At 38.1% G+C, this 72089-nt stretch overlaps 1 protein-coding gene and 1 non-coding gene across 2 annotated transcripts; both read left to right on the forward strand.

Moving 5' to 3' along the window:
* Positions 1-28140: 28140 nt before the first annotated feature.
* LOC145100633 (RING-H2 finger protein ATL74-like) lies at positions 28141-39677 on the forward strand. Its single transcript, XM_079037829.1, is given in 3 exon segments — positions 28141-28952; positions 39324-39443; positions 39543-39677. Coding segments are annotated over 3 exon segments (702 nt in total). The 5' UTR covers positions 28141-28405; the 3' UTR covers positions 39578-39677.
* Positions 39678-42527: 2850 nt separating this feature from the next.
* LOC145103453 (small nucleolar RNA R71) lies at positions 42528-42634 on the forward strand. The gene has a single exon (XR_013706545.1). It is a non-coding gene; the product is annotated as a small nucleolar RNA R71 (small nucleolar RNA).
* Positions 42635-72089: the final 29455 nt, after the last annotated feature.

Here is a 72089-nt window from a genome sequence, read left to right on the forward strand (position 1 = left end):
ACGGAACCCCACCTGCTTCTCGGGAGGCACACCCGAAAACTCCTCGGGGAAAACATCTGGGAACTCACTCACTATCGGGACCTCATCGACCGACCTCGGTCTCTCTGCACCTACCCTCATATCCACCACATAAGCCACAAACCCACTACAACCCTGCTGTAGACTCTGCATCACTCTCGCGGCTGAACAAAATGTCGACCCAGAACAGGTACCTTCGCCATAAACCGTAAGAACTCCCCCACTAGGGTCTCGTATGGTCACCAGCTATCGCTCGCAATCAATAACCGCTCCAAATATGCTCAACCAATCCATGCCTACGATAACACAAGCATCTCCCATAGCAATCGGGACCAAATCAATCGGAAACTCAACGCCGAAGATCTCGAGTACACATCCTCAAATCACATCAGTGGCATACACTGCTCTCTCGTCAGCTATGGAAACTCGCAAAGGTCGACTCAACACCTCTCGATGACTACGGATGTCCTGACTAAAGGCTAACGACACAAAAGACTGACTCGCACCCGAGTCAACTAACACCAAAGCAGGCACAGAACCCACAAGAAATGTACCTACGCATAACACCACAAACTCAAAATAAACAGATGAATGAATACATACCAGCCACAACATCGAGTGTTGCATGGACCTCGTCCGCTGTCAACTGGAAGGCTTTCCCGCAAGCCTTCGGCGCCTCGGCCTTCACCGACCGACTCTCCGTAGCTCGAATCGCAGCAGGGACAGATCCCTAAGAAGCTCCCTGACCTGACCCTCGCAACTATAGACACTCGGCCTTCCGGTGTCTGGTCTGGTTGCAGTGAAAACAAACTGCAAACCCATTGGGGCAATCGTTGGCCATGTGCCCCTCCTTTCCACACTTGTAGCAAGACCCTGCTCTGCATACCCCCTCATGACTCTTGCCTTACTTGCCACAAGTGCGGCCCTTCTGGTTCACTGATCTCGAATCGGCGAGCTTAGCCTGCTTGCCAGCCGGCTGGGACTGTGTTGCTCGCCGATCCCTCTCCTGAGACTCCGCCTCCTCCCTCGCCTGAGTCTCGAGCTCAATCTCCCTCTTCCGGGCATTTGCCTGAAGCTCAACAAAAGTCCGGTATGTCGAGTTCGCCACGAACTCTCGTATATCCCTCCACAGAATACTCAGATACTGGCTCATACGTGCCTGCTCGGTAGACACATGCTCAGGGCAGAACATCGCTCTCTCATGGAACATCCTGGTGATCACAGTAATAGACTTAGTACCCTGCTTTAGGGTCAGAAGCTCCTTGGACAAACGTTCCCTCACCACTGGGGGAACGTACTCATCATGAAACATAGCGATGAACCTCTCGCAGGTCACCGCATCAAGCTCAGCAGAAGAAAAGTGCGTCGTCACAAACTTCCACCAGTCCTTCGCTCCCAAGCGAAGCTGGTTCAGCACGAACCGGACCCTCAGATGCTCTGGACATGAACATGTGTAGAAGCACCCCTCAATGTCAGAGATCCACCTCATCGTGGCTATCGGATCCTAAGTCCCATCAAGCTCTGGTGGCTTCGTGTTGCTGAACTCCCGGTACAGTAACGCGTCACCCCCTGCGGCCTGGTAGCAGCAACAGCTGCAGTAGCTGCAGCAACAGCAACATCAGTAAGAGCAATATACCGCTCATCAAAAGTCTCAATCAGTGTGGTCTTGATAGACCCGAACATCTCTGGAATCTCAGCGCGGATGGCAGCAACCACCTCATCATGAATCATCTAGCGGACCTCATCAATGCTCACACCCCCCTCATTAGTCCCTAGCCTGTGTCGCGTCCCAACCATGATGTCTCTCTGAAATACAACAGAAGATGCCAGAGACTCGCTCGAGTGTACACACACTCGATATGCCATTCCTACTTGATCCCTGGTACCCTAAGGATTCTTACGTGGGTTGCGCACTGATCCGGTGCCTTCGGTAGTATGGGCCCAATACTACCGTCCACACCGCATCAATATTCACCCCAAGTCCTGCTCCTAGGATCCCACGTCCCAAGTTCTTTACTCTCTCTATACATAGTCTACTCTCTAGCAGATATCTCATAAGCTACTCGCTGCTATCTATTCACTCTCAAGCATCTCCTAGATGCAAAATCCCTAGGCTAAGGCATCACATATCAGGCCACTCTAGTCCTAATAAGAATAGCTAGCCTACTCTAGCATGCATATGATATCATAACATATCTCATAACTCGTAATGTAAGGGTAATTTGGGAAATCACCGTCCGGGCGCTGGCTGATCGTACACACTGCTCTGCTCTGCTCTTTCAAAAACTTTTTACTCTAATTTTGTGAATTTTATTTTGAAAATCTCTCAAATCCTCGGTTTCAGTTCAAATACGCCCGAAGGTGCACCTGAATCACTCAAACCAAGGCTCTAATACCAACTTGTAACGCCCAAGTTTTCAAATAATTTTTCACATTTTAAAAACACACTTTCATTCATAATTTTTATAAAAATATCATTGTATCACATAATCAATTCATAACATCAAATCCCAAGATCATAATATGTAAAAGCTCCTCAAGTGTGTACTGATCAAGCCAGCGTCTTCCCACGATCCTCACTGGTACCTGAAACACATCACATAACACTGTAAGCATAAATGCTTAGTGAGTTCCCCAAAATACCATACACAACACATATTAGCCACTCGAGGCTATAAATCTGTTTGACCCTCTAGTCAATGTGTCTCAGTAGGACCATCCGGTCCCATAACTCTGCAAGCCCTCTGGCCCTAACTCTGTGGACCTTACAGTTCTAACTCTATACACTCTGTAACATACATAGCATAAATCACATAGGAATCTCATAATGCAAAAACATACGAATACTCTGTCACATAACTCTAATTACCACTCCAGTTAAAGTATAGTGAGAAGACTCACCTCGGGTAACGCGGTAATCTCGAATTCTGTAAAATCTGGTCTAGCCTCTGCCTAATCATATGAAATAAGCACTCTAAATCATTACATCTCTCAAGGCTAGACTATTCCCTCTCTTAGTACTCTCAGAAGGGTAAAAGACCATTTTCCCCCTCTGATGGCTCAAAGACCCTAAAGTTGACCTAACCCTAAAAGTCAACAAACATCAACTCTCCGGGTTACGCAGCGCGTACCAAACGTGTACGCTGGGCGTACCCGGTGTCTTCACAGAGACGGGGTGCGCGACCCCTTACGCCGCGCGTACTGCGATTACGCCCCGTGTAACTCCCAGTTTCAGACTCTAAGCTTTTGGGGTCTTAAACAGTTAAGACCCACGTCCAACTTCTACATCTAACCATTTCTAAACCTCTTAATCCATAAAGTTGGTGACTTTAAGCCTTTGCATGGCTGGGCAAGTCACTAACACCCATAATATTCCATTTCCCAACTCTAGAAAGCTCATAACTCAAGCATGACCAAATATCAACGACCAAGATGGAAACTTTCCGGATCTATAACACAAATACCATGGAAATGGGACAGATCTAGGTCCATGGAGCACATTACACTCATAAAGTCTCCACCTTTGGGACTTTTAACCCTAGAAATGGTCCATGCAACATCAAACCAAATAAAGAGGAAAGTTTTGAACTTTATACCTCTAGATGAAGCTTCTTTCTCTGAAGATCTTAGATCCAACCTTGCACTTCAAGCCCTAGCCTCCTCAAGCTCTTCTCCTTCTTCTTCACTAACACACCAAGACACTTTTAGCTCCAAAACACACACACTCAAGCTATGGACGGTGGAAGGCTCTCTCTTAGGGTTTCACTCTCTGGATGGAGGCTGGGAAATGAGCCTTAGCATCCTTTAAATAGTGAACAGGCCAAACATTTAGGGTTTGCATCTGGATCCATTACGCCCAGCGTAACCCTGGGTACGCCTAGTGTACCCAGGCGAGTCCGCGTCCAAAATAAGTGCATGAGTACGCGCAACATACTCCCAAGTACGCCCAACATACTCATTTTCTACAAGAACTCTCTCAAAGGACCAATTTTGACAACTTGATAAAATGGAAGTGTTAAATAGCTTAACCTGGATTTAGGGATGTTACAAACCTTATGCAGATCGGTTTCGAAGGCAAATGGACAATATGGATCAAAGGGTGCCTTCATTCATCTCATACATTGGTCCCTATTAACGGAAATCCCACAGATGAGTTTAAAATCTTGAAAGGAGTCTGACAGGTAGACCCTCTCTCCTCCTTCCTCTTCATCACGGCCATGGAAGGTTTTAGTGTCACAATGAGAGCAGCCTGCCAAACTTGTGTTTTCCAAGGCATCCAACTGCCTCATAGGGAGCCGCTAATCTCACACCTCCTATATGCGGACGACTCACTATTTCTAGGTGAATGGTCCAAACACAACATAAAAAACCTTGCAAGAATCATATGTTGTTTTCACGTGGCTTCGAGACTTAAAGTCAACTTCAACAAGTCAAAGGTGTTCGGAGTGGGAGCTTGTCCGCAAGTGGTGTCTCGTTGGGAAACACCCTTAGGGTGTGAACCATCAATATTGCCATTCATGTATCTTGGAGTCCCCGTGGGATGCTGACATGAGGCTCAAAAAATATTGGAATCCAATTGTTGATAAGTTTAAAAAAAATGTCTCCATGGAAGGCGAAAACGCTCTCATTTGGTGGGCACTTGACAGTAATTAAATATGTCATTGGAAATATTCCAAATTATTTCCTATCTCTCTTTGTCGCACCTACTGGTGTACTAGAAAAACTTGAAAAACATAGAAGGAGGTTTTATGCGGTGGATCCAAGTGCAACCAGAAGATTCATTAAGTTACATCGGAGAAAGTGACAGCTAGCAAGGATGTTGGTGGTCTGGGTGTGGAATCTATAAAATCTCTCAACACATCCTTAATTGTTAAATGGTAGTGGCGGGTTCGAAATGAGCCCGGTTTACTATGGCCCAAAGATCTCAAGCATACATAACCTTGCTAATAAACCTGATAATCAATACTCCATGAAATCAATTGCAGGGGCCTGGAACAATATTGCAAGTATCAAAAAGGAACTAGTCAAAATGGGCATCCCTCTCACCGATGTCATAAAGAAACATGAGGTGTCAAACGGATACTCATGGACCTGCAGCCTTATGGATGATGTGAATTACCTGGTGCACGCTCTTAGAAAGGTTTTGGAAGTTAACAATAGTGTAGATGCAAGCAAATTATGTAGGATTAAAGAAGTACCAATCAAAGTGACATGCATTATGTGGAGGGAGAAGTTAGGACGAATCCACACTGCCTCAGCTCTATCCAGTCAGGGCATCAGTCTTCCCTCTACATCTTGCTACCAATGTGGACATAATGATGGAACAAACATCCATGCATTGGTATAATGCCCATTCGCAAAAACTATTCTGAAAGGGGTCTTTCACTAGTGTCAAATTGCATTGGTAGACTTTCAGTCGGTAAATGAGGTTCTAGATTATGCTTCAAATCGTGGAAATTGCACTAAAAAGGAAGAGGAGACTAGTGGCCATCTGCTATGGGACTTATGGTCTATATGGAAGACAAGGAATGAAAGACTATTCAACAACAAATAGTTGTGTTCTATGAAAGTTGTTGATATCCCTATATCATCGACTTTCTTATGGATTAAGCATAGAAATGAAAAAAAAATGGTGGCAAATGGCCAAATTGGATTTCATATCCATTCAATTGTATGTAATGGTCATTGTTTTACTTTCTTAAACTTGTACTCTGTTGTATGTAATGGTCATTGTTTTACTTTCTTAAAATTATGAACATGGACTAAAAGCTCCATGCATAGCATTTTTTTTAACGGCAACACATATCAATATTTGACTTGTAGAGAGTGCGTTGGACCCACATAAATAGAGAAACCATTTAGGAAGCGATTTGTCGATTTAACATGAGTGAATTCCAGATATCCTAGCTTTATGTACCATTACTCGTGCATTCTATGAAACAAAAAAAATGTATATGTACTTCAAGGTCCATGAAAGTAAGATTTCACATGAAGTAAACAACTATTATAAGAATACTCACAATTTGTAGTCATGAACCCATCCCACAAGTTCATGAACTTTGTTTTCATATTTGTTAGAACTTCATTGTCTATTCAACATCTTTGCCCAAGGTTGTACCTTATAGACTAGGTTGAAAACAACTAAAGCCGATAGAAAATCATTTACCTCTTCCGATAATATTACATATTTTTTTCTTGAGAGTAACATGTCTTCAATGAAAGAGACATGAATTTTGTTTTCTACTTGGAAAAAGGAACATACATCACCTAAATAATCTCGGTCTCTCATCCATTATCACATACCCCTAGTTGATTTTCCCTGTCTTTTCATTTTCAATGGGACAAGAAGAATTAAAAAAAATCCTAAATGGGATGAACGATTTATAATTTCATTAGCCCACACCCTTGACAACTTGGAGTTTCAAGTTAAAGATAATTAAGTTTTCAATGTTGATTTGTTAGGAAGTTTTAAGATTCCGGTGGAGAAGATCGTCACCGGCGATACTATTTCTGATTCGTTCATGATGGAGAATTCAAGTAAGAAGAACTCGGAACAAGGCAACAAGGCTATTGGAGAACGCGTTTTCTAATTTTTGGGGATTTAGGTTTCCCGATGGTTATGAAAGAGGAATACGAGCATTATTAAAATATTATAAACCGACGGCTAATTTAAGGACATGCAAAAATGTGTGTTGTAAATGCTTCAGATTCGATAAGATATGCCATATTTTGTGACAACTACTTTTGCATGTCATAAATCCAGTGCCTATCATTAAAGTTCGTATCATTATTAGCTTGTAAATAAATGCCTCATTCTAGTTATGATGATAACAAAATATAAGATTTAAAAAAATCAACAAGTTGCTCTTTTGATAAAGAAAATGCATAATTAATTACTTTTTTAGTCATATGAATGTTAGAGTGGGATGACTTACACTATAATTACAAGGAGTGTAAACTATATTTATGAACTATAAATATCTTTTTTTGGAAGCGAAAAATATATTAAAACACCTCACATCAAGACGATATCAGGGGAAAAAGTATAAAACAGGAAAACGAAAACACAAGAGAAATTATAAACAAAGAAAAGTACATAAATTCCCAACTCTCATGTCAATGTTTTTGAATGACCCCCTATGTTTGCGCCAAATGAAAGTTATTGACTTTATTCTTTCCACTATATTCACCGGAACAAAGGGAATGTTTTAAAAAACCCTTTTATTTCTATCTATCCATATACACCACAAAACCCCACATAAGATCACATTCAACAAAACTCTTTTCTTTTTGCACCTAGACCATCGCGATATGAAAAGTAACATATCGCTCACCGATTTAAAACCACCGCACGAGATTTCACACCAAGATACGATCGAGTCCATAACAGCCTTCGTCAATGGGCATACGAGCAAAATGTGATTGCTCGACTCTCCGCAGGGTTACACAAGCCACACATAATTGATGTTATTGTGACCCCCCCCTAAATTTTAGCGCAATTGATGATGGGATTCTACACCAATCGAGTGATCCATCGCTAACAATGTGACTTGGCAATTCGATCTGTTTACATAACAAGCTCACAGAGAAGCTATTGTTGATCGCGAAATCAGAAACCCAACAACATTCAGTTGAGTTCCAGTATACGATCTCTTTGGGGTCGATATTGAAATTCTTTAGAGAATGCTAGATTTTGATTATATTCTTCAAAACACTAGTGCTAGATCTATTGGCAAAAATAGACCGATGGCTTCCATCTAAGCCATGAATCCACCAAATGACTTTCGGCTACAGGGCAGAGTAATCCGATTTCAAGTGCCACATCCACTTGGCTAACAAATAAATGTTATGGCTTTTGATGGAGCCTAGCCCGATACCACCCACCCTTTTGGAGCGCTAAGCGTTTCCCATGCAACCCAACTAATAATTTTCATTTCGAATTCAAGCCCAAATAAATCTCCTTCTAATTTTCTCAAGGGTATCAATGACTCCTTTTGGAGCAGAAAAGATGGACACAAAAAAGGTAGGAATATTGTCAAGAACCTCATTTTCTAGAGTTACTCTACCTCTAAAGCTCAGCAATTTTGTTTTCCAAGAAGATAGTTTGGAATGGAACTTTTCAATAATTGGCCTCCATGCATTCTTCAAGTACATGTTTTCTCCCACCAGAATGCCAAGGTAAATGAATGGGAGAGATGATGGCTCACAACCAAGAGGAGTGGACCAATTCGATACTACACTAAGGGATGCTCCAACTCCAAACACTTTAGACTTTCTAAAGTTAACTCTCAACCTAGACAAAACATAAAAGCATCTCATGATCCTTGCAAAATTAGAAATGTTATGCATCGACCATTCTCCAATGAATAATGCATCTTATTTGTAAAATAGATGAGACAAACAAGTGTTGGAGTTTGGGAAATTTATCACATCAAAAACGCCTTTTTCAACCACCGTCTTCATCTCAGAGTTTAACCCTTCCATCGCAATGATGAGGAGTAAGGGTGTAAGCGGGTCTCCTTGTCTCACCCCTGTCGCCATTGAGAATTCATTTGTTGGGCTTCCATTGATAATCACTGATGCTCTTCACGATTCCAAACAATCACGAACCCAATGTCTCCATTTATTCCCAAAGCACATTTGGTCTATAATTGACTCAAGAAATACCTATGCTATGAACCAAGAAATATCCAATTCATCTAATCAAAAGCTTTGTTAAAATCCTCCTTGAAAAGGAGCATCTTTCTTCCTTTAGCTTTTGCCCAATAGCAAAGCTCATTAACCACCATCGGACCCTCGAGAATATTCCTTCCCTCGACGTAAGCAGATTGAACCTCAATAATAACACTACCATTGACCTTCTTTAGTCTAAGTGCTAACAACGTTGCAACAATTTTATATAGGGATCCAATCAAGCTTATAGGTCTAAAATCCCCAAAGTGAATTGGGTCTTTACACTTGGTGGCAAGAGAAATAAACAAGGAAATGTAGCCTCTAGTAAGCTTGTTTCACATTTCAAAGTACTTAACTAACCCCACGATAACATCTTTTAACAAATCTGAGTAGCTTTCGAGAAATTCAAAAGTGAAACTGATGAGATTAAAACTTAATCTTGAAGATCGATTAGCTCTTAAACAGGTAAATAAAGATCAAACAGCAAGAACGTAAAAGTAATGAACAACTCAAGTATGAATCAAACGAGTCGAATGATTATAAAATAACCCTCAGAAGAGCTCGATCAAGAACATCAACTGTAGAGGGTTGGAGGTTTACAAGAACGATAAAGAAATCTGTAATGCTATCGTTATTCTCTAGATCGTTAACCTAATATGCATGCAAGCATATACTTATATAATAACCTAGCAAGTTCACGGTATGGACAGGCCCAAAACCGGAGTACAAAATAAATGGACTAACAGCCGAGCCCATTGACGCAATCTTCAAACGAATCTTCAACCCAACAATCTCCCCCTTTGCGTCAATTGGAGCGAGATCTTTACTTGTTACTTGGGCCAGCAGCGGAGGCAGGTACCTTCTTCTTCACAGTGTTAAACAGACGCGTGATGAGAGCAAGTATCGTCTGTCTAAACCTGATGTACCACTGGATCATGTCGTTGAAGTACTTGACATCATCCGCTGCATTCTCTTTACACCTTCGGATGATTGATAACACATGCTCTAGACAAGCAGTGGTGTAAAGATGTTTGTCAGCTAAAGCAAAGAGACATTTATGTCCTTCTGCTCTAGTGGACATAACCGAATTGTGTCTCGGGTCGATCTTGCCCATTTGCAGTTGATTGAGATCACTGGCCGATCCCACAGGAGCTATCTTCGGTTTCTTCTTGAAGACTGTGGCAACCTCCTGATCCATAAGGGCAACCTCCATGATGTAACAGACTAACATCCTTTTGAGATGGTCTATAATAGGACCATATTCGGCTTCATCAGTCAAAAGGATATTATGCAAGACGATCCAATCATGAGGATTTAAGTTCGGTAAGTCTGCCAAAGATATAAGGTGTTCAGTTCTTGTAGACCCTCGAATCACCTTGAACCGAACGTTGATGAATCTTCCTTCGGTGTAAGGCTTTAAGACCCGAACGTTAACTATCTTCTGGGCGCTCCATGTTTGATACTGAGGACGAGCAGCCTTCAGATAGAATTCGATCAACTCCCTATCCACCTCAGGGTTCGGATGAGGGACTTCAAAAATATTTGAGAAGGCGTGGAAGATAAACGCCTTTCGAGTCAACGGCATGTCGAACTGCGAATCGACAGAATTATAGCAGTCGAATGAGATAACCGGCTCGAGCCATAAGATGATAGGAGTATCTATGGCCTCCTTAATCATTCGCTCCCGAGTCCAGGCAGGGAAGAGAGTCTTCCTGCTCTCGAGGAGATCGTGGGCTTCCTTCTTCTTGCGTTCGGCTTCTTCAGCCTCTCGCGCCACACGATTGACATCATCATCAACATTGCGACTGTTTTTGCATTTCAACAAGTCCGCAATGGTTTCATCATCTTCATCTTCATCTTCTTCCTCAGCTATGTTTTTCCCTTTATCCTTCACACCCGAACCCGAAGCTTGACCAGTTGGAGTTGGTTCGGTTGTGTGAGTAGCTTTGGAGGAAGGAGGTGGTTTCGATCCGGACTTCACTTCTCCCCCTTGTTTCGGATCGGACACGAAACTAGGTAAGCCTTCAATTTTGCTGAGAAGGTCCATGGCAGGAGCAAGTTTTTCAGCAAGGGTTCGCCGCACCGAATGATTGAGAATCGGATCGTGTGCTTCCAGGATGTTAGATAGGGCAGCGTGTACATCCGAAACACATGTTTTTATTACCTCCCGTTCGGATCGAAGAGCTTCAAGCTGTTGCTGTGAGTTTGAAAGCTGAGTGCTCTTGACCTTAAGGGCGGTGGTTTTGCTTGCCAGAACGTCCATTGGTGAGTTTTCAGCTGCGAGATCCTCTTGAAGCTTAGCGAGGCGCTCATCAATGGAGGCACGAAGGGCCGAGTTGTCATCGCTGATGGATTGGCGAAGAGTAGCGAATGACTGTAACTCCGTTGAGACGAACTTGGCCAACTGCTGAACGATTGGTTCCAAAGTTGTCTTTGTGGCATCAGCGCTCTCCTGTAAGGACTTCAACAGGGAAGAGGCGTCTGAGAATAGTTTATCGACTTTTGCGGTCGCAGCCTCACATGCTTTTGTGGAGGTGTCTATGGCGGCAGTGGCGGAAGCTACAGAATCATGCTGAGCCCTGGAGAAGGCATCAACAATCTTCTGAAGAGCGGCTTCAGATAGAGAGGATTGAGAGTTCGTGGATGACGCAAGAAGCAGATCAACCTTCTCGTTTAGCTCCTTCAGATGTTTCTTTGTCACTGGAGCATCATCCTCTTCGTGACTTTGAACCTGAAATGGACTAAAGTAGACCGAATCGAAGGTCATGTTTTCACCGCCAAGGAACGGGTTATCTCCATCAGAAGCATGATCTGGAGATGGTGGAGGTGGTGAAGCTAGGGGTGTGGTGGTTTGGGTAGGTTCAGGTTGAGTGGTTGTGGGGGTAGTTTCGGGTGGTGGTTGAGTATGGGTAGGTTCGGTTGTATGCTGGGTTTCGGTTTGAGGTGGTTCGGTTACGAGTGGTGTTTCGGTTGCAGTGGTATGAACCCCCGTATCAGATACGTTGGTTGTAACCTTTGCAATGGTTGTTGTTGTATCTATGAAAATGGGTGGTGGTATAGGGAAAGAGGTTGGAGGAATAGTGGTAGTGGGGGTTATGGTGGGAATGGAAGTAGGGATGGTTTGAGGAGGTGAAGGAACTGGTGAATTATGGATTTCCATATCTGGGGTAGGTGATCGGGGTGGGGTGTTGCCTCTTGGAGGGGATTCGCCTTGTTGAGAGTCGTCCGAACCCGAACGCTCGTCTTCTGATTCACTCGAAGAAGAAGGGATAAGAAGTTTTCGCTTCGGTTGAGTCTTCCTTCTCTTCGGCTGCGGTGATTGGGCAGGTTTCGTTTGTTTCCTCTTCCTGGGAGAAGGACCTTTAGCAGCTTTGATCACTTGCTTCCCTTTGTCCGCCTTTTTGCCCCTGTTCACCGGTTTGTCAGCATCATGGATGGACTTGAGCATTTCCGGTGTGAGTTCCCTCGGTCCTGACTGTTTGAACTCCTTAATCGTCCTGATGATCCTGCTGTCAGAAGGAACATCACCGTACATTGTCTCCGGAATAGAGCAAATGAAGGAGAACTTGGATGCATCAGAGACGATGATCTTCGTGGTATGAAACGTACCGATCGAAGACATCGATGCACCATCAGCAGTGGGGACGTCGAACTTATCCATTGCCCACTTTGTGATGAGAGTCCAGAACCGGGCATACGACACCTCAGAATGTCGTGATGAAGAAGAAAGGCTCTGGATGAGCTGTTGCTAGATGACCAACCCAAAATCTAAGTTGACCCCGTTGTAAACTGCATACATGATCGACAAGAACAGTCGACTAGCGCCATCGGATCCTGAGCTCCGTTCAGATAAGCCCTTGAAGAGGACTGTGAACATGCCGTTCCACTGCGGCGGCAAGCAGGATTTCTTGAACTTTGCGACGGAGATGAGCACCTCCGTGTACCCCATATTGTAGAACATGTTGTAAAGATGGCCCACCGGAATCGTCTCCGGATTGATTCTTGAAGAGTCAGCAGCAAACCCTAGCAGAGTGCAGAATCTCTACCTTGAAATCGAGGTCTTGTGATCAGACACCTCGAAGAACACCCTGTCGACTGCTTTATCGTAATGAGCAGTCGCATACACCTGCGATAGGAGCACCATGGGCACAGACTCAACCCGAGATAGCGCAGGAGCGATTTGCGAGTACTTCAGGCACTCGATGATCGGAAACATGTATGAATCATACGCTTGAGGTGTTAGGTCAATCACCAAGCACAGCTGAGGACGAATGGGAAGGATGTGTGAGGTGGCATGGACGGATGATGATTCTGCCATTGTTGAAGGTAGGAAGAAGAAGATGAACAGTAAAGCTTTTGGGAGTTTTTGCTCTCTAGAAAATCCGGAAGCAGTAAAAAGGTAAATGAGAGTATAGACTGCCTTTTATAGTGGGTGAAAGGAGAGAGAAAAATCGTTTCAAATCTTCTATGCGATGATCACGTAGGAGAGAGAGTGTCAGATTCCTAGGATCACGCCACCCAACAAGCGCCGTTTCAGAACAAAACCGTTTCAAATCCTCACGCGCCTTTAAGTGCCAGAGAGAAATCCCTTGAAATTCCCACACGCGTCCATGATGTCAGTAAAAGAGTGGGCGTTTCAAATTCACACGCGCCCCTTTTTACCGTCGTTTGAAATTCAATCCTTTTAACTCCCGCCTGAGTCAGCAACCTTTTGTCTTATCTTTTAAATGGCATCTTTTGAATTAAATACCCACGTGGATGAATTTTGACCACAGCTTGATAATTAACTACCAAAGCAATAATACAACCTGTAATAATTAGTAACGGAATTTTGGAAAATCAAAGATTTTCGTGCTAAGAGGGTAAAAAAAAGGAAAAAAGCAACTCTTTTGAGGAATAAATGTGATGTCAATAATGACACGGAACAAGTGATCCCGGGCACGAATCTCTTCCTTCAAGATCAAGAGAGACCTTAAAGTGTTTATGTGGATTCCCGTTGATTGACGATCAAACATTTATTAATAAATGTTGAAAGGCTTCTTTTAATTAGGCTAAGTAAGGGTGGCTTTCGCTTTGATTCAGCAATTCTAATCTTGAAATAAGAAAGAAAGTGAACAAAGTACTTGTGAGACCGGTGTAGTCTGTTGAACAAGTAGGTAGGAATTAATTTTAACTTGGCTTGGAAAATATAAAATCTCAAAAAAAAATTAAAAACTGGATCCCAAGGGAAGAAATTTTATGGTGTTTAACAATTTCATAGGAATCACAAAAAAATAAAATTTGAGATTTCAGTAGGATACATCCGTCAATTCGTTGGTGAAAACTTGAGCAAATTAATTGTTCACCGTCAATTCTTTAGGTGTTGAATTTTGGGTTTCACTCAGCTCGTAGTGGCACGAAACTAAGATCATAAACACAGATGTTGTGTAACCATAAACCTCAGTGGTAATTTCTGAGAGTCTCAAGGGTTACGTTGATGAAATGAATGTAATGGAGAAATGTAATGGAGATGGTGTAAGAAATTAAAGTACCTCTGCTGCGAAAATAAGGACCAAGCAGAAAAAACTCTTAACTCATGTGAGAAAAGAGTGAGGTAGCTCACGATTAGAATAAATGTAGTAGCCTTATTGGGAAGACAAGGTTTGTTTATACCAGGTCATGAAGGCTATTATTCAAAATCTTATGAGGCTTGGGACACATACAGCAGCATGCTTCTAGGGACACTTAAGTAATCCAACAATTATATTCCCATAAACGAACAAACATAAACAAAAATAAAAGAGAAAAATATTTTTGGAGTTTTTGAAATAGATAAAAAAATAAAAGAAAAGAAAAAATAAGCAAGAAAAATAGACTTAGAAAGAGTAAAAAAACTTTTGAAAAATTTGGTAACCGAACCCGAACGTTCAGTTGGTTTCGGTTGGGAAAAAGTTTGAAAAACCGAACCCGAGCGTTCGGTTGGTTTCGGTTCAAGAAAATTTTGAAAAAAAACTGAACCCGAGCGTTCGGTTGGTTTCGGTTGAAGAAAATTTTGAAAAACCGAACCCGAGCGTTCGGTTGGTTTCGGTTGAAGAAAATTTTGAAAAACCGAACCCGAGCGTTCGGTTGGTTTCGGTTGAAGAAAATTTTGAAAAACCGAACCCAAGCATTCGGTTGGTTTCGGTTTTGGAAAATTTTGAGAAACCGAACCCGAACCTTCGGTAGGTTTCGGTTTTGGAAAATTTTAGAAAACCAAGGAATTTAGACATGTAATTAAAAAATACTTTTAACAATAAGATAAACAACTTTATACAAGAAATATACAACCAAGAAAACTACCTTTGTGGTGATGAGCGAGTCAGATGATTTAACCGAACCTGAACGTTCGGTCGGTTTTGCTTATTACGTTTGAGGTTGAGAGGTAGTTTGAGGTACTGACTCTGATTCCATCATACCTAGCCCTTGCAATATTCTGTTGAATGACGCTTCAGGAAGAGCTTTGGTAAAGACGTCAGCCAGTTGATCAGTGGTTCTTACGAAGTGAACTTCGACGTTTCCATCTTCCACGTGATCTTTGATGAAGTGATACCTCAGTGCTATGTGTTTGGTTTTAGAGTGTTGCACTGGGTTATGACAGATCCTAATTGCACTTTCAGAGTCACAATATAGTGGGATCTTCTTCATATTGAGTCCATCGTCTCGAAGTTGACTCTGGATCCAAATCACTTGAGAGGTGCATGATGCAGCGGCTATGTATTCCGCTTCGGCAGTAGACAACGACACGCACGTTTGTTTCTTGGATTGCCAGCTAACCAACTTCCCATCAAGGAATTGACAGCCGCCAGTGGTACTTTTTCTGTCGAGTCCACATCCTCCAAGGTCTGCATCTGAATAGGCTTGAACGAAAAAGCCTGAGTTGGAAGGATACCATAGACCTAAGGAGGCAGTTCGCTTCAGATAGCGTAGAATGTTCTTCACCGCAAGCATGTGAGGTTCACGTGGGTTTGCCTGAAATCTAGCACAGTAACATATAGAGAACATGATGTCAGGCATGCTAGCAGTTAGATACATTAGTGAGCCTATCATTTGACGATAGAGCGTGATATCAACAACTGGTTTGTCTAGGGATGGAGTGAGCTTGGTGCCGAATGCCATTGGGACTTTGACTTTGGAGTCTCCCATCATACCAAACTTTGCTAGGAGAGTCTTCGTGTAAGCTTCCTGATTGATAAAGTTGCCTTCGGGTCCCTGTCTAATATTTAAACCAAGGAAAAAGTTAATAGGACCCATTGAGCTCATTTCAAATTTAGTCTCCATCAGCTTTCTGAATTCAGCTGTTAGGCTGGGATTCGTTGAGCCAAAGATGATGTCATCGACATAAATTTGAACTATCATAAGGTGGTTACCTTCCTTTTTGCGAAAGAAGGTTGGGTCAACCGAACCTTGTTTGAATTTAGACATCTTTAAGAATTTAGTTAGCGTTTCATACCAGGATCTCGGAGCTTGTTTGAGGCCATACACAGCTTTATCCAAAATGTAGCAATGATTTGGATATTTTTCGTTCACGAACCCAGGAGGTTGCTCCACATACACGGTTTCTTCGAGTTCTCCATTAAGAAATGCACACTTGACGTCCATTTGGAAAACTTCAAAGTTTTTGTGGGCAGCGTAAGCAAGAAATATTCTTACAGATTCCAGCCTAGCCACAGGAGCGAAAGTCTCTTCATAATCAATGCCTTCCTCCTAACAATATCCCTTTACCACCAGACGAGCCTTGTTCCTTATAACATTCCCTTCCTTGTCCATTTTATTCCTAAAGACCCATTTGAGACCAACAACCAAGGCATCTGGAGGAGTTGGAATGAGGCGCCAGAATTTGTTCCGTTCAAATTCGTTCAGTTTGTCTTGCATTGCTTGAACCCAATCGGAGTGATCGAGAGCAGTGTTAACTGTCTTCGGTTCAACTTTTGATACGAATGAGTTAAACATACAAAACTCAGCTTTGGAAAATAAGGATGTCTGTTTTGCCTTGAGGTATGATCGGGTCAGGACCTTTTCAGAGACGTCACCAACCACTTGAGAGATAAGATGATCTCTGGTCCATTTGACAAGAGGAGAGTAGTTTGGATCAAAGGTGGGCTCTAGTTCAGCGTTGATCATTTCTTCTGGCTCAAATTGGCTTTCGTAGTCGAGCGTTATATCAGCTTGCTCCCCCTCGATAGATGTGCTTTCTGGAATGTTTGGAGAAACTTGAGGTCCAGAGGTTTCTTGTGGTGCTTGGTATTCAGGCGTTGATGCACCTTCGGTTGGTGAAGCACTTTCGGTTGGGGAAGTGCTTTCGGTTGCAGTTGTAGAGCTTGGCTCCCCCTCAACATGTGAGCTTGGCTCCCCCTCGACTGAAGCAACGTTGGATGGAGGTTCATCAGAATTCGATCCTGCTTCGTTCATTCTCCTGGCAGCTTCTTCGACAATTTGCTTCATATGGTCTACCTTGTTGTCTGCTGCGCCTGCTTCTGAGAGAGTAGCTTTCTCTGGTTCGTTAAATAGCTCCATAAACTTCTCAAATAGATTAGCGATCGAGACTGTGACCTGGCCAGTTTAAGGAAAGATTTCCCCAGCGGTGTCTTCTTTGGCCTGTAGCTTTTTGACATAGCTATCGTCAAAAGTCACGTAATAGGTTTCTTCGATTTTTCTCGAACGCTTGTTTAGGACTCTGTATGCTTTGGATGTGAGAGAGTAGCCCAGAAAGATTCCCTCGTTGGCTTTGACATCGAACTTGTTGCGGTGTTCTTTAGAGTTAAAGATGAAACACCGTGAGCCGAATACGTGGAAAAATTTCACATTGGGCTTCCTGTTGTTGAGAATCTCATAAGGTGTGAGCGTGAATCGCTTGTTGAGATAGGACCTGTTCTGTGTAAAACAAGCAGCAGAAATAGCATCAGCCCAAAAATAAAGAGGAAAGGAAGCGAAACTTAGCATAGTTCGGGCAGCTTCACATAAAGATCGGTTTCGTCTTTCGACAATTCCGTTCTGTTGAGGTGTGTAGGGAGCGGAGAAGTTGTGACTTATTCCCTTTTCTGCTAGAAATTCTTCAAATTCCCTGTTATTGAATTCCAGACCATTGTCGCTCCTGATGTTGCGAACGACCTTCTTGAGCTGTACTTCAATCTGCTTGATGAACACTTTCAGCTTATGAGTCGCTTCAGATTTGAGCTTTAGAAAGAACACCCATGTAAATCGTGAAAAGTCATCAACAATAACAAGAATATACTTGCTACCACCGATGCTTTCGATAGATGATGGACCACACAAATCAATATGAAGTAATTCGAGTGGTTCAACAACTTTTGTGTTAATTATAGATGGATGACTTTGACAACTCTGCTTCCCCATTTCGCATGCAGCACACAAATGATCTCTGTCGAACTTGAGTAGTGGAAGGCCTCGAACATGACCTCCAGTGACAAGTTTGTTAATATCTTTAAAGTTGAGATAAGAGAGTCTTCGGTGCCACAACCAGCTTTCGTCAGATTGAGCTTTTGATAACAGGCATATAGCTGGGTTTCCTTTGATGGGTTTAAGATTTAGAGGAAACATTTCACCCTTACGCTCCGACTTGAGAATTACTTTCTTTGTCTTCTTCTCAATAATTTCAGAACCTTCATCGTCGAATGAGCCTTTGAGACCTGTACCTCCAACAAGCTGAGATACACTGATGAGGTTGTGTTGTAGTCCTTCCACATATGCCACCTTCCTTATAGTAAAATCACCATTAGTTATCATTCCGTATCCCTTTATGGTGCCGAAAGAATTGTTTCCAAACTTGACGTTGCCACCATTTGAAAGAGACCTGTATTCCCTGAGCTCTTCTTTCCTCCCTGTCATGTGACGTGAGCAGCCACTATCGATGTACCATTCTTCGTCGAACTAATCGTCACTTATAACCTGCAAAAGTTAAGCAGATTTAGGAACCCAAAGTTTCTTGGGTCCTCGTGAGCTTTTCATAAGAACAGGAATAGTAAGAGAGATGTCAACAAGATATGTTCGTTTTATAAGTGTTGTTTCATTTTTCTTTTTGATGGTAAAAACTTTGATTTTATTAGGATTAGGTGCGTTCGGTTTAGACTCTGGTTTGGATGCATTAACCTTCTGTTTGCCTTTTTGTTCTGCTGACGAATGAGATTTTTGAGAACGAACAGAATGAGCTTTAGAGCAAGATGGAGATGAATTGGAAGAATTAGAAGGATTAGATGAATGAGAAGGAGTGGGCTTAGATTGAGATGACTTCTTGCCTGGAGACTCTAGGTAACCCTTTTGCTTTTGATCATTGGTGGGACTGACCTTAGAGTTTTGATCTCTTTTGACTTTAGAACCGAACCTTTGCTTTCGGTTGGAGCAGTTCTCTGAACCGAACCTATGCTTTCGCTTGGAGTCATTCTCAGAACCGAACCTTTGCTTTCGGTTGGTATTCTCTTCTGAACCGAACCTTGGATTTCGGTTGTTGTGGCTCTCATGCTTTTTGATAGGATTGTTCTCAAACTTCAGATTCTTGTCTTGATGTGAGAAATATGCATTCTGGGATTGCCAGAATTGTTTCCTTTCAGAGAGATTCTTCCTGTATCTCTGGTTCCTTTCACGTTTCTTATTCCTCATCTGCTTCGGTTGATGATGAATATTGGCTTTCATTTTCGGTTTCTCCTTAGCTGGTTCACTTTGAACTGTGGGAGTTTCACTTTGAACTGAGGAACTAGAAGGAATGTCTTCTTTTGCCGAACTTCCATTCTCTTGAGGAATGTCTTTCGTACCACTAGTACTTGGCACATCGAAATTATCTGGCTTGTTCAGAGGTTCTGGTATGTATCTACCTTTACTCATCCATGAGGTTCTTTCTGACAAGCCTAACGTTTCATTTGCATTATCGATTGGAGTTGACCAGAAGAACTCATCACATCCATCAGCATTGTCTTCGTTTACAATAGCTGTGAGTTCAGCGGTCTGATGTTCGGTTACTCCAGTGACCTTGTACACTTGATTTGGAGTGGTCTGGACCTTTTGATATACAACCGCTTTCTCTACTAAGATTGGGGACTTTTGTTGGGACAATCGAGCGAACTCTACTGAATTTTCAGAAATTAGATTCTTGTGGTTTTCAGGTTCGCTTTTTACAAATTCTGAGCAATCAACCGTGTCCTCTACAGAAATTTCACTCATGTTGTCGTCCTCATTAAGCTCAGATGCATTTTCAACATCAATTTTGTTTTCTGAACTCAAGTTGTCGTTTAAAGAGTCAAATTTTTGTATGGTTTCGGTTCTCAGTTTAAGTCTATCATTTTCATCCAAAAGGTTTTTAAGCATGTTCTTGTGGTCCTTGGATTTAATGAAAGATTCTATTTTGTCCAGTCCATACATGTAGGTCGGATTGACGTCATCAGATGATATCACACTCTCACAATTATAAGCTTCGGCATCAATTTCATCCTCCTTAAACTCAAGGAAGGGCAAAATCATGCGATGGATCTTTTGGCCTATTTCACAGTCCAAGTGAAGCTGAGTAATATTAGAATAAAGACGTTTTGCAATTAAACAAAAAACATTCCGCTGTTTTAACAACTTTAAATTGTCTCTTTGTAAATAAATGTTTTCGTCTCTTATTTTAACTAATTCAGACTCCTTCAACTCGATGCACATGCGCCGCTCCTCACTCTTCGAACGACACCCTGCTTAATTGATCAGTTAGATTAGAATTGGTGACTCGAGTTTGAGTTAAACTACTATCTAGATGAGAAATTCTTGTATTAACATTTTTTATTTCTTTCTCATATGTGGATTGTGGTACTTTAAATGAAACGAAAACCGATTGTACCTTCTTGATTAGTTCATCGAGCTTGTTGAACTGTACGCTGAGCGGTTTGGCCGTAAAGCACATATCTTGCTGCTCCTTCGGTTCATCGCTTCCACCATCAGTGTTGTATCCCCTCATCTGAGATACATCGGACACCATGAAGCACCTTCCTCCACTGTTCTCCTCCTTTGCCACACAAGCCTTTCCATGAGAAGGCTTCCTCACTTCGTCGTCTTCAGAGTCGGTTGACCAAACTTCCACTCCACCGAACTCGTCATCAGCAACCGAACCCTGCACAATAAGAGCATTCATGGAAGGGTTAGCGGTAGATTTCTTCTTCCTCATCTCATCAAGCTTTTTCTGTAGCAAAGCTTCCTCATCCTTTTCCTCATCTTTTTCAGCCATCTTTTTGAGGACACAATCCTTAGCATAGTGATTTTTCCCTCCACAGTAGTAACAGCTTACTCCAGAATCACCATCTGCTTTCGGTTCCTTCTTGGGCTCTTCAACCTTCGGTTCATTGTTAACCTTTTCTGAACTATAACTCCCCTGCCAGTTTCAGTTTTTGTTGCTGGGGAATCTCTTCTTAATGAACCTCTTGGGGTTAGACACCATCATAGCATAATCCTCAGACGTGAGGTCATACTCCTCCAAGTTGAAGTCTTCATCCTCCATTACAGCTTTACTTTTTGGCAGGAGGGCCAGCGAACCTAGGCTTGAAACCACATTCTTTTCCTGCAGCACAATCTTCTCCTGAGACTTGAGAATACCCACTAGTTTCGCCAAAGAGTATGATTTAAACTGCTCATGGGCTTTAACTGTTGACACCACTGCTCTCCATTCTGACCTCAGATCATTTAAGAACGTAACCTTCTGCTCGATAAGCTTCCTTTTGATGTCATGTTTGATCATCCTGCTGAGAAGATGATTGAAGCGATCGAACGTCTGGGTCACAGTTTCTTCGGCTCCTTGCCTGAATTCTCCAAACTCAGATAAGAGCAAGGTTTGGATAGAATGTTCAAGATCCTCGTCTGTAGAGTACAGTTCGCGAAGTCTATCCCAAACTTCCTTTGTCGTCGTGCATGAGCTGACCAACCTGAAGGTGTCGGACTGAAGGGCGAATCTTATCAATCTTAACGCCTTGATATTACACTGGAATTTATCCTTTTCATCTTGTGCAATATCTTTGACATCCTTCAGCAGATCATTATACTCCTTTTGAGTTTTAACAATTCTTGACGTTGCAGAATGAGAAAAAGGTCCATTAATGATTGCTTCCCATATGAGGTATCCATTATCCTCAGATCCTATGACGTAGTCTTCGAAGTGATGCGCCCAGACTTCATAATCATGGGTATATAGGATTGGAATCTTCGTGGTTGAACCGATGCTGTTGGAAATATTGATGGGATTTGATTGCGACTCATCCATTATGATCGAAAAACCTGTTCAAAGATCAGACTTGTACTAAATCAGATTAGGGCAAAACAATAAATATCAAGATTCGTCAATAATGAGATGACGGCTCAATAAATATCAGTAATTTCGGAAGAACCCTAATTGAAACCTTTTCACAGAAAAGAAGTGTATCGATTACACAGCCTCCTGCTCTGATACCAATTGATGAGATTAAAACTTAATCTTGAAGATCGATTAGATCTTAAACAGGTAAATAAAGATCAAACAGCAAGAACGTAAAAGTAATGAACAACTCAAGTATGAATCAAACGAGTCGAATGATTATAAAATAACCCTCAGAAGAGCTTGATCAAGAACATCAACTGTAGAGGGTTGGAGGTTTACAAGAACGATAAAGAAATCTGTAATGCTATCGTTATTCTCTAGATCGTTAACCTAATATGCATGCAAGCATATACTTATATAATAACCTAGCAAGCTCACGGTATGGACAGGCCCAAAACCGGAGTACAAAATAAATGGACTAACAGCCGAGCCCATTGACGCAATCTTCAAACGAATCTTCAACCCAACAGAAACCGTCCGGATCGGGAGACTTATCCCCACCACACGACAAAAATTGCATTTTTTTTATTTCTTCAATGGAAAACTCTCCTTTGAAAAAACAAGCATCAATTTCAGAAAGCTTGTGAAAGCCAATACTAGGAAATAAGGGTCAGTTCGGCCAACCTTCTCTGTATTTCTCATCAAAGAATTTGGCTGCCTCATGTTTTATCTCAGACAGATCAGTGGTCCAAACTCCATTTGCCATGATCCCAAGAATATGATTTTTTCGATTCCTGTGATTAACATAACCATGGAAAAAATGTGTAATTTCCTCGCTCTCAACTTCCCATTTTAGTTTAGCTCTTTGCTTCAGGTCCAAAGCAATGGTTCCAGCTTGTACAACAATATTAACTCCTCCAATTGATCTTTCTTTAATTTCCGATGTAGTTAAAGGCATGGATTCCCTCGCCAATTCAATCTCAACCATTCTTTTTTTTTTTTAAAGTATCTAACTCTTTGTTATCATCCATCACTACATTTCTTTTCCAACATCTGGTAGCTTTTTTATGTGTTTTAATTTATTCAGGAGGTACGCATCAGAGTGCCATACCCCACAAACTCAAAGCAAGCCTTCCTAACGACCGCCTCAAAACGATCCTTAAGAATCCATGAGTTATACAATTTGAATTTGGGGGGGGGGGAGGGGAGAGACCAAAATCATCGCACCAAGCCCTCAAGATAATAGGAGAATGATTAGAGAGATCTTTGTCCATCACAAAGCAGTAGCAAGGGGATACACGGACAAGAAATGATTACTCACCAAAAATCAATCTAACTTACTCAATTTCGCTCCCTGATTTTTAAAAAAGGTGAATCTTTGACCTCCCATCTTCAAATCAATGAGTTCACCATTGCCAATGAATTGATTAAAAGCATTTGCACTAAGAGGGCAAAAGACAGAACTTATCCACTCTTCCGGCCGGCGAACGACACTAAAGTCACCCATAAAAATCCAAGTAGCAGATCTAGAGATTTTCAAAGCTAACAACTCATCCCATAATTTTGATTTTTGGATATGTCGATTGAGTACCATAGATGTTTAATATGCCAGTACTATTAATGCCAACAAAATTACCTAGTGCCCCAATGAAGTACCTGGATTTAATAGTCTCAACTAACGAAAAGATTTTACTGTCCCATATAGACACAAGACCGCCAGATCTTCCCGTAGTGAAATCCTGCTCAAATCTACAATCAGTATTACCCCAACAACTTGCAGCATTGAGAGGCGGGGAAGACTCGCCCAATTTGGACTCTTGAATACCAATCATACATAAATTATGGTCACTCCGAAGCCTGCGAACCCAGTCAACCATGAGTTTCTCTCCTAAACCTCTAAAGAGTCATAATATTCATTGGATGATTTGATTCTCGCCATCATCACCAAAGACTTCCTTGAGAACCGGGGTATCAACATCAACCTCAAAGCCTAACATGTTGTGTAACACCTCGTTATAAAATAAATAAATAAATGTATAGAATCCCTAAAATCAAGAACAAATGAGCAAGGCGTTAGTTCGATGAGTTAAAAGTTATAATTATAGATGTTGGGGGAAGAATTGTAATTTACGGATTAGTTTGTAAAGAATGTTGGAAGTTGAGAGTGATTTGGTAATTATGGTTTTAATTTGAAATAAAATCATGAAGGATGGGGCTAAATTGTAAGTATTGGATTCAATTTGAGAATAAATTATGGAGGAGGGGCTGTTTAGTAATTTTGGGGTTTATTATGAAAAGAATTTTTGAAGTCGAGTCCTAAAGGGTAATTATTGGATTAGATTTGAAAAGATCCCAAGGGGAGGGACCAGAATTGTAATTATGGGAAAGATGTATATGGATCGGGTATATAACTCCTTTAGTCATCAAACCATAACCTTAATATGAGAGACAGCCGTCACCCACCCTTATGCCTCCCTCCAGCCGCCATTCACCTCCTTTTTCATCTCTGACCCAGCACTGCCATCTCCCCTCTGCTGTCAACGATCAGTGTACCGGCAAAGAGAAGATCCATGCATCGAGGTCGTGTTATTCGGGAGGAGCGGGAGAGTGTGGATCGTGGAGGTTGTGATTGCTGTCGGTGTCACGTCAGTCGGTGACAGAGGAGCAGTTCATCTCCATCGCACCTGCTTCACTTCACTCTTTCTTCTCCCTCGGTTCATTGAGGTTCCATAGTCCCTCCATGCCTCATTCTTCTTACCCTGCCTGTTATCGCTGCTTTATCTCATCACCACCAGCCTCCATGGGTGGTGGCTGCGAGTTTGGGTGGATGTGTGATGTTGCTTCAAGATTTTGTGACTATTGGCTTGTTGTCACCGGTAGCGAGCTCCTGAAGACCACCCTTCGTGTGTGCTGCTGCCTAACGCCGTCAACACCGCTGCTGCCACCTCTTTATGGTGTTGTCGTCACCAACCACCACCAGGAGGGTGGCTGGACTCATTTGCAAAAAAAAAAAAAAGAAAGAGTATGGGTTTGGTATGGGTGTATGTTCGTGTGTAATCGCTGCTACCGGTTTCGATGGGGTTGGAAGTGTGTTTGTGTGGCCGGAGAGTCAACAGCCACCACTCACCATCGCCGGCAACCAAGGTGGTTATGTGTGTATGTTTAGGTTAGTTAGTGGGTGTGTTACTTTGGTATTTTCGTTGTAATTGTAACAAAAAAATGGAATAATGAAAATAAATTGAAAACCACCACCTTAGGGTGGTGGCCGCCGCCACCGGCCGTCGTGTCGGGTGGCGGTGTGCTTATCTTGTGAGTTTGATTCGTTTGGGGTGCTTGAAACCCTAATGGGCCCAGTGAAGCCTAATGGGCTAAGTGAAAACCCTAATAGGCTTATTGATATTCTAGTGGGCGTAATAGGCCTAATAAATCCCTAATTGACTTAAAAGCCCAATAAATTGATAAATGGGCTAGTATTTGGGTTGGAAATCCTAATTAGGGTTTGGAAAACCCTAATGCGATGAAACCCTAATTTGGGGAATTAATCGGGACACATGGGAATTATTTGATAACTTGAAATATTAAGTAGTAAATCAATGGCAAAAATTAATCTAAGCAATATTGGACTTAATGGATTAAGTCCTTAGTGGATTAAGCCCTTAATGGGTTAAGTAGGAAACTTAACCCTAATCATCATTTTATGAGAAACCCTAATTTCACTTGGGTTTATTGTTGGGCCTTGATGGTTGGGTTATTAATGGGCCATCCAAAGTCAAGCAATTGGACTAGAATAATTTAATGGGCCTAAGGTAATGCCCATGTAAGGGGCTTGGGCCTAATTTGGAAAATTAGGCCATAAATTGGCCATAGTTTGGCCCTTAATGATTATATGATGTTGGGACTCATAATAAGACCATGTATAGGCTTGGGCCCAATTTGGAAAATTAGGCCATATGTTGGGCATTGATTCCTAGATGGACTTTGGGCCTATGGATTGGGCCTTGGGCTTGAATAAAGTCAACCTTGGGGGTAATATAGTAATTATCCAAGTATGTATTTATGGATATGCATTGTGAACCAATTATTAATTGGATGTTATTTTTGTGTTGATAGTTCGGGAATCTGTCATCCAGCAGCTGGGGTTGAGTCTGCGGGACTTCAGCAGTGTGGGATTGTGTCTACGGGACTTCAGCAGTGTGAGGTGAGTTACCTTCCAGTAGCGGTGGGTCTACGACCACAATGTCGGATTACCCGTAGGAGTTGTATGTTAGATGATTGTTTTTGTGATATCATCTAGGTTTGCTACTACCTGATATGTTATATGCTAGCATGATATGTTATATTTGATAGTAGTAAAGTTCAGTTGTTAGAACCGAAGGGTAGGTCAGGCAGCCCAGATATGTCTGACAGTATGTGATGATATCTTTATATGCTGGCATGATATGTTATATGTGATAGTGGTAGTACGAGGAGAATAGTCACCAAGTTCGGTTGTTAGGACCGAAGGGTAGTTCGGACACCCCAGATATGTCTGATAGTATGTTTATGTTATGATATATGTGATAGTAGCAGTAAGGTGTGGAATAGTCCCTGAGGGTCGGTTGTTAGGACCGACGGGTAGGTCAGCACCCCAGAATGGCTTGACACGGGTAGTTCAGCACCCCAGAATTGACACGGGTAGGTCGGCACCCCAGAATGGGCGTACCGGGTAGGTCGGGCACCCCAGAATTGTCCGACAATATGTATTCTTTGTGATTGTATGGTATGTGGTATGATGGGGGAACTCACTAAGCTTCGTGCTTACGGTTTTTAGTTTTGGTTTCAGGTACTTCCTGTTTAAAGGAAAGGAGTCGGCTTGATCGCAGTGCATTACACTATGTTTTCCGCACATAAGATCTCTAGGATTACACTTTGATATGGTTTTATGATAATATGTTTTGATTACTGACACTTTGGTTTGACACGAGATATTATTATGAATGTTTTTATACTGATGGTTTTATGTAATAACTTATTTAAAAATGAAATTTTTGGCCTTGAAAATTGTGATGTTACATGTTGTCTACCTCAACCGTGTTTCTAATTTCCGACAAGGAGGATGGAGAATCAACCTTTATGTCCGAGAGAGGAACTTGGGAAGGGATCAGGAATCTATTGAGATCAATGGAAGCTTGAGGCGCAGGAGACTCCGAGAAATCAATTGGGGCAACAATGACATTCCTCAATACTCTTCTTTTATCCTGGGCACTATCGAAGTTCATATCTGCCCACGCATGGCGAGATTAGATCCACTATTGTTGAAGCGGTCAAGGAATCAAGCTTGGAGGACTCGACATCAAATACATCCGACAAAGCTAGCTCCCTGGGTCCCTCCCTGGAGGTGACATCTTCACCAGCAGACGTAGTAATGGATGATGATGATCGGGGAAACCGAAGTGACATACATGGGAAACATAAAGGGTCAATTGCTTGAATTGATGCGCATGGGAAATCGCAGGCGGAGATTGAAATTTTTGACAATAATGAAGGTATTATTGTTGTGGCATATGTAGACCTTATTAATGAACTATAAATATCAATGCATGAAACCGATTGCTATGTGACAATGAAGGAAATTCTTGACACAGGGTGGAAATCATTGCAAAAGTTTGGCCTACCGTAAGTTTTATGGTAACCAAGATTATAATGAATTGTATCTTCAATAAATTTTAAAATACCTTGAAACAAGATTATAACGTGGTACATACAAAATTTGTGAATTTGAACAAATCTTGAAACCGTATAAATTGCTACTAAAGCGCATAAACCATCTGCATCACCGGAAACACCTCTACTTTACACATTTAATATATCGGTTCTGACATAATTTAAGGTTTTCGTTTGAACAAAAGTCATATATTTTTAATCCATTTACTTGTATGTTTGAGCGTATTATTAATTAAACGTATATAGTCATTCAGTTATTAAATTAAAAACGTTTCCTGAAAACAGGAGAAAAAAAGGTGGTTATCCAAAGCATACGAAGATGGACAAAAGCTCCACGCAAAAAAAAAAATTTTTTTTTGGACGACAACTCATATCATTATTTGACTTCCAGAGAGTGCGTCGTACCCTTATAAATAGAGAAACCCTTTACTAAATAATTGCACATACCATATATAGTGGAAGATCCAAATTAATGGTGGAGATCATATAGATTACAAAGACGAATAGATATATGCCACATGGTTGCTCAAATACTAATTTGATACAAAGGTGTCGAAATAAAATCCCACATGGTGGCTCAAATCCTATTCAAATATCCTCTCTTTTTTCTTAAAATACACAAAGTGCGACCCTATTCTAATCACCCCTCTATATATATCTAAGCGTTGGTCTTCCATTGAATTCTCATCTAAACAAACCTTGATCATTATTCACAAACAACTTAACATGTCAACACTGTCTACTGAGCACTTTGAGAATTAAATGAGGCATTTTAAATGAAGAAAACTTCTACTTGACACTTATTCATACCAACAACCAGCGGCTGCTGTGACTGCTCCATCACAGTCAAGCCCATATACACAACGTAGCAACTTTGATGCGAATGTGGTGATGGTGCTGTCAGTGCTGATATGCGCTCTGATTTGCTCACTTGCATTGAACTCCATCATCAGGTGTGTATTAAGATGCACCGGATTATCTAGTTCAGAAAGCAGCGATAGCCAGGAAACAAATTTAGTTAAAGCCAGCACTGGAATCAAGAAAAAAGCATTAAAGAGTTTCCCAACAGTCAGCTATTGGGAAGGACTGAAGCTAACAGGATTGAACAAAGAATGTGTGATATGCTTGGGTGACTTTTCAACAGGAGAGCGAGTAAAAATACAGCCAAAGTGCAACCACGGATTTCATGTGGGTTGCATCGATAAATGGCTGAGTTCACATTCATCTTGTCCAACATGCAGGAACTACTTACTTGAAACATGTCAAAAGATAGGTAGGAATTTTCCATTGAGTAATTTAAATTATTATTGACACCAAAAGTTCTTTCCCTAGAATAAGTTACATGCTTTGCAATTGTTTTACAAGTCTTTTTTTCTAAAGTATATATCATCAAATTAAATTCATTAAAACTTTACTGTAATTTGTTAATACTTGTATATAAGTAAAAAGGGTACTTTTAATAAATAATATAATCTGATTTAAAATAATATAATCTGAGTATCATAATTCATTCGTTATACATAATACACAAATTTGGATGATGGCGTGATGTCTATTTAGAGGTGCACAAACCGGAACTGTTTCTTCATATTAAGAGTTGTCATCTAACCGGTTAGGATTTAACCCAATCGCCAGTTAGGAATCACTTCACTAAAAGAAACTATAGTATTACCGGCGACAAGCGTCGCCACTAAAAGACCACTGATGATGCTTTGTTGCTGATAATCAAAGTGTCACCGCTAATGCCATATGTCGCCACTAAAAGAGTGTCGCCGCTAATAATTTGGCGTCGCCGCTAATAACCGACTGTCGCCACTAAAGGCATCGCTGGTACTGGTATTTTTTTTTTCAATTTTACATCAAAATTGAAAAAAAAATTATATAAAAAGTATAAAAACTGCTATGATATTAATTAAGCTAATCTTACATCCTTCCATTCCAAAATATTAATCCAACACCCATTTAAAATACTCATCCAATTTAACGTAATACAAAGTATCGAAAATATTAGTATAAAATACTTACAGAAACAAAACATACAAAAATCCTACAACTAGCTACTCGTCATCATCGGATCTTTTAACATGCCGGATCTTTTAACATTGTTTGAAGCATTTCCAGCTACAAATAAAACCATGTATACTCTTATAAGTTAAACCAACATTATAACATTCTATATACAAAATATACATTCTACATACAAACAAAGTACAAAATATAGCATTGTACAATAACTAACAATTACCAAATTAACTACAAATACCATTATAACATTGTACTTTATATAGTAAGAATTACCAAATTACATATATTGCATATAACATATTATAGCATTGTACTATAACTAACAATTACCAACCGACAAAATACCATCATAGCATTGTACTTTCTATACAAACAATTACCAAATTACACATATTGCATATAACATATTATAGCATAGTACTATAACTAACAATTACCAAATTACAAAATACCATTATAGCATTGTACTTTCATAAACTAATAATTACCAAACTACACATATTGCATATAACATATTATAGCATTGTACTTTTTTCATTTTTTCCATTATAGCATTGTACTTTCATAAATTAACAATTACCAAACTAAAAAATACCAATATATCAAACTATAACCAAACTAACAATTACCAACATTTGAAACAATTACCAAAATGAAATAGTTTTGTCGCCTGTGATTGTGGTTGTTGTTGTGTCAATGGTTGTTCCTAATTTATACATCGACACAACCATAGAAGGTTTACACCCGATGCCTCTAATATGGCCCCGTTGAACACCCAATATTTTTTGAAAACAATTTTGTGTATCCTTTGGTGTTAGACCGCTGGCTTCAGATGAAGCTTGAGTTTGTTGACTGATCTAAAGGAGTAAAGCATTCTGTATTTTCAAAAAATGATAAATATCATAAAAATTAGATCACTAAATACACCTTGACGATATAAACACTTATATGAAAATACAAATTAACCACTTACGTATTGTTGCTCGACTGCATGACTACCAAATACCCCTTGAAGATGAGTATTAGCCTTACGAAATATTTCGATATGAGTGATGTCCTATTTAACATTAAAATTTAGATTAATTCTAATTCAAATAAACAATTAAATATATCATAGCTTACTTCTTTGGAACATGCATTGCCATACAATCACAATCCCCCTCTATTTACAACTTGTTGTGCATGGACTCCTTTGTTTGATGTCGAACGCTTTAAAAATTCAGGAGTTTGAAAATGTTCTACTGCTTGCGCCCAATTTTCATGTGACATATCATCGGGAGGGGGGGTGGGGTTAGTTAATGCCCTTGTGATATCTGTAACCCCCCCCCCCCCCCCCGACATTCTGAAAAATAAGTATGCACATTATTTTTTTCAGCCTTTATAAACTCTTTGTAAAGTTGCATGAATGCTCTACTACAATTGAGCATGCTCAGGATCCAAGTTAACCTTATGTAAATCAAACTTATTTTACAAATACAAAAAGTTTATTAAATCTCAATCACAACTAAACTTAAAATATTATCCAAGTTACCTTTAAATGCACGACTGTGGCATTCCTTAAAGCGGGGGAAACATTTTCCCACCCAGATACGTTTCATAGGGATGTTCATCCATATATACCTCCAAATCTCACGGGTAAACCAATTACCACAATTCCCAACAGAGAAATATGTAAGCTCTCTATTAAAATCCAAATCTATGGGCTTTCCCTTGTTTGCCCATATCAGCTTTGATAGCTGAATGTTTTTTGCTAGGCCTCTTCTTTTTTGGGAAGCTCAGCTGAAAAATATAATTAAAAATATTAGTCATGATAGCTTATAACAAATGGATAAAAATAGCTAATAAATATATCAAAATAAGACTTACCATCATGTTCATGTTGTCCATGACCAAAGCCTACTGGAGGTGGTGGATCCTCGGCTCCATCACCTCAATGTCCTAGGCTCATAACAGTTGCCATCACATAGAAGAGTATCGCCAAACTAAACCCCATATATAGCCTGTAAAATTACAATATAAATAAAAGTTACACATATTGCATATACAAAAATAATACACTTTCTATTATAGCATCCTACTTTGTTTTTTTTTTCATCTATAACATTATAGTTTCCATATGGAATATAAATACACAAAGTACATATATATTTTTTTCATTATAGCACTATAGTTTAGTTCCCAAGTTGCATACAATACAAACATACATATATATATATATATATATATATATACAAATATACATATTATATATACATACAAATATATTTTCCTTTATAGCATTATACTTTCGAAATTGCATACAAATACACAAGTTAGGTGATCATACATATATATACACTTATACATAAATAAATATAAACATATAGACTTGTACATAATACACATCTATATATAAAAATTAACATATTAAAATACCATTATACATACATTACAATCACAAATAGTAAACAAATCTATATATATATATATATATACATATAAACATATACATTATACATACAAATACATATACACATATGGCAAACAAACATACATATATAAACATACATAATTTTTCTATTTTCACCATAAATACATGCATTACACATACATTACACATATACATACATTATACATACTTACAAAAACACATACAAATACCTATGTACAAACACATAATATAAATACACAAATACATATGTTATAAAAGAACCTGGTTATGTAATCTAGGGGAGAAGGGTGGTGGTGGCGGTATTCCGACCACGGTTCCATAGTTCCGGCAGAAATGTGATTTTCCGACAACACACCTTAAATCATTAAATTAAAGCTTAAAATCACTTGAATAACAACAAAAAAAAGATAAATATAAAATAAGGGAGGATTCGTATCTTTTCCATTCGTTTTGAGTCGCCCCTCCTACCACTATCACATAATATCATAGCATACTAGCACATAAACCATAATAGATATGACATACCAGAAAATTATCACAAATACAATCATATCTACTATAATCAGCTACCAGTGGGCCGACATTGGTGCCTTTAACCCGCTTCTACAGGAAGGTAACTCACCTCACACTGCTGAAGTCCCACGGGTAAAACCCTGGCTGCTGGATGAAGGATTCCCAAACTGTCGACATCAAAACAAAACACAATGAATAATTGGGTTTGATGTGTGTTAAACCAACTACTTTTATTCCTACTTCTAAATTGTAAATTAATCACACAAAAGGCAGTGGACCTATCAATTGGTGGTATAGATCTAGTAAGCAGGGTATCGAACTCAAGGAACGTGAATTAAACTAACTACTAAAATTATCTAAAAAAACATCAAATAATAAAAGAGGGGTTTTCTCTAGTTTTACAAAACTAGAAACTTACTAACAGTTAAACAAAATAACTAACTAACAACACAACAAGCAAAGACCAACTAAATTCAATATCTAAAGGGACTTTTGTTCAGCTTCGACTCAATTGATCCTATGGTTGATTTAATGGTAATAGTGCAATGGATTAACCTTCTATTGGCTACCGATTCAGGTGATTAGGTTCACATTCGCTATCGCTAATCCTTAGAAAATAAACTAATTCAAGTAGTGGCCAATTGTCTAAATTAATTAATTCTCTAGGTTATTTATTCGGGTTAAATAAGACTTGTAATGGTTAATGAAATTAATAATTCAATTAGCCTCTTGTTGTTGGTTTATCAAACAAGGTCACACATTAACTTACCCATTCTCTAATTAATCCTAGATTCACATTCGCTAATCCTAGGCACATAATAAAGTGTTCACATAAATCACATGAGGTAAACAATTAAGAGATGTTCATGCAGCCTAATTGCCTTCCTATTAAGAGAAAATAGTTATGGTTAATGCATAAGGATCTTCAACAAGCTTAATTTAACAAAATCACCAATTTAAAGTTAATCCTATCATTAATCAGACCATAGTCTCAAAAGTGTCTTACCAAAACCAAATCTAAAAAATTTAGCTCATGATTAAGGCAATAGGAAACTAAAAAACGAAATTCAATGACATAAACATGGTGTAGGTACAAAATCTAGTTAAGAGAAATCGAATTATGCCTTAGTTATCCTTCAATATTGGAATTGGGTTGGATCTTCACTCTTCCAGATGCCTCTCTTCGTTCTGAATCGCAGCTCCTCTCTCTAGGGTTCTCCGAATTCTTCGTGTATCGATCTGGAAGGCTCCTTTTATAGATTCGACTCGACTTGTCGAGTCTCAGACCAACTCGTAGAGTCCCTCATTAAATCCCCGTGTATGGTAAGTCAAGGACTCTTCTGCTTCGCGAATCTTCGTGGGAACTCATCGAGTCAACGCCAGACTCGCCAAGTCCTTTGTGGTTTTTGGTCCTTTCTTCTTTTGTTCACTCCGAAGTTTCCCGATAGCTGCTCTTGCTTCCTTTTGCTTGCGAGCATTTCTTTCGGACTGAAAATATAATTCAAACATTATTAAGTACCTTTTGTACATAATATGCAATTAATTAGCTAATAAATGATAAAAAAAAGTCTACACTAAATATAGGGCAAAACATGCACATATCAAAATACCCCACACTTGACTTTTGCTTGCCCCCAATGAAAACTGAATTTTAAAATACTAGCATCACATCAGACAATCCCAATTGAACCCTGCCATTATGCCAAGACCGCAACGCATGAATTTGTGTCTAAAATTTTCCTAAGGATCCCCTTAAATTCTAAATACTAACAATCCTCATAAACACTCGTCCACTTTTTTCAAACAATGCTCATTTTATGCATCCCTCCGAATCCATCCACAGAAAACCTCCTAACCTCAAGGTATTTTTGGTTGAGCAACCCAAGCATACATAAACTAGAAAATTAGAATTCTTGATACCCTCATACAACATTTTGGAATTCTTCACTCTTGATAATTTGACTTTAGTTTCCTTGAATTCACTGTCTTTTGATTTTTCAGTATCCTCAACTTTTTTTCTTCTTTAGAATCTTGATCTTTTGATCTTCACTTTGATTGCTTCAAAATTCTACAACTTTTCTTGTAATTCTCTCCTTTTTTCATGTACTCACTTTTTTCCACTCAAAACCCTACATGCTTAAGCAGGGGCGCTCAACTTCAACCTTTACGGGTTAAAAATAATAATTTTCCTGGATACATTTCAAGTACACGATGCTAAACATACCGCATCCCTCAAACTAAGCGAGGTTGTGTTTTTGTCCCATGATTTCACTAGAATAAGGGAGGCCACAAATGCATTATCACGTATATTGGCTCAACTAAACATTTGCTTCTTCATAAAATCATCAAACATAATACTAGCATGAACCCTAATTGCTTTGACCAAACTTTTCTAATTTAGCCATAGCAATTTTAATGCAAAATTTTCAAGATTTTGAAAATTTAACTAAAATTTTAACTAATGTAACCAACCCCCTACCCCATACTTAATTTATGCACTGTCCCCATTGCATATTATGCATGATAAAGAACAATAAAATAAAGAGGGAATTGGAACAAACTCCCCTGGGATAGTAGTTGCGAGGTTGATATTCTTCAATTTAGCTCCATCTTCAATTGAATTTAAACATGGGACCAGCTCATCCATGTTTTGGTGTCAAATCTTGTGTGGTTAGCTCCAAATATGCAGGAAACATTCTCGTAAATTTTCGGGAATTGATCTCAAAGAAAATGCAGTCAAGTAGTGTATAAAATGTCATCAAATCAGCAGCTCTAGAGGTGTTATGTGGAACGACTCATCGAGTCCAATAGGTGTCTCGCCAAGTATTAGCGTGAAAAGACAGAAATCGTGAAATCATATTGGAACTCATCGAGTCTGGTAAATGCACTCGGTGAGTCCATCGCTGGGTGTCAAAAACAGATTATGCTATAAATCCAGCTCTTGGAAAACTTCAAAAATATATTCTTCTGTTCTTCAGTAATTACTCACTCCTTAATCTCTCTATAACCAGACTCGATACTTAGACTCAATACTTCACCCTCTCTCACCAAGACTTGACTCTTCATTTTGACCCCTTGCAAGCATTCCCTAACTCAAATTCTGAAAAGAACCAAAACAAATATGAAATCAAAAAAAATAATTCAAATCCTACATAAAAGTTTAAACACACCAAGCAAACAAAATAGAAATTGTCTTAAAACAGCCAAACATATAAAAGGATAAAACTTCAATCTTCATCTTCTATGTCTTCTTGCGCATCTTCCTCTCTAACTCCACTTCCACCAGTGTCACGTCTGCGTGCATTCATCTTCTCCTCCCAAGCTGATGTATAAGGAAATTGGTCCCCATTCACATGTTGGATGTTGAAGTAGTTAAACATTTGGATGAAGGACCGGTTGGAAAACTTCACGCCTCTTCCTAAATCATCTTGATATTGTCTTCCTTCAACATTAAACCACTCCGGGGATATTTCATCTTCCACTGGAATAACCGGTGAATCTATAGGTGTTTGCCCGCATCTTTTCCTCACTCTCCTACCCAGCTCCTCGGGTCCGATCACGGCATCATCATGTGGAATATCATAGTGTCCCCTTCCACAATCCTCAATAATTCTAGCCCTTCGAAAAAGAATGGGATTAAAGGGAGGGATCGGGACCATTGTCATCAAGTTCCAAGCTCCCTGTTCCATCAACCCATATGATTTGGCTAGGTGGGTCACGAACATCCCGCCATTTATCTTTGAAGTTTTGCGATCTTTCACCGCCCCGTCAGCTAAGTAAGATGCCATGCAGTAGGGAAGATTGTAGAAAATATTCAGAGTAATATTACTCCACAAGTAGAAAACATCAAGGTTTGGAACCTTGTAATCATCCTTCCGCATGTTTATTGTGTTTGCAACAAGGCAGTGGATCAATCTATCGGTGGGTGATCTAATACTCCCCTCTTGAGCGGATTTAGGGATATATACTTTGTTAGCAATGGTATTCCACCAATTGGAACCCACAACACCTTCCAGGAACTCCTTGTGACATTGCTAAAGAAAGGTGCAAAACTCTGCAGTGGTGACCAATTTTTGGTCATAAATACCAAGTCTGCAAGCCAGTTCGACCATACTGCATTTATGAAATTCACCACCAAGGCAAAAAGTGACCACTCCGGGGTTATATTAGTCGTCCCCTCCACGGAAACTGATAGTTGAGAAAAACTCCCAACATAGCTCCATGAACACCATCTCTTGTATGCGGAATACCCGGCTCCAGCATCACATGTAATAGACATTCCATCATGTATGTATATTTTGACAAGATACGGGGCCAACTCCTCTTCGTAACAAACTCTCCCCATCCATTCCCAATCAATTGCATTTGGGACACAAATATCCTTCTTCTTAACTTCAACAAGCTTCTTCCATCTTTTCATTGTAGACTCCGACTCAATTCTTGGAAAATTTAACCAAGGATGGTTTCCTTGGTTACACCTAGAACTTTGTCCACCTCTTGGAAACATTTTCTGCACAATAGTAAAGACATACAAACCAGAAAACATGTAAACATAAAAATTAAATTTTTGGGACTGCCTCAGGGGCCGACTCGTCGAGTCCATGAACAGACTAGGCGAGTCGTAGGAACTGTTCGAGTCGCAATTCCAAATATGGACAAATCATCCATTAAAACTCATAATTTCTTCCAGGGGTTTGTCTCGGAGTGCATACTAAATATAAATCAACAACCTATTCCATTTATAACATCCTAATTAGACAAAAGTTAAAACCCCGAGAAGTCTATTGTAGTCAAAATCGGAGTTACAACCAAAATTGGTCCATTATCCTGCAAAATTCAAAGTTATGAAGATTAATAACAAAAGAAATGCATACCTTTTTAGCAGAAAGTGGAAGAAATCAAAGAAGATTTGATGATGCTTGAGAGAATTTTTTGGCACGTTGAGCAAGGGCCTGGTGGCCAGTTGAAGTGAAAATGTTTTACAATTAGGTTAAAAACCCTAATTTTACAGAATTGTAAAAAAAATCCAGTAAATCGAACTGACTCGTCAAGTCATGGTATGGACTCGGCGAGTCGTGACGCGAATTCTATTCATCTCTGCGTAAGGACTCGTCGAGTCTGCGAGTAGACTCGCCGAGTCTACTAATATGTGCAAAACACTTCTTTTTCCAAAATTTTCTTTATTTAATAATCACACCACCCCACACTTAGGCCTTAATTACGCTCAAGAAGTCATTTATGGATAAATATGAAAATTAAAATAGGAAAATCCTAAATAAAACCTAAAATGTAACACCCGGATTTCCAGGTATGAGATTTTGTTCCTTTACTTTTGGGTTTTGTGGGGGAACTTGGCGAGTTGGCGTCTAGACTCGCCGAGTATGGTCGCGGATTCGTATGTGAGTTCACAGCTGGACTCGGCGAGTTCATGAGTGATGTTTAATGAAACCCTAATTTCCAGGGTTTAAGACCTATTTAAAGGCCCTTATGGCCGTCCATTGCGGCTATCACACCCCAGAGAGAGTCCTAGATCGCTTGTGAGGTGAAGAGAGGACATTGTTGATCATTTGTTGGTGAAATTTGAAGGAGAAGGTGACCAAGGCAAAAGAAGGCTGAAGGAAGTGCAAATCTAGTGTCTTCAGAGATCAAAGGCTTCATATTAAGGTATTCCTTCGGACCTTCTCCAGTTTTGGGTGTTGATTCATAGAGTTAGGGTTTTTAAACCCTTTAGAAGAAGAATATGTAGAGTATTTAGTCCCCTCTCAAGTTTGTGCTTTGGATCTGGACTCAAAGAGGTCCAGTGACTTTATCCCATGGAGCTTTATGAGTCATTTTGGGATTATTGGACTTAGGTTGCCATTTTTAGGACTAAATCACCACTGGATTCCATTATGTTGATATGTAAGCATCAAGTTTCGAGCTTTACATGACTGTCGTGCTTGGGAAGGCCAGATCTGTGGATTAGGGGTACAGATCTGACCCCAGGAGGTCAATAGAGATGGTGCATGGCATGAACTCGCCGAGTTGTTCTTGAGACTCGCCGAGTAGGGTTAGGGTTTCACATGAATAGCTCTGTGAGTAGACTTGCCGAGTTGGGGGATAACTCAGTGAGTCAGAAAGGGATTAGAGGATTGGGGTTCAAGGCGGTACTCACCGAGTTGTTCTTGAGACTCGGCGAGTTGAGTCGGGGTGGCCCCGCGATTCATGCCAGGTGTGACTCGTCGAGTAAAGAGAAGGAATCGACGTGACAAGAAAGGGACTAAGAGGGTCAGTGGACACGTGTAGACTCGTCGAGTCGCCCAAGTGCACTTGACGAGTCGGGTCAAAGTTTGACAGTTGACTTTTGTTGACTTTAGGGTTTGATCAACAGTAAGGCCTTTGAGCCAGGAAAGGGGTAAAATGGTCTTTTACCCTTCTGAGGATGTTAAGAAAGTTTGGATTATAGTTACATTTATGGGAGTATTTGCTTTATGTGATTAGGTGGAGGCTAGATCACGTTTCTACCGAGACAGAGACTTACCGAGATATCAGAGGTGAGTCTTCTCACTATACTATACCTGGAAAGGTACCTATGTGTGACCAGAAGGTCTTGTATGTTATGAGTTGCATGTTTTGCGTTGCATGTTCTGTATGCATTATGTATGTGATATGTATGTTATGTATGATATGAGCCAGGAAGACATTATGACATGGACCGGAAGATCAGGGAGTCATGGACCGGAAGGACGATACGAGTAGGACCAGAAGGTCTGCTGGGACTGGGACGGAAGTCCCCTGAGACACATGGACTGGAAGGTCATGTTGAGTATGGCCTGGAAAGGCGTATGTGTGTAAGGGTATTTTGGGGAACTCACTAAGCATTTGTGCTTACAGTTGTTTTGTTATGTGTTTCAGGTACTAGCGAGGACCGTGGAAAGGCGTCGGCGTGACTCGTACACACTAAAGAGAGGATTTGATTTTTGTGATCTTGGGATACGATCTGTTCTGATAACTATTACTGGATATTTTATAAAACATCTTATGTGAAAATGGTTGTGAAAAAAATGAAATTTTTGTTTTGAAATTCACGTTGTTACATAAAAAAACGAAAACTAAAACGGAAAAAGAAAAGAAAACTCTTTTGTCGGGTTGCCTCCCGCAAGTCATTAGTTGGACTCCTTCCCGCTCTACGTTTCTTCGTTTTCCTTCATCAGGAATTCACGCTTAATCTTTTGTTGTTTATACTTTTTCTTGTAAGCGTGTATTTTTCTCTTATATGCCCTTCGCAATTCTTCTTTCCATTTCCTTGTGACATCTTCTTCAATTGCATACTTGATCTGTTTCCCAACCTTCTTCTTCTTCACCCTGTTCTTTGGACCCATCTTTTGTACTTCTTCTTTGCCAATCTCGATTTCCCGTACAGTTGCCACTTCATCATCACTTGATATTAAGGATTCTTCCTCACTTCCGTCACCTACTAAAGAATCCGATAGTTCAAATGTAAATACTTCATAATTAGTAGAAACTCGGGCTCGAGGTTTGGTTCCTTTGATTGTAGTTGACTCGAAGCCATATGTGACTCAATGGGTGAGTTATTCATGTCATCATTCCAGGCCTTTGCATTCTCCTTTTCTCCCAAGCTTACCGTCTTGTCAAGTTGAATTGCTTCCTCTTTTTGCATCATCGTGTCAAGGTAAGCCAATTGTGCGTGTTGGAAGTCACAAAATTTTCAACAATTTCACTATCTTCTATTGGACTTTCCAAAGGATCAGGAAAATTGTGCCCGTCAAGGCTAGAAAGGGGATTTGTAAGTAGCAGGACAAGATCTTCATCATTTTTGAAGTTCTCGTTTGGACTCGTCGAGTCATTCGATGCTACTTGGCGAGTTGGTGAGGTTTCCACAATTTTTATTGTTTCTTTGGAATCAACTTCCTCTAGCAACCTTTCTATCTCTTTTAAATCTTTTTCAGCATCGAAATGTCCTCCAGAAGGTAATAGAAATTGATTTGGATTTTCTTCTTGTAAAAGCGCAAACTCTCTTTCTAACACTTCATCATCCAAATCTATTGAGGAAACTTTTCCATCTTTTGTCCTTTCATGCTTTTTCTCTTGTTCTGCTCTAAACACCACTGAATCGCTCCCCATCCTTAGTGTTAGAGTAGATTCGCACACATCGACCAATGCACAAGCGGTATTCAAAAATGTTCTCCCAAGAATGATTGGATCCTTAGGGTCTTCTTCCATGTCAAACACTACAAAGTCCATGGGGAAAACAAATTTATCGGCTTTGATGAGAAGATCTTCGCACACTCCTTTTGGATGTATTATTGTCCTATCGGCAAGATGGATCTTCATATGAATCGGCCTTGGCTCTGGTAAATTTAGCTTCTTTAAGAAAGAATATGGCATTATATTAATACTTGCACCTAAATCGGTCAACGCATGAGTAGCAATTATGTTCCCAAACTGACAAGGTATGGAGATGCTTCCCGGATCACCCCTTTTTCTGGCAGCTCATTCAACACTAGTTCAGCTACTTCTGCCATATCTTTTCTAGACACAAAGAGAGTCTTCAACAAGCTTGCATATTTAAGCGTTTGAAGTATCGTTTCAACAAACGGAATGTTGACTTGAAGGGCCTTTACATGCTCCAAAAACTTTCTATACTCTTTAACTTGATCATCAGGAAATGGCAAAGGTGGCCTAGAAGGCTTTAAAGAATAAACAATTTTGTCATCAGGCCTTGGACTCCTCGAGTCCATAACTGGGACTTGTCCAGTCGAGTTGGGTTTTGCTGAATTCGAGTTTCCTGTTTCTTCTGCTTGCACCTTTATTGAGGCATTCTGGGTAGGGGTCAGAGCAAGGTTCTAAAAAGCTCGTCATGGCTCCGCCATGGCTCTAAGGCTTGTATGTGCCGCCAAGCTTTACCAAAATGCCGCCTTGACTTATATATGTGTATAAAAATAAATAATAGTTGAAAATACATATAAAAATATGAATTATATACAAAATTGTCGCCTTAAGTCACGCCTTACAAACGACGTGGCTCGCCAAGGCTCGGAAAAGCTTGAGGCTTGACATTACCGCCAAGTCACGCTTTACGTTATTTAGAACCTTTGGTCAAAGGAGTCAATTTTTTTTTCATAACTAGTTATTATAGCATTCAAATGCTCCATTTGTGGATTCTTTTCGGTTTTGCTTGGAAGATCACCCAATTGTCTTTGATTGATTTCTTGCGCCAGCTACCCTAGTTGTTTCTCAATGTTATGAATAGATGCTTGCTGATTCCTTGGTATTGTTCCTGTATCTTGTATTGTAGCATCATGGTCATTGTGTCTTTTCTCAGATGCAACTACAAATTTAGTGAGCATTTCTTCCAAGTTTAGTTTCCTTTCTTGCACCAGCTCGTCCTTTTGGTAAAAGCCCCTTGCTTGTTTTCTAAACTTTTCCTCCTTCGCCTTTTTGTACTCATCATATGGTAGCCATTCTTTCTTCGGTTTTCACCAATTATTATCAAATCTATCTTCGCTTAAGTAGAATACTTGAGCTTTCTTGTTTCCATTCTCATCCAAGTCACAAACTCTATTAAGATGAGGTCCGTTACAATTCTCACATCCAACCCGAATAGCATGGATTGTTTGATCCATCTTATCCATCCTCCTATCCATGGTTTTCAACATTTCCATCATTGCCTCCATGTCCATAGAAACAGAATTCACCTCCCCTCTAATTGGATTATTCCTAGGATTATGATATTCTCTAGAATGCTTAGAGAATTCTTCAATTAAGTCCTTGATTTCCGGGGGTGGCTTCTTTGTGAAAGGTCCTTTCGAATCAAGAAATTTCCTTGTGGTTACATTCAATCCATCATAGAAAATGGAGACTTCTTGTTGACTATTTAGATAATGATCCGGGCAGTTTCTTAGCAAGCCTTTGTATCTCTCCCACGCCTCGTACAAGGATTCTCCAACTTGTTGTTCAAAGTTGGCGATAGCTTTCTTTAATTTGGCTATCTTTGAGGGAGGGAAAAATTGATCAATAAATTCTTTTTTCATCTTAGCCCATGTAGTGATGGATCCGGGAGGGAGTGACTTGAGCCAATCCTTTGCAACACGTTTGAACGTGACGGGAAGCATACGAAGCAAAACGGGATCGCGGGCCACATTAGGAAAATTAAAGTAGTCGGTTATGTCGCTGACCTCTTCTAGGTGCTTCTACGCGTCTTTGTGATCTTTTCCATAGAATGGAATCTCCTTAAGATAGGCGAGTATGTGGCCTTTAAGTTCACAATTGGTGTTTGCGGGAATCGCGGGTTGCACGAGCCCTGGACCGGTGTCTTCACGCATCTTCTTCTTCCATTCGCCCATGGGAACTTCATCGATGTTAGCCATGGCAGTGTCGAATCTGCCTTCTAAATCGCTTCCTTCAAATTCGCTTTCTTCTCGTTCGGATTCATACTCGTTGTCCTCCTTGATTGGGTTTTGTTCACCAAGGAAATGCTGGATCCTCCTGATTTACTGCTCTTCTTCTTGCTGAAAACAGATCTGATATTCTTCAAAGGTGAATTCCTTGAAGATGCGGATTCTCCAACGGTTTTGCCTTTGTTCTTCTTTAAAGTAGCTTCCGGGTCTTCAAGTGGTGGAATCAAAGGTGTATTTCCTCCTCTAGTCATAAACGTACTGCAAATAAACAGAAAGATACGCGTAAAAGGAACAAAAAAGAACTAAAAACGAAAATAGTTGTTCAACGATGGACTCATCGAGTCTGGTCGTAGGGACTCGGCGAGTTCAATGCAAAATAGCAAAAATTGTAAACAAACATCCTAAAATCTAAAGACTGAAATTCAATTCTAATCCTAAATCTACTAAGCAGTAACTTTATGCAAGAGAAATCTCACACAAAGGATCGATAACAATAGTAATCAATTTAAATTTAGAACCGTTCTCGGGCAACGGCGCCAAAAACTTGATGTGTGTTAAATCAACTAGTTTTATTCCTACTTCTAAATTGGAAATTAATCACACAAAAGGCAGTGGACTTTTCAATTGGTGGTATAGATCTAGTAAGCAGGGTATCGAACTCAGGGAATGGCAATTAAACTAATTACTAAAATTATCTAAAAAATAGAGTAAATTGCACGAATGGTCCCTATGGTTTAGGGTAATTTGCGGGTTTGGTCCCTAACTTATTTTTTTAACTCGGAAGGTCCCTGCTGTTTGTTTTTTTTACGCGCTTGGTCCCTGTTTTACCTAAAAAACTTATTTTGCCCTTGATTTTTTAATTTATTTAAATACACACACCACCAACCTCATCTCCCTCACCTTACCTTACCTACCCCACCATTTTTCTCTATTTAAATAATAGTATTTTTAGGTAAGATAGGGACCAAACACGTAACAAAAACAAATAATAGGGACCAATGGTGTAACAAAAACAAACAGTAGAGACTTTCCGAGTTAAAAAAATAAGTTAGGGACCAAACCCGCAAATCACCCCAAACCATAGGGACCATTCGTGTAATTTACTCAAAAAAATATCAAATAATAAAAGAGGGGTTTTCTCTAGTTTACAAGACTAGAAACTTACTAACAGGTAAATTAAATAACTAACAACTAAGCAAGCAAAGACCAACTAAATTCAATTTCTAAAGGGACTTCTGTTCAGGTTTGACTCAATTAATCCTATGGTTGATTTAATGGTAATAGTGCAATGGATTAACCTTTTATTGGCTACTGATTTAGGTGATTAGGTTCACATTCGCTATCGCTAATCCTTAGAAAATAAACTAATTCAAGCAATGGCCAGTTGTCTAAATTACTGAATTCTCTAGGTTATTTATTCAGAATAAATAAGACTTGTAATGGTTAATCAAATTAATAATTCAATTAGCCTCTTGTTGTTGGTTTATCAAACAAGGTCACACATTAACTTACCCATTCTCTAATTAATCCTAGATTCACATTCGCTAAGCCTAGGCACATAATAAAGTGTTCACATAAATCACATGAGGTAAACAATTAAGAGATGCTCATGCAGCCTAATTGCCTTCCTATTAACAGAAAATAGTTATGGTTAATGCATAAGGATCTTCGACAAGCTTAATTTAACAAAACACCAATTTCAAGTTAATCCTATCATTAATCAGACCATAGTCTCAAAATTGTCTTACCGAAACCGAAGCTAAAAAGTTTAGCTCATGATTAAGGCAATAGGAAACTCAAAAACAAAATTCAATGACATAAACATGGTTTAGGTACAAAATCTAGTTAAGAGAAATCGAATTATGCCTTAGTTATCCTTCAAAATTGGAATTGGGTTGGATCTTTACTCTTCCAGATGCCTCTCTTCGTTCTGAATCGCACCTCTTCTCTCTAGGGTTCTCCGAATTCTTGGTGTATCGATCTGGAAGGCTCCTTTTATAGATTCGAATCGACTCGTTGAGTCCCATACCAACTCGTCGATTCCCTCATTAAATCCTCGTGTACGGAAAGACAATGACTCTTATGCTTCGCGAATCTTCGTGGGAACTCGTCGAGTCAACGCCAGACTCGCCGAGTCCTTTGTGGTTTTTGGTCCTTTCTTCTTTTGTTCACTCCAAAGTTTCCCGATAGCTGCTCCTGCTTCCTTTTGCTTCCGAGCACTTCTTTTGGACTAAAAATATAATTCAAACATATTTAAGTACATTTTGTCCATAATATGCAATTAATTAGCTAATAAATGATAAAAATCTATACTAAATATAGGGCTAAACATGCACATATCAGGGTTCCAATACATAACCATAAGTCCATACTAGGGTTAAAAAGGCTACATTACCCCCAACCTAGCTTGACTCAAATCCAAAGCCCAAACTCACACTCCAAAGGCCCAAAAGTCAAACAGTGAACCAAAGCCCAACATATGGCCTAATTTTCCAAATTAGGCTTAAACCCTTAACATGGGCCTTACCCTAAGCCCATCCAAATTTCTTAGTCCATATACTTGTTATTAGTTGGCCCATCAAGAATCCAAACATCTAGGCCCAACTCAAAACCCAACACAATTAGGGTTTTCACATAAAATGACAATTAGGGTTAATTAGAAACACTTAACCCATTAAAGACTTACTCCATTAAGTCCACCATTCTACTAGCTCAATCGAATAATGTGATCGGGCTTAATTCATAATTCCAATCCACTGGTCCAAAATGCGGGTCCCGATAATCCCAAAATTAACATATCCAAAATTAGGGTTTTCTAAACCCTAATTAGGGTTTCCAACCTAATCGCATGCCCATTAGTCAATTGGTTAGGTTTTTAGGTCAATTAGAGCTTCATTAGGTCAATTAGGGTTTCATTAGGTTGGGCACCACCCACTGCCACATCGGGCGGCGGTGGTCGACAGCGGCTGGCGGCAGCAGCTACCACCTCGCGGTGGCGGTTATGATTCTAGTCCAAATCATGTCTAAGCATCCCAAGTAGCAATCAAATCACATATAAATGCACACCGCCACCCAACACGACAGCTGGTGGCGGTAGAAGGCGGTAGCCACCACCTCACGGTGGTGGTGGGTTTTGTTCAGATTTTTCCGACCATTCAATACATTATACAACATAATATCCCAAAAAAATACACATACATGCTCAACCACCCTTGTGGCGGCAGGCGATGGTCGAAGGTGATAGCCACTTCCTCACGGTGGTGGTGATGGCTTTTCTTTTTAAAATTTTCGGTAAAAAAAAACACACACACACGATATCCACACTAGCAGTAGAAGCAAACACACACATCTTTTGCTTGAAGAATGAACCCAACCACCCAGCTGGTGGTGTAAGACGATGGCAATGGGTGGAACAACCGTTGAAGCGGCGACAGCGGTCGTGGCTCAGGCGTAGCAAAAGGATAACGGGGGAAGGGAATGAACATAAACCACAACATATAATAGTAGCATTAGCAATCGGCAGCGATGCGAGTGTGGAAGTATGGTGACGCGTCTTCAACCGAGAACAATAGAGGCTCCACCACGGTTTCATTTCTCCGACCTCCTTAACGCAACAGCGATAGCTCGCAAGTCATCAACATCATCAGTGGCAGCAGAAAGAGCGGCGATGTCAGCTCAACGGTTCACAAGGGCGGCAAGGGTATGGCAGTGTCCTTCCTCAGTCTTGATGGATCATCCTGACACCCCCCACTTAATACGACGTGGGGTTCAAGGTATTTAGTCTTCACCGGCGGCAGAGGCAGCACTGCGATGTCCAGTTGCCCATGGTGGCGATGCAATCGACAGTGGCGGTTGGAAATGAGAGTACTGAGGGTGGCGGTTGATGTATATACGATTAAGGTTAGGGTTATAGGACGCATCGGTGATGATTTTATATGCCCGTTCATATATAACTTCCCCCATATTTACACTTCCAGCCCCTCCATGTCAATTCCTTTCAACATAAATCCAACATTTACCAATTTAGCCCTCAACATTCCAAAATCCTTTGAATTTAGGTCCAATATTTACTAAACACCCTCTGCCTTCAGAAATCTTTTACAAAATCACTCCTAAATTACATTAACCCCCAAAATCTCAATTATGATGTATTCAACCCTTCCTTCTCTAATCATTACCATTTAAATCCCCATTTTACTCTTTAGCCTTTGGTTCCCACAATTTATTACAATTCAAGTCCAAATATTACAATAAAGATCCCAATTTCCAGAAATTATGTGACTTAACTCCTTATAACTAGCAGTGATAACTTATTACAAATTTAGGGCTACTATTCGTTTATTAATGTTATCCATTTATTTATTTAATAAACAGAATGTTACAACTCTCCCCTACTAAAATTAGATTTCATCATCGAAATCATTCTTATAAAATACCGGCAAATTAGACCACCTAGCAACATAGCCACGATCCTAAGCATACCACATCCTTCCTAAGCCAACTTAAAGTAACACTCACATGGAACTACAACCTAAAGATGAACGAATTCCTTGCAGAATAAACTCATTTACTCAATCTGAAATATGTAGTCTTGAGATGGTGTGACTCCCAGACAGACCGCCCATACTTAATCATATTGTTGAATCCAGTCCACTAATCTCCCAACTAACTGTTCAACTTCTGATAACTGGAGCTTCCCACTAGAAAACAGAATTACAGACCAAGTATCCCCTGCAGAACACTTATACTTGATAGAAGGCTCATATAATCCTTCGAGTAGGTGACTCATCCCTACAATGGTTAGACTCAGACGAGAGATGCACAATAGGGTCAAATCAAATACTCTGAGATTATTTAATCCAACTGCAAGTGACTTAGCATCTTCCTGTCCACAAGGTACTCTATGCAGAATCCCAAACCACTGCCGCTATCCGGAATACCTGATTCCTAACCGGTTGCTGACCCAAAGAGCAACCTCACAGTCGCTCCACGCGACTTACGAAGAGAACTTTGGCTTTCGAAATCTGATCTAACCATATTGCCACTCATAGCTCCATTATTCCTTTGATCCATCTGATCATGATAGGCCGGCAAACTATCGCCGTCGAATCTAATACAAAAAGTGAACACTACCAGAATAACTGTAGTCTTACATCATGCCCGGTCTCCAAAGACCTATCGTTTCCTAATTCGAATCATGTTATGGTCTACCCATTATCTTACGAAATGGCCTACCCTAGCCTAATCATCTAAAAGAATCCGTGAATGCTACGGGTTATCTTGCAGTCTCACAACACTTCCCACACTATTTGACAGCTTGTGAATGCTAAGGCTACCCCCGCAGTCTTACAATACTTTCCACACCATCTGGCCACTTGTGAATGCTATGGCTACCCCTGCAGTCTTACAACACTTTCCACACCATCTGGCCACTTGTGAATGCCACAGCTACCCCCACAGTCTTACAACACTTTCCATACCATTTGGCCGCTTCTGAATGCTGCAGCTACCCCTGTAGTCTTGCCACACTTTCGCCCTATCACAACCGCAAACCGATGCCTTACCCCTTATCTATGAATTCAAAAGAAAAACAGTGCTAAATGCAAAAAGTAAACTGTAATCTCAATTTAATTAAAATATTTCCTAAAGATATTTTTATACAACCACGAGTTTCAATGGATTTATTGAGCATGCCGATTTGACAGATATTCCATTAAGATGTACTCAGTTTACGTGGAGTGATAAGTGGGGTTCTAGATTCAATAAGCAAAATCATTTTTTGGTGTCAGATGGTCTTTTGGATTTGTTTCCTCATCTTTTTGGTATGGATTTGGAGAAATACATTCTAGATCATAGTCCTATTCTCTTATTGGAACATCGGGTTGATTATGGTCCAGTTCCATTCCGTATGTTTCATTCCTGATTTACTTTAGTGGGTTCTGATGAGGTTGTTCGCAATTATTGGTGCCAAGATCAGTTAGGAATGATGGTTTTTCATCCTTGGGTTAAATTTAAGAAGGAACTCCAACTTCTTAAATCTAACTTGTGGTTATGGAATGCTAGCACTCGGGTGAAGATGGTTAACAAACGTAAGGAGACTCATAAGCTTTTGGATTCTATTAATTCCAGGCTTATGGAAGATGGGTGTACGACTGAGCTACGTGAGAAACCGGTCACAGTTCTTAAGGAACGTACGAATTTGAATCACATTACTCATTTGGATTTAGCCCAAAAGGCTAAGATTTAATGGGGTATTAAGGGAGATGAAAACTCGGGTTACCTTCATGGTACCATTAACACAAAAGGCGTCAAATGGCTATTCGTGGCGTGTTATTAAATGGGGTGTGGGTTGATGATCCGATTACTGTGAAGGATGAATTTCGAGATTATTATCAATTTCTTTTTTCGAAACAAACAAGGTCTAGACCACTCTCATATTATCTTCATTTTTCTACTTTGTCTGACTCTTAAATTCTTTTTATCCATGCTCCTTTTACTCGTGAGGAAATAAAAAAAAATTTGTATGGGTTTGTGGCTCGGCAAAAGCTTGTGGGCTTGATGGGATTTTGTTTGGTTTTATGAAGCATTATTGGGATATTTTGGTGGATGATGTCATGGATTCTCCTGATCATTTCCATTCTCATTCTTTGATTCCAAAGGAGTGCAATGCCTCGGTGTTTACCTTGATTCCAAAATTTAGATATCTGAAGAATGTGATTGATTTTAGACATATGATTATAATTGGTTTCAATATAAGATTATTCGTAGACTTTTAGCTAATGGATTGGCGGAGGTTGTCGGGGGTGTGGTGAGTCTGGAACAATTTGCTTGTATTAAAGGCTGAAAAATTCTTGATGGCCCATTTCTTCTTAATGAGATCGTAGCTTGGGGTAAGGCTTCAAAGAATCCTCTTTTGGTCTTCAGAGTGGATTATAAGAAAGTGTATGATTATATTTCTTGGGAGTAGCTCATGGAGATTATGCAGATTATGGGTTTTGGTTCTTTGTGGTGTGGTTGGATTATGGAGATGTTGTCTTCGGCTACTACTTCTGTTCTCGTGAATGGCTCTCCTTCTCGATAATTCCATATGTATAAAGGGTTGAGACATGGTGATCCATTATTTTCGTTCCATTTTGTTTTGGTCATGGAAGGTTTGCACGTTGTTTTGATTTGGGCATAGATGGATGATATGTATAAGGGTATTTATATTGGGGGTAGTGATATGTCTCACCTCTTTTATGTTGATGATAGTTTTCTATTTGCTCTGTGCGATCAGAAAAATGTGCTTCATATGGTACGGATCCTCAAATGTTTCTTTATAGCTTCAGAGTTAAAAATTAACTTACTCAAGAGTAAGTAATATGGCAAGGGAGTTAGTGTGGATTAGGTTTCTTTTATGGCTTACCATATGGGTTGTGTTTTAGACAATCTTCCATTTTTTCATTTGGGAGTACAAGTTGGTTATAATATGATTAGATTTGTGGCTTGGTCTTCCATTATTGAGCGTTTTAGAAGTAAATTGGTGGGTTGGAAGGCTAAATGTCTTTCTATATGCGGGGAGAAGGAGGGAGGGCTTACTCTGGTTAAAGCTCTTTTGGGAGCTTTAGTAGTTACTTGAGGTAGGTTTTTCCTTTCCCAATCATGGTTCTTCATATCCTAGAGAGGATGAGAACTTTTTTTGGGATGCATATTTGGATGATTGTTGGATGCATTGCATTCAGTGGGATTGGGTTCTAGCTACTCGGGCTGATGGGAAATTACGAGTTGGTTGTCTTTTAGCTTATAATAGAGATTGCCTTTTACGTTGGTGGTGGTGTTTCTTTCATTAACTAAATTTGTTATTGGTCAGGATGGTGAAATTCTTGTATGATTTGGAAGGTCATATTTCTCCTTTGATCTAGAGAAGAATTTGCATTGGTCCCTGTAATGGTATCACTTGTATGCTAGCCAATCTTAAGGATCGAGGATTTTATTTTTAGACTCTTTGTCTTATTCGGATAGGAGATGGGGCTTATACTTTGTTTGGAATGATGTTTGGTTAGGAGACCTTCCTCTTGTTACTTTTTTTCATAGGTTGTATGCTTTGGATATTCATCGTACTTCTACAGTCAGAGACTAGATTAATATTGGATAGGAGATTTGCCATTTCCGACGTTATCTAGAGGGGGTATGAGCAGACTCAATGGAATAATTTGCCAGGTTGATGCAGGATGTCCAGCTTGACAATGTTCCTAATAGATTAGGGTAGTCTCTTGATATTTCTGATACTTTTTTAGTCTTTTCGGCTCATTCTTTTCTTGATAATGGGTTGAGTACTTCGAGTAATACAGTTACCAGATGGAATAATTGGGTTCCTATTATACTCAATATTCTAATCTGGAGGGTAAAAGAACAAGTATTCCCACGAGAGCAAGACTTTCTTCTAGAGGTATTTCAGTGGCATCAATCATGTGTCCAGTTTTTTCATGTTCGGTGGAGACTATTGATTATTATTTTGTAGGATGTTCCAATTATATGGTTATATGGAGACACATTTCTCTTTAGTGGGGCCTACGTCTTCCTGATCAGATGTTTGTACACTCTCTTATCGTCTGGTCTGGTGTTTCGTCTGGTCCGGTGTTGTCACGTTAAGGGCAGGTCAATTTAAACTTTTTGATGATGTTATTTTGACAACGTTTTGGTGCAGTTGGAATTTCAGAAATGCTACCATATTTCGAATGGTCATTCTTAAAAAGGCCTTAATTTTTGATGATGTAGTTGATAAGGCCTTTCATTTGGATTTCGAATAGATGTAACAAAGCTAAGTTAGGTTTGTCTACTTGGCTTTATAATCCTTCTTCTATTATTATGTAATTGTTTGTTCTAGCTTCTTGCTAGTCTAATAAAATTCAGCCCTTCAAAAAAATGGTTGATATACGATGAATAACACAATCATAATTGGAAGCAAGGATTAATTCCATCAATTATGGATTTATGACTTAAATAGGTTGTATTCTTTGTCAGTAAAGAAGGTAAAGCATAAATGGAATAAACCTTGATCAATTTTACTAAATTCATGGGATAAAGGAATGTTGAAAATATTTTTACCAAATGATGCGAATAAATTATAAAAAGTAACCATTTGAAAGAAGGTTGCTATAATTGGAAACTTCATTAACACAGTGTGTTGAAACTAAAAAGAAAAGGGTATGGGATGATGACAACGGTGTTTTATATGTCAACTATATGTAACTGACATATAATGGGAAATATATTATATATAGCCAAAAGTGTGTAGTAGGCTAGAGTGGTTAACAAGAAAAATATAACTTTGAATACTCAATACATACATTATATATTGATGTCAAATATGTTATGATATTTCTTAGATGTGTGAAACCAATAAGGAATGTTGTGGCCTTGAAAGCATCAACTAAGTTCGTTAAGTTGAGCAACCATACTCATATTCTAGATAAATGTTACCTACGTGTATGTTTATTATTATATTATGTAATAAATACAATATTATGGTCATTGTGAAATAATATGTTATAGGTTACAAATTTGTAGAATTATATATGGTTAAGAGTTACGTTAAACTAGTATGATTGGGTTTGCTAGTAGTTTTTTGCTACGTGAGGCAATGAACAAAATTAGTTAAATTATAGATAAACTATGATATGCAAGATAAATAGATAGTTTAGTTGTAATTTTTATGAGAAAACTTGTCGTATCTTTAGGATATGATCTATGTATGATTGATTGAATTTGAATTTAGTGTATTGTTCTACATATTATGAATTATGATGGAGGATGGAACCTAGCAGCTATGGTGACTATAATGCTAAGGTTCAGGATGGATCTATACTTTCAGGTAGTCTTGGTGACTGTAATATCTTGAATGTGAGTTATCAGATTTAGTGGTAGTCTTGGTGACCATAATACGACTATATTGGAAACTGTTGGTTATGGTAATCTTGGTGACTATAATACCATTAACCAGTGTGATGGTAGTCTTACTGACCGTAAGACTATCACTAGAGGAAAATACAAGTTAATGGCGGACTTTGTGTTTGTAACGCTACACGTGTAGATTGTTGTCAGAGAATTACAAGTCAATGAAGGACTTGGTGTCTGTAACACTATACTTGTATGACCGATATTGGAGAGTACTGGTAGATTACGTAATTATATGATAATACTTAAGAAATGTTATATAAATGTAGTAGTAGCTTGCTTAACTTTAATTATGCTATAGATAGGTAATGGTTGGATTAAAATTTTAATTATCTATAATCTTGATTTTTATGGAATTTATGTAATAACATCGACTACAAGTATAACTTGAATTGTTTGAAAGGCATTGTAAGAATAATATTGATTTATAATTAATATACTTAGTCGTGTAATTAGTTTATGTTATGTTTTCAGGGTTACTCGGTAAGCTCGTTTTATCTTACCTTTTTGTTGTTGTGCGCCTTTCAGGTTTATGTAAATTATGTAGATTGATGTGAAGTTGGTACTACCTGACTCAAATCGTCGTGTCAGTAATAAATACGATCCTTATGGTAACTACTTGTAGTTATTTGTTAATACGAATGTACACCGATTTGACCATGATTTATGATTTGAAAACAAATTTTTATTGGGTGTACTTTGTATTAAAAGTCGGGTGTTACACAAATCCAACTATATTCGGTGAGTATTAATAACAGATAAGGAAGTTTGCCTTGATTTAAAGGAAAGTGAACTAATTCTTGTAATCTTCTATAGGTTCTCACCACTTTGGTTCAATTAGGTGATAAGAACACTCCAAAATCGTTTCTTCTATGCTAAAGAGCTTCTAGAAGGTGTTATAAGTGTTACTAAGAAGCTAGGACCTGCCATACTGCCTTTATAAATACTATTGAGAGTTCGAGCCCAAAACATAACCCGTTTTTTGGTCAAAATTACACAAAATAGTAACCTACTTCATTAAAAGTCATTTTTTGGATTAGGTGTCTAAGCCTATAACTATAATTGGTATGTACTAGAATTGATAGAAGCATAGTCCTTTTGGGTTACCTTTATACTAGCAACTAATTAGGACGACCTATTAAGAAAGAGAAAGAACTTATTATTTGGAATGATAAATTAATATATAAAATGATTTATTAATGTATTATGGAAATAATATATTAATTAGAAATCATATTATATAATTAATATTTAATTAGAAATTAATTTTGAATTAATTTGTGGATTAAATAAATTAATTAAAAGTGCAGGGGTAATTTTTGCAATGTATTGATAGTTGTGAAATTAGGCTCTTGGACCTCCCTAAATAGGGTTGGACGAAAAATTCTAAAGAGGCCCTAGAATTTTCATCCAAGGCCTTATGGATGAGGGTTCATAGGTTGCTTAGGCCTTAAGCTAAGGAATTAGGGTTTCCTCCTTAAAACTCTAGCTTTGGCTTTATGCTACCAATAGCTATATAAAGGGCCGTAACCCCTCTTGATTTCGGCCATGCCATTCTAACCCTAAGAAGAGTCGAAATTTTGAAGTGTCTTTCTCCTCTCTCTCCTCTCATCCTTTTGCTAAGTGTGTTTGTGAGCCATTAGAGGTGTTACATTTGTGACACTTGCTCTCAAGTCCAAGATCTTCAAGGATTTCATTGTTATTACAATATAACAATCAAGGTATGTATCCAAACCCTAGTTTATTGCTAGTTTCGAAAATTATAGATGACTCCTAGGGTTTCTTGTTTTGTGTTTTATACTTGCATGTCCAATAGTGAAAACATAGATCTTACAAATTAGAGTTGCAACATATGAATTGTTTGTCATGCTCAAAACCCATCAATTTTCACATATGGTTTTCGTAAACGTGTATAAAATTTGTATATAAGTGAACTGAGTTTATATGATATTTTAAAATTTTTTTTTTCTAAATTTACCTTTTTGTAAATGAAGAAAACCCAAAAAAATAAAAAAATAAAGTGGACCATAATATACATTATGTACGGTTGTTATAGGAATGACATGTCAGTGTTACATTTTTTTTTTAATTTCTTAAAAAGATACATGGACTAAAGTATGACGACAGTATCTTGTTTCTAAAAAGGAACCTATGGCGACGACAAAAGGTGTCTATAAAGATGAGGATGTGGCGATAAAGGTTTTGCGACATGTCGTCGGAGACACCTATATAGACTTACATCTATAGCGACAAAAGTTGTCGTCACCACATATCCTTTTTCGTGTAGTGTTACGAGTATGATGTGTAAGTGGGTATTGTAGTCCGCTAAAGATTTTTAATCTGAACAGAAATGTTGCCCTTAATTAAGTTGAAGGATGATGTGCAAGTCAAGGATAGAAGCAAAATGAAACAAATTAAAATCAATTTATAGTTTATGAAATAGAATATTTTCCGGAGAATGGATCGATCATGAGATGCAAAACGTTAGAAAAGATTAATTCAAAGATGAAATTGGAACAAATTAATGATACACAAGCATACAATATCCGAGGATACTGATCAGAAATGTAATTCTAAAATGTATACAAATATCGAAACTATATACCAAAAATTTCAAATGTTAATAATAAAATCATTAGTGACATGTTAATTTTCACAAACCCATCTAAATCCATCATGTAAAGCAAACTAAACAAGGAGTGAAATTTTGTTACTTGATTTATTATATTCATTTACAAGCATAACAAAAATTATAAAAAAATAAAACGATATAATCTCATGATGTAACGAGACAGTGAAAATCCGTCCAATGTGAGTAGCTCTAAAAGTTATTTTCCATTTCACACAATTGTCATGTACAATGAAGACACTACAATGAATACACACCGTACAATGAAGACGTTTATTTCATTTTAATGTCGCAATGCATAAAAGTTCGGAGTTGCACATACTTGATTTTTTAAATAACAATCTAGTCTACTCCTAAACTACTCATTAATTTCATATATATCCATCAAAACTCTCAACCTCTAGAATGGATGATAACATCTGATACCGCTAAGCAAAAAGTCATTTGGTAAATATAAAAATGGTCAAATGTCTAGCCATTGCATTTTCAAAAGTAGTGATTGACTTCTTTATTTTGCGTCAAAATTTGAATTTCTTAGTATTTTTCTTTCAGAAATTAAATATCTTCCTATTTACTCTTCTTATCCATCTTTTATTTATTCAATTTGGTTATCCGTAAAATATAAACCAAATCAAGGAATAATCTGTAATCGCAAAGCAACTATTTTAATTGAATAATGAGTACAACTTGCATTAATTTTAGTAAAGATTTGATTTTAGTGACAGAGAATAATCATGAAAATCAGATACTCCGTACATAAATACAGTTGTGTCATGTTAATCTCATACTTTTTAGTTGTGCATTTAAACAAAAGTTGTCAAGATTTCAAATATTTATATAAGAAAGGTTTTGATAAGCTAAATAAATGCAACCATTATCTATCTTTAATATAAACATATAAAGATGTGGTTGTGGATCACCCTTCTTTTCTAGACATTGACGTTTATGTAGCATTCTGAAAACATATAGTCAGGTTTACTTGTTATCGGTGGGACAATATTGATAAAAATACTATAATAATATAATAATACAGAGAATTGGTCAAAAGTTGAGGTATGTCTTTGATATAATTTTGTTAAAGTAAAAGTGTTTTATTATACGATATTTGTTTCGCAATATAACACACTCATCAACTGTTCTTCGATAGCGACCGCCTCAACAAGACCCTGAAAATTATCTTGGTGAGCGTTTCAAAACTTGTAGTAATGTAGTAGTAGTAGTATGAAAGAAGAAAATTTGAAGTCACAACTTTTTTTTTCCATCCGTCAAAATATCATTGAAAATAATGTGGCGTGAGTTCCGAGTAAAGTAAAATTAAGGGGAATAAATGGAATACACCCCCGGTCTTAAGGAACCGGAACCCCCGGCCTTAAGGGATTGAACATTCGCATTTATTTATTTTCAACTATTTACTTGATCAAATTTTTTCAAAAAGAAAACGCATTTCTAAAATATCTATTTTCATCGTCGTGTTATAACATTATTATTGTACAAATGATACATATTTTCATGTTGTACGATAGCCTTGTGATCTCGCAATTGGACGCTGACATCCTTGGCCATTTGTATTGATCGGGTAAAAGGTTAACGGAAGAACGCTTTTCACGACGTTTCCCACTATAGAAAATTTAAAACGATAAATTCGATTATTGAATCAGTTGGTTCTTATATTTTGTTTATTCGTAATAAAGTATTTATGTTGAGACAGTGCTACACAGAAAAGAGGAAAATACAACACGAGATTAAATTACTGCTAAACAATGCCAACCCAATAAAGTGGGATAACAAATTTCCATAAGAAACTATAAAATTATCTATTATCTATAATATAATAATTAATAGAGATTGAGATAAAGATTAGAAGAGTCAAGTGTCTTGATGTGTAAATCACCTTCCCACTTGCAAAAGCGTAACCACATATTTCTAATATTTAATTAGTGTTAAAGATACAAACAATAAACCAAATTGGGGTTATTACGGATTTCACTATAACTTCTTTTTATAGATAATAACATGTCTAATTTGATACATAAACAATCAATGTATATTGAAACAAATGTCATATTTTCTTCAAGACGAAGAGCGTACGGAATTAAAGCTATTCCTTCAAAGACTTCGTAAAGGCTCCTGTGCTTTACTTTAATTTTTCTATTTAACTTGGTAAGATATTTGTGCACCATTTTATTTATCGTACACTTTTATTTGACAAAATTAGAAAATCATAGTGTATAATAAATAATTAGTGAAAAACACAATGATTTGGCTTGAAAATTACGGATATATATATATATATATATATATATATATATATATATATATATATATATATATATATATATATATATATATATATATATATATATATATGGATTACAAGATATAGATTACAACATATTTAAATCATTACTGATCAAATCTAATCTATACATTTGAATCTATCACCTCCGGCTTTTCTGGCTTCTTATCTAACTTCTCTTTACATCCCCCCCCCTCAATCTTAACCGAGACTAGGTTTAGATTGTGCTTCAGTTTATCTAACATGTAGCGAGTGGATGGCTTTGTGAAGCCATCAACTATCTGATCATCTGATGATATAAACCGAAAATCGCTCCCATAGCTACCTTTTCTCAAACAAAATGAGTCCACTTCTATATGTTTTGTCCTTGTATGAAATACTGGATTTGCTGTTAGATAAGTGGCTCCTAAGTTGTCACATCACAGAACTGGTGGTCAACGCTGTTGAACCCCCAACTCTCTTAGTAATGATTGAATCCATGTTGCCTCAACAGTGCCATTTGTCGGAGCTTTATATTCTGCCTCAGAACTCGATCTAGATATTGTTGGCTGCTTGCGTAAGCTCCAATAAATTAAGTTTGGACCTAGAAAGATTGAAAATCCTCCGGTAGATCTTCGATAGTCCAAACGTCCAACCCAATCAGCATCGGTAAACACACTTAACAGTGTGGAAGTGGATTTTCAAATGCAAAGACATGTGTTGACTGTTCCTTTTATGTATCTCAAAATACGTTTGACTACATCCCAATGAACATTCGTTGGCTTTGAGAGATATTGACAAACTTTGTTTATAGCAAAGGAGATGTCTGGTCGAGTAAGTGTTAGATATTGTAAGCCACCTACCATACTTCTATATTTGAAAATATCATTTTCACCAAGTGCTCTCCCACTAGCTTGCGAGAGTTTATCTGATACCGACATGGGTGTTGAAATAGGCTTACAATTCTCCATATGAGTTGTATGAAGCAGATCAGTGCATATTTATGTTGGGATAATGTGATTCCCCCTGAATTGTGAACTACTTCAATGCCCAAGAAATAGTGCAAAGGGCCAAGGTCTTTAATTGGAAAGGAAGATGTGGGGTTGTTGCATATAAACCTCTTCATTTAAGAAGCCATGAAGAAACGCATTGCTTACATCGATTTGACGCAAGGTCCATCCTTTAGAAACAGCGAGAGAGAGAACCAAACGGATAGTGGCTGGTTTAACAACAGGACTAAAAGTGTCCTGGTAATCCACACCATATTGCTGAGTAAACCCACGAGCAACTAATCGTGCCTTATGTTTATCAATTTTACCATCTACATGTTGCTTAAGTTTAAAGACCCACTTACATCCAACAACATTGACACCAGGTGGTCTGGGAACCAAACGTCATGTATGATGGTGTTGTAATGTTGCAAACTCAGCCTCCATAGAAACCTTCCACTTAGGATCAGTCAAGGCCTGCTTATAAGAAGCGGGGGCAGCAAAGAAAGCACTTCTATGAGCATACTAGGTCCAGGTGTGAGCATACCAGGTGGAGATGGTAAATTTGAGTCTGAGGAAGTACTGGATGGAGACGGTGATGCTGGTGGAATCTCACTGGATGTAGCAGAAGATACTAGAATATCAGCACTGTAATTGTTATTATTGGCGTCAGTAGGAGCATTATGGGTTGGCGGTGTTGGAGGCGTTTCTTGTGCTTGAGGTACAGCTGGTACCACATTAGGTAGAGGTTAACCTATGGCATTATGGAGAATGAAATCGGACTCTACAACTGAATTAGAAGGGTTAGCTAATAAATAAGACTTGTCGTAAATTCCCAAATGGTCATTGACAAGGGTTGGTTCGTTTGGAGGAAAAGACACGACTGCACATGGAGAAGAGGGTGTAGTTGATTTGAAATGATCGGCAAAGGGAAATCGAGAGTCATCAAAGATTACATCTCGTGAAATATAAATTCGACCAGTAGTTTGATCTCTTATACAATTTTGTGTATGGAACTGTATCCTATAAAAACACCCATTTTAGATCTAAACTCAAGTTTTTGTGAGTTATGTTTATGAGAACTGGGCCAACACGCACACCTAAAATTCCGAAGAAAAGACTATTCGGGTGTGAGATTGTGTCACAACTAGGAATTTTGATCCCTTTTCATTACAACACTTATATCAATTAGGAATCAACAATATGAAAGCATGTATGATGTTTATTCAATAACAACAAAACTTCATCAAATACTTCATTCAAGAACTACAAATAGTCAACAAAGAATTGGAAACCTTTGAAATCCCGGTTTAAGTCCATTTTGGACTAGGATTTCCTTATTGGACCTAATGGACCAATGAGCTTCCAATTTAACTATCTTGAACCTAGAACTCTCAAATGGGCCCTAATTGGACCCATATACATGAAACTTAATATTTTTGGGCCTTATGAGCCCAAAATAAACTAGGTTAACTTTAATGGGTCTTATTGGGTCACAACCAAATTAGATTAGTCCTAATGAGTCATAAAATTATACTTTCATTTATTTGGGCCAAGCATCATCTAAATTAAGTAAAATACGGGCTTAAGCATGCAAGGCCTAATTTTTGCTCCTTTCCCCTCTCCATTCTCGGCCCAAACCACAAAAGAAAGGAAGGGTTGACTTTTCCTATGCCACCTCATTTTTACATATTGGATCTCCATGCGAAGGTCTCATATTTCCATGCCACTATCCCATCACCTTCTCTCTTCCTCTCTCTTTTGCTCTCGACCGAAACAAGACACACACAGACTCGCAATATTCATCTCCACTCTCTCCAAATCCTCTCAAGAACACTTAGACTCATTCATCAAATTTTTGAGATTAAGGAAGCTTTCAAAAAGATTTTTCCACAAATACATCATCTAAGCCTCTGAATTCAAGATCCTTCAAGAAAGCTTACTAGGATCGAAATTTTCTTCATTCCTCTCTTCAAAACCGAAACCACAACTCAAGGTGAGCTTCATATCTCTCTCTTTTCGGTTTTCATGTGTTTTATGGGGGAGAATACAAGAAAATGTGTAGATCTATGTGTATGTGTATGCTATGTGTGATTTTATGCATGTATGTGTATTTTTATGTGTTTTTGTGATGAACATGTAACTAAAAAGGGGTGATACTCGATATCTATGATATGAGAAAGGAAACAAACATAATCTAAGTTATTTTACACTAAACAAGTCAAGAATAATAACTTATAAGATTATGATAAACATATTTCAACATAAAAACCCATTTTTGGGCTTAAAATGTCAAATATACAAAACTAGGGTTAAAATGGCCAAGTCATGGTTTTTTTAGGGCCAAAAGAGTCAAAATAGTTTCCATAATTGTTTTTCTGAATAATAAAATTTCAAAGGACTTGAAATGTAAATTTTTAGCTTAATGGGCTAATTTTTGGCTTTTTGGCCCAGTAAGCCTAAAATTGCGAAAAATGACAATTTAAGGGGCTGAAAAACTTTCTGCAAAACAGGGGATAAATAGCATAATAAAACTATTTCAAGGGTCAAAAATGCTTTTCACTATCAAAAAGGACCAAAAATGTAAAGTTTTTAGATTTTGGGCCAAAACTGTAAGAGTCGCAAAAAAATGGGGTATTAACCGAGAAATACCATTCTGTAAGGGCTGAATCTGTTAACAAAATAAATTTTGGGTTAAAACTATCTTTTCAACAAGTTTATGATGCAAAGGCGTCAAGAAAATGTTTTAAGGACTAAAAATGAAATTCTTTTATATAAAGGACTAAAATTGTTATCATTATAAAAAGAAAAGTAGTGAAAAGGTCAAACTTCTACTTTTAAACAAATTAATTTATTAAGTCAAAATACAAAATCCACGACTACCGACAAAATGGAAATCAAATACATGTTCAACCCCAGATATCGTTATAAATGAATTTATTCGGTCTCGAATCAATACAAAAACAACAACCGTTAAATCAAACACTTCAATAGATACGCGGTAACTACGATGATTAAACTTACAAACTTTGGGCTTGAGAGTTTCAAATCATGCTTGATGGATCTTACAAGTCCATCAAAATGATCTTTGGGCCCAAAGGGATAACGCTTATGTGTTATTGGGCCTCCTATGACCCAATTTCGTGTAAAAGGACTTTCAATAACTTTTTGTGCTTTTGGGCCCTAGTGGCCCATTAGTAAGGCTAGTAAGGTCAAAGTAATCAAATGCGAGTTGGACCATCATGTCTTTCGCATCCCTGACAGCCTAAAGTACATACGATAGTAGCAGGACATAGTGCTCATCTCCTCTTCGTTCGCTAAGGCTTATGAGAAATCAAAGTAGACGTAATTAGGACGATATTCAATGTGGAGTAATCAATATTCATTCGATATGATGATACAAAAACTAGTAATCACGAATACATTTCGACATCGGAAAACATCGGGTTTTCCGGGAAATTCAATACTACTCGCTCGAAATTTCTATAACTATAATACAAAATACCCTTCATATATATGTTTTTTGAAATCAATCATGCATCAACTTATGGATCTTCACACTTTGATAAACAAAAGTCTTTTTAGAAAATATCAGATTTTCTGGGTTTTACAAACTATACAAAAATCATTTTATCACAACATTGCTAATGAACTCACCAACATTTCATATGTTGACGTTTTTCCAAAATAACTTGTATTCTCAGGTAACAGGTAAGCGGAAGGGTAATATGAAGTAATGTTAGAATGTTATGTTGTTGAAATACTCAAACAATTTATGTTATGAATGTTTAATGTTAAAACAATGTACTTGATGTGAACAATTCCAGTTGTAATATATTAATGCATGGTGACGTTTATGTTATGATTCATGTATATTCATTGTGATGATATTCAATTAAAGTCACGCGAGCCCTCGGACGTTTCGGCCGTCTGGTTCGGGGGTGTGACAGATTGAGAAGTCGTGTCACAGGTGTGGAGTTACATATGGTGCGACTAGGCATTCGATTGATTAAGTAACATGCGGTCAGAAAAGCTTCATCCCAAAAACGAAGTGGTAGTGAAGAATGAGCTAAGAGAGCCAATCTGGTTTCTACAATATGGCGATGCTTGCGTTCAACAATGCCATTTTGTTGTGACGTGTGGGGACAAGACACACGATGAAAGATGCCTGCTTGTTGAAAATATTTATGTAATTTGTGGTATTCACCACCCGAATCAGATTGTATAGCATGAATTTTAACATTCAAAAGACGCTGAACATGATTTTGAAAATTATAAAAGACCTGTTTAACATTTGACTTATTTTTGATAAGATAAATCCAAGTATACCGATTAAAATCATCCAAAAAACTAACATAATATCGAAAACCACCACTAGATTTTTGAGCGGGTCTCCAAACATCAATATGAACAAGTTTAAGAGGAAAAGAAGTGACACGAACTTATTTATTATAAGAAAGTTGATGACTCTTTGCACGTTGACATGCATCACAAACAGATGACACATTGTGAAAAAGACACTCTAATTTATTTGACTTTAAAATAGATCTAACAACTGCTGAAGTAGGGTGCCCGAGACGCCGATGCCATTGAGACGAAGAAAATTTGACACAAGATGCAACATAGTAAGGTGGTTTGGACTTGGATGAGTGACTGAGTGGCATCGGGAAGAGACTTCCTTTGCTTTTACCGAAGATAAGCGTTTTCTTCGTGACCTTGTCCTTAACAAAGAAAATATTTCGGTGAATTTCAATAAATACATTGTTATCTGAGACAAGTTTATAAGCAAAAAGCAAATGCTTATTAATATTTGGAACGTGCAAGATATTTTTAAGAACAAGGGGTCGTCCTAAAGTGGGAATTTTTGAATGACCAATATGGGAAATATGCAAACCTGTTACATTTACCACTTGAACCTGATCTTTACTATGGTAGCGCTCCGGAATGGATAAACGATCAATATCACTTGTGAGATGGTCAGTCGCCCTTGTATCAAAGTACCAATTCTGGTCGATGTAGTGATTAATGGTAGCACTATTACCCCCGCGATACTCTTTCGCTTGGTAAGCATGGTTGAACCAGTTTCGACAATTCAAAGCCATGTGACCTGGGATTTTGCATGCCTGGCATCGTGGGCCAGTCCCACCATTGTACCTGCCACGACTATGGCTGCGACCACAAGAATTTCCTCGAACACGAAAATTGCCTTGACAATAGTCATTATTATTATTATTGTAGTTGCGGCGGGTTCCACTTGATTCTTGAAGTATTGCATTATTGGCTGATGATTCAAAGTCAGTTGATCCACTCATGGCAGTGGACTATGCTTCATGTGCTATGAGATAGGAATAGAATTTCGGTAATGTTACTGCTCGCTGATTACCAAGGACAGTAATGGCTGTGAAATGATCACCATGACCCGGGCCTAAGCCAGCTAGTATAGAACCTATGACTTCTTCATCAGTTATAGGTTGCCCAATGTTTGCCATAGTATCGACAAAACTAGCCATCTTCTGGTAGTACTCGGATACGTTCATCTCTCCCTTCTTTGTTGTTGAGAGCTGCGTTCGGATCTAAATAGCATTCCCTCTATGTTGGGCTGAAAACATCGTTTGAAGAAAAGTCCAATTGATTTGATGTGTTGCTGCACCGCATGAGTTGTGATAACACATCTTCTGTCATAGATGACAGCAAGCCTCCAAGAACAACTTGATATTGTACAACCCACGTCACATATTTTTGATTATCAACTTGTTGTGCCTCAGCGTCTGTACCTATGGTTATCTTGGCTGCCGGAGGTGGGATGGTTCCGTCTAGGTATCCATAAAGCTGGACACCTTTCAAGATGGGAACAACATGCGCTTTCCACAATAAGTAATTTGTACGGCTCAATTTGCAAGTAATGGCAGTGGCAATTGGAGGAGTTAACAAGTGTAGAAGCAGCCATGAGAAATAGCAATCTGGAAAGAAAGCCAGAAGCCAGAAAGATGAAGAAGAATTTGGGAAATCAGAAACCCTAGGGATGAAGGCTTTGATACCATGAAAAACACAATGATTTGGCTTGATAAATCATGGTTGTTTATTATCATACATACATATATATATATATATATATATATATATATATATATATATATATATATATATATATATATATATGGATTACAAGATATAGATTTCAACATATTTAAATCATAACTGATCAAATCAAATCTATACATTTGAATCTACCATCTCCGAATTTTCTAGCTTCTTATCTAACTTCTCTTTACAATTAGAAGATGTGTGTTTCGTAAAGTAAATATTAAAAAATAAAAATATAAATGTATATTTTGTAGGGTGGTATATAAATAAAATCACCCATCCCAATAACATATATCATAACACTAGTTCTTGTAATTTGTCAAACCTTCTTTGGTGATATATGATATTTCAAAAATCAAACATAAGTTCAAATTAAAATTATCATTTATTATTAAGTAATTAAATCATATGATATAGACGTTTTTACAAAAAAAAAAAACAAAAAACAAAAACAAAAAAAAATTGAAACTATAATGGCCAAGATAACTATCAAAATTAATTAATATATGGTTTTCACCTTCAATTGGCTTCATAAAAAGCCTCTTTAGTGCTTAAAATTGCCCACTAATTGATATAGAGGAACTCCATAGACAAAAATTCCATGTCACTTTTACATATAGGGATTTTTCCTGGCTCCTTCACCACATGTATGTATCGTAGTGGCAAAATCTTGAGAAAAGGTCAAAGGAAGATAAGGCACTTTTTTATATGATTGCTCTTTACAAGAGTCCATTTTGAAATATTAAATTATTATATTCAGTTTTAATGTGTATTCTTCATTCGTTATCTGTAAAGCAATTTTTTCGATAGAAAGCCATTTTTCTCAAATAAAGACAATTTTGTGTTTAAATTATTTACTAAGATGTTATAATCTGTTTTATACTTATTACGGCACCACAATACTTTTATACAGAGTACATGCCACTCTACTGATCATTTATACAAATAATTAAGAATACTTAGAGAAAATAAGAATTTTCGTGATTACAACAATAAAGGTCAATTTCTAGTCTTTGTGAGAGTCAATTTAATTCAATTATATGTTGTGTTACGAGAATAAAAGGGAATTAGGTATCTCATTGTTAAGCAATTAAATGAGTTTTAAACCCATCCCCATCACCGACTTGTGGATTATGTCCCGAGCCAAACCTTTTGTCAAATGGTCTGTCGAATTTTGTTGCGACCTTACAAACCTCACCTAAATTATATCTAAATTATATCAGTAATGATTAAATCTATAATGATGTTATATCTAACATCCAAATGTTTAGACTTTCCGGTATACATTTGGATATACCCCTTAGCCAAAGTGGCAACACTTTCACAATGAATAGATATATGTGCAATTGGCATCGACCAAAATGAAATCTCATAAAACCAATTTCTTATCCATTATGACTCTTTACCCATCGTGGTTAAAGGAACAAATTCAGATTCCACTGTTCCGTTTGTTATGCAAGTTTGCTTTTTATATGTTCATGAAATAATCCTCCCGCAAGTAAAATACCAAACCACCGTAGAAGGATGGTTTACAACATTAAATATTCAACTTGCATATGAATACCCTTCTAACACGGAAGGATACCCATGATAAAATCAACTATAATCCATGGTTCACTTTAAACTTGAACTCAATGAATTGTTTGCCAATGTTGAGTACTTGGATTACTAGTATACCGACTCAACCTCCCAACCACATAAACAATATCATGTCGAGTACTTGTCATGACATTACCAAACAACTTATAGCTTAAGAGTATTCCAACTGTGAAATTCACTTTCCTTTATTTGGTATTAACTTGATGCTAAGATCCATGGAACTACTTGTTAGAGAACAATCATTATAATTGAAGTTGTTATGAATTTTCTCAACATAATGACATTGCATCGTTACAATACTCTTGTTAATATGTTTAATCCTTATTCCAAGGAGTACATCAGCCTTTCCCATATCTTTCATGTAGTACCCACATGATAACAATTTCTTAGTTTCATCTACTTGAATATGTCCGGTCCAAAAAATCAACATGTCATATACATACAACAGATGATCATTCTTGCACCGACAACATCATCATATCTACTATAAACACATTTGTCACGGTACTTTAAAATAAACTTGTGATGTCATTATTTTGGTGTCTGTTCTAACACATATAAAGATTTGACAAGTTAACACACCTTATGCTCATTATCAGACATAAGAAAACCTTAAGATTTTTATGTGCCATCATTTCATCTTTGTAGTCTCACATTAATATGTTGGTTAACCATACATGTTCCACTAACGATTTGAAAAGAAATGATATGCGTACTCATGGATTAGCATCCAATTTCACATTTTTCCTAAGGTAGATAGAGTGGGATTTATTGAATGTTCTAGTACTTCATATACTATACTTTTAATGTGATTAGTATCCTATCAAAGCTATTCGGGTAACGACCATCCACCACACAAACAAGGTGGTTGAAAAGGACACCCATTCAACGGTCATTTTATAGATCATTTCCTTATACATCTCTTATCGTGATACATATAGTATTATACTCTTATACATATGTATATGTTGTATTTTAAAACTTTTTCAAAAACACAATGTTTAAGTTTAATTATCCGAATTAATAATTAATTAATTACTCTTTTAAACAAATAATGGATTTAATATTTATCTTTTAGTTAGACTATTAATTAAATATTATATTTAAATCCAATAAAGATAATTCCATTTAATTATCTTATAATTACATATTTTGTTTCCTTATGACTTCCTCAAAATTCAAATTAGAGTTTCAAAATTATCTAGCATTAATTGGTTCATATTTTATCAGATAAAATAACAAATAATGATTAACAACTAACATAATAATCTAATTAGCCAAGCAAAATCAGGAAAAACCGTGTTTTTTCTAAAGACACGTCGCGCCCTACGATGAAGGGTTTTTTTTGGTTTCATCTTTTTTGGTAGCTTGGAGAATGAGTTCATTTTGATCAATTCTTAATTAATTATTACTATTAATAATTAATATATTAATCATATAATGTATTAACAAATCATTTGTCTCACTCTTGCAATTAATCAAAACCATTTTCTGATTATGAGGCAACCTAAAGGACTTTACTTTTATTCTTCAACATTATACCAATTTAGTTAGGACCTTAGATATCTTAATCCAACACTTCATACATATGAAAGTATGATGGTATTACTATAATAAACACTACTAGAAAACAACCCTTCAACATGATACCAATTTTAGGGATTTTTGTTTAGGACCTCACAAAAGCAAACCAACACAAGAGCATGAGTGGACGATTCACACAATCAACTCTCTGCTCTCCTTTCTTGTCTCTCTATTCTGTTATCCCATATATCTACTTCCTAACACGCCGTCGTGTTCACCCTTCATCTACTTCCACTGCCTCCAACCCACATAGATTTAACTCTCGCTCTCAATCTCTCTTAAATCTTAATCTTTCTAGGGTTTCGAGAAAAGATTTTTGCTATAATCAAAGTTAAGGTGTACGTCATAGTGCTATCCATAAAACATAAAACCATGGATAAATTAGAAACATGGAAATGATGTATAACGTCTCAGATGCAAGACGATTCTTCTATATTCAACTTAATCTGTCAAGGTAAATCTCAATTTTGTTATGTGAACTTTTGTGAAAATCGCTGCAGATCATTCTAGTTAGAGACGTCAAGCAAAAGCCTTATGGGACGCCTTGAAAGATGCAATTTCGCCCATAATCAAATCATTAAACGCCATCGTTGAAAGCTCTCTCTCTGATTTCCATGGTGTCTTTAAAGAAAGATCATTGAAGAAAGAAACCTTCATCTTCTTAACCGGGCTCGATTCGTCGAAAATTCTGGTTCATTTCTACTTTTATTTGATGGAAAATCACTATCATGGATTTACTTGATTACTTCTCCAATTCAAAGAAACCAAGCATCTTCTTCTGATTTTTTGTTTTAGCCGATTTAAACTATTCTAAAGCCTTTTTTTTTCATTTTTCTATTCATTCTGCTTCCTGATTGAGTGAAAGTCACTTGAAAGTTCAGGATTTTTTGATTCTTTCTTTCATTCGTGAACTAAGTTTTGAGGTGGCTACATATGTTTCTTTTTTATTGTGTTATCTAACCAAGGATCAAATGTTAGGGTGCTTTTTGAGCTGACTCTTTTTTATTAGATTGGCAGTGAGAGGCATAACGTTCAATCATTACGGGAAACCATTAGAGAATGATACACACACACACACACACACATATATATATATATATATATATATATATATACGTGTGTGTAGATGAATTATATAAGAGAAATCGATTAAGAACAAGATTAATCAATGTAATGAACTCATAAAGTAAATAAGACTTTGAAGTTTCTATTACTCTTTGTAAGCTTGATTACATAAATAGACTTCGAAATCTAGTAAAACTTGTTAGTCTAAACCAAAGCTCAGTCCCTATTTATAGAAAACATGAGAGTACAAAAAGACTAAGTTTGGAACCATTACGCTTCGTACAAAAGTGACCTAGTAAATACATTACATACGAAAATAGACTAAACACTATTCGACTCTTTACAAGACTTCGACCCTTACAATCTCCCCCTTTGTAAACGAGTCGAACTACTCAATTCGTGAGAATCTGAGCAGCTAAGTGCATCATCCTTCGTATATCGGAATACCACGTTAAAACCTTCTTTAACTCCTTCTTGTCACCATCATTGTTCTTCGAGCACTTATTCATACGAACAATTAAGTTCGTATATTGTGACGTTGTATATCTTTCAATCTCTACAACTTGAAAGAGAAATCTCTTAGCATTCCCTTTAGTGTCTTTACCAGCAAACACTAAACCAAATGGTTTTAAACATATTTCCCCATCAGCATACTCTTTCAACTTAGCCTTTGTCTTCGAAAGTTCCATTGCAACAGATACTTTCCTATCCATACCCGAAGCCAACTCTTCGTCAGTCAGAGCAAGACAATCATAATAATTATCAATGAAGATTTTTATGTGAGCAAGACCTAGTCTGAACACTTCTTTGTCTGTACCCTTGAGTTGTGATGCCTCCATTTCTTTTAAAAGTAATGCAGCTTGAATAAGATCATTCAAGTTCATTACAGGGAAGTCTACAACACTAAAATCAATTGCTTGATTGTTTGCAAGAACCATATGATACCTTAAATTTTTTATCATGTTTTCAAACAAGACATCTTTCTTGATAGCAACTACTTTCTTGATCTTGATCAAAGAGCACACTTCATCTTGCTCTTTTCCAAGTACAACATGAAAAAGAATTTTCATGTGTGTATAATCATCTGGGTTTTCGAATTTCTCACTAACCTTGTATTGAGCATTGATAAATGACATTTCGTTTATCGGAAAGTCCAACTGAAAAAATCAGTGTTAGCAATCGAATATCTTTTCCTTGGCTTCTTTTCGAAATCATACATATGATTGAATGCAACTCTCGATTCAATTGATTCATACGAATACAAATTTTTGGGATCACCTTTTTCCATACCAGGCGGGTCACTTTCTCTCAACCTCAGAATACTTTGTATATGCCTTTGAAGTTTGACTTCAGCCTCCACCTCTGCTTTCTTTTCTTCTTTAGTCTTTTCGACTAGCACACCCTTCCCTTTTTCTTTCGAATCTTGATTTGGTTTTAAGGAACTTGAAGTACTCCCTTCTATAGCCAAACCAATCACAATTCCTTTTGGTTTTGTAAAAGTTTTTGTGGTAACTTTGTTGTTGAGATAGTATCAGACTTCATCGGAATTGTAACAGGAATTTGTGTAGAAAACACCTTTCCATCAACTTTAGAATCTGCAGTTGTTGTCTTCTGTCCTTTTCCCTTCTTATTCACATTTGCTCCTTTGCTCACTTTTGTTTCTCCCCCTTGCACCCCTGAGACAACAGGTGGGGCATTTTGTGGCAACATTTGAGCAAATTTGGAAATAGGAGCAACCGCCTTCTGAATAACCTGATCAAGTAAATTCAACTTCTGAGTAAGGAACTCAGGAGTTAAAAATGAAGTTGGAGTAGGCTTCGAAACAATTGGTTTTAACTCCACAAGAAGAGTCTGCAATTTCGCAAGTTGATTAGTGTCTTCAGTTGCTTTTCTTTCTAACTTCAGCATTGTATCTTGAAAGGTTTTGACAAAATTTGTAACTGCCCCAACAATTATATCAACCTTTTATTGAATGGAATTGTACTGAGAATTCATATTCATAATTTCCTGAGATACTTCCTTCTTCAACTCTTCGAGTTTCAAGTTGACATCTTCACGAACCTTTTTGACATATGTACGAAGAGAATATGACGTTCCTTCGCAACAGCCTTCAAATCTTTTAAGGCCCCTTCAAAATTCCCTGCCTGAGTCTTGATACAAAGCTCACTATTTTGATCAGAAATATCTATCTGCTCATGAAGTCTTCATTCAGCTATCTTTATCATTAATTCAACTTCAAGACCCGAAACCGAATGTTTTGCCCCTGAATCAGCTTGTTCCTGAAGAAGTAAGTTTAACTTCCTGTTCAAGATTTTGAACTGCTTCCCTGACATTAACATATAATCAGGAATATCCTCCCCTTTCGAATCAAAATGTAGTTCGTCAAATGTTCCTCTAAAACCTCCTCCTTCGGTTTCATCATCAGAATGAGGTTTGGGTGTGTCTGTGGATTGTGATGGAAAAAGAGTTGTAATTGGTTGTTGAAGGATAGTTTCAAACAGTGAAGATGAAGTAGAAGTGGAGATGGGTGGTGGTAATGAAACAAATGGAGTTGAAGTGATAGGTGGTAATGAAGAAGAAAGAATAATAGGTTGTGAAATGTCGACACTCATGGTAACATTTGCCCCCGTATCAGATACGTTAGCATTGATGTTTGAAATAGGAACCACCTCAGTAAATGACTTGGTTACCAATATTTTGAGTGGAATAGTTGAAGTAGGAGAAATAGTAGAAACATTCGAAATTGAAGAGATGATAAGTGTTGAAGTTACCACAGGAGAACTCGAAGCAACAGGAGTATCAGGAATAACTTCATTGTCTGAGGAATCATCTCTTCTGATAATATTTCGTTTGTACCTTTTTTCTGTGATGTGCTTCGCA

Source organism: Lactuca serriola, chromosome 4 (genome assembly GCF_051521515.1).
Source record: "Lactuca serriola cultivar US96UC23 chromosome 4, Lser_US96UC23_V15, whole genome shotgun sequence".
Taxonomy (NCBI): Eukaryota; Viridiplantae; Streptophyta; class Magnoliopsida; order Asterales; family Asteraceae; genus Lactuca; species Lactuca serriola.